This window comes from Aotus nancymaae, unplaced genomic scaffold, assembly GCF_030222135.1.
Source record: "Aotus nancymaae isolate 86718 unplaced genomic scaffold, 86718_ANA_hifiasm-v0.15.2.pri h1tg000033l, whole genome shotgun sequence".
In the NCBI taxonomy this organism is placed as follows: domain Eukaryota; kingdom Metazoa; phylum Chordata; class Mammalia; order Primates; family Aotidae; genus Aotus; species Aotus nancymaae.
The window spans coordinates 23,722,275-23,794,363 of NW_026988447.1; the positions used below are offsets into that span (position 1 = coordinate 23,722,275).

General features: G+C 37.3%; 1 protein-coding gene and 1 pseudogene across 2 annotated transcripts; one reads left to right on the forward strand and one right to left on the reverse strand.

Annotated features, from left to right (window-relative positions):
• Positions 1 to 2,865: 2,865 nt before the first annotated feature.
• USP38 (ubiquitin specific peptidase 38) lies at positions 2,866 to 40,981 on the reverse strand. Of its 2 annotated transcripts, XM_012453973.3 has the most exons (10): positions 39,681 to 40,981; positions 37,921 to 38,056; positions 30,413 to 30,542; positions 28,325 to 28,426; positions 22,598 to 22,756; positions 17,778 to 17,971; positions 14,285 to 14,378; positions 12,335 to 12,441; positions 9,795 to 11,154; positions 2,866 to 4,060 (listed from the first exon to the last, which is right to left on the reverse strand). In XM_012453973.3, exons 1-10 carry the CDS (start codon positions 40,360 to 40,362, stop codon positions 3,899 to 3,901), a joined length of 3,126 nt encoding a protein of 1,041 aa, XP_012309396.2. In that variant the 5' UTR covers positions 40,363 to 40,981; the 3' UTR covers positions 2,866 to 3,898. The 2 variants fall into 2 exon arrangements, with proteins under 2 accessions (XP_012309396.2, XP_012309398.2); XM_012453975.3 differs by lacking the exon at positions 28,325 to 28,426.
• LOC105718329 (integrin beta-1-binding protein 1-like) lies at positions 21,397 to 22,160 on the forward strand (annotated as a pseudogene).
• Positions 40,982 to 72,089: the final 31,108 nt, after the last annotated feature.

The window sequence follows — 72,089 nt, forward strand, 5'->3', positions numbered from 1 at the left end:
AACCTAGATTGCTGATTTTATAAAAATCTTGATTCTCATTTCTTTAAAAATTATTTCTATAATTATTATTTCAAACTTCTTCATATGAGAAAGCTTTTTTTCTTAAACAAGCTAGTTTTTTTAAAGCAGTGTTTTTTTTTTTAATCCCCCATTCATTTTGAGGTTTGTTCACTTCTAAAAAAGGACTCTGTTAAAAAATTAACATAGGTTAACACTGAAGACATGGAACAGTTTGATAAAGCTTAAGAATATACATAGGAAACAGCTTATATTTTAGAATTATTTGTTTCTTTGGGATAACAACTTTTAATTCACATTTCCTTACTGTTGTACTTTAACTTCCTAGTTACAGGTTTGCATTATCCAAGATTTAACCTTACTCTTCTGGATGATGTCACTGAGTTGCTAATGACAACCAGTTAGCATTTCCTAATAAGTTTTCTGTAAAATGTGAATAACTTACTCTTTTCTACCTCAGGACTATCTAGTTTTAGAAATCTAAACTCAGTAGAAAAAATGAATGATGAAAGGATATATAAACTATAGCATTTTTATGAGAAAAAATATATATAAATGTACAGTATTTTTGAAATATTCATTTTAAAAGCGCTCTTTATATGGAATATATTTTATGAAGTACACAATCATAGGAAAAGATAGACTGAGAATTAAAACCTGGAACAAAGTACACAGCAGCAAAATGAAGATTTCCAGTAACTGGACAAATTATGCCAATTATATTTTTCCTAAACTGTGCTGGGCACACAATAAACATCCAACCCCACTTATTATAAGAGAATAGCTTTAAAGAGGTAGTATGTTAAAAGAAAACAACTACCTTTGTAAATAATAACATTATACAAAGAACAGAACTAAAGAGAAAAAAACATGATTTAAACTTGACTTAGATTGAAATATTTTTATTCTTTCCAGATGTGCTGTTTGAACCTTTCACATGGACCCCCCCAATACCTCTAGACATCATAATGGATTTTTATCTCTATATCCAAAGGATCTACCAATAATTTAAGATATGGAGACAAAAGTCAGGGATCTCCAGGCATATGTTGCCCTGCTTCTCTGATTATTTAGCTAGAAGAGAGGCAGTCGGAAGATGCTTGGAGAATGAGCTAGAATCCTTCCTCCAATTTGAGATATGTTAATGCTGTATGTCAGAGTTGCATAGGCAACTGTTTAGTGGATAGGTTACCGGGGCTTGTTTGACATCATATATATTTCCTTCTTTGCATATCTCTAAACAATTTTTTAGTTTTTTAAATGTGTCAATAAACATCTTTAAAAGAAACAAACTCAGATTTATAGTTTTTCATTTTTGCTAGCAGTGAAGTCTAATGCTTCTTAGCAGCAATGAGCAACTTCATTTAAACTGATTACTTTGGACTAAAGGAAAGACAAACAGCAATTGTACTCTACTGAGTCTTCTGAGTCAAACCTCACAACAGTATTTCCTAGAATTGGAGCTAAGTACAAGGGTTAGAAATACAGGAGAAAGAAAAAACCTAATATGACAAATAAGTCTGTAATTAAGTAACAGGGATCTGTTAGAATCACAGCAGTCCCGAGTATTACCTTACTAAAAAAGTTCAGCTGCAGAGGTTTTGAATGAAGCTTCTGATTATTCTGGTTCCACATATGTTGAATTCAACAAATAATTTAAAAGGTTACTATATTTTTAATGTTAAAAGGAAGTCTTCAAATTTTTGGTATTTGTATAAAGTTATCATTTGAATACTCTCAGTGTTACTATATTCAGTCAGCTTTCCAAATCCTCAGGCTCTGTATCTGTGGATTCAGACAACTTGGGACAGAAAGTTTAAAAAAGCAATAAATATTATAAAGGATAATACAAATGAAAAAACAATACAGTATAACAACTACATAGCACAATATAAGTGCTATGCAATCATATCTAATCATCTAGAGATTATTTAAAGAATATGGGAGGATGTGCATAGGTTATATACAAATACTGTGCTACTTTATATAAGGAACTTGAGCATCTGTGGATTTCAATATCAGGGGATGGCATTCTGGAACCAGTCCACTGCGGATACTAACTAGAATTCATTTTAAAAAGTCAATATATATTATCTTGATACATAAAATCCTTGAGCGACCTGATATTCACAGATAAAGCTGTGTAAGTCTAATTGCTTTTATGAAAGTTCCTAGAACCATCTTAGCCCAACATCAATCTACCAAGTATTAAATGACTTTACCAATTTCAATAAATGCCAACATTGATATAATCTGATCATAAGTTACTATCAAGTAAGTGGATAACTGAATACACAGGGTAGTTCAGAAATTCACTATTGGGAAAGGAAGATCACAGAAAAGCAGGATAACTGGTTCATTCATTTATAAGGAGAACCTTGATTAAATCTGCAAATAATTTTCAGTTTTTAATCTAATCTGCTTTCCTAATCTTCCTGGTGACTAGAAACAGGTTAGGAATGGGAGGTAGTGGAATAACATGAGGATTTCTGTTTTTTAACCACTGCCATAAAAGCTTGGGAAAAAGATAAACTCCAAATCACCCAAGAACATTCTTTCCTTAAAATGTTTTCAAAATAAATGAGACCAATCTTCAGAACAATGCACAACTGCGGATAAGTTAAAACCTTTAGAGGAAGGGGGATAACTGGGATAACTCTTGAGTACTGTATAATCCAGATGCAGGAGAAATGACATGTTTCCAGTTTCCTGGCAAAAGAAAATATAGGAAGGTAGTGTTTGGCATTTTAACATTTTATCTAAAACTGTGAAAACAGAAACAAATGTGCAAAACATATGACTGAAACAAACAAACAAACAAAAAACCCAAATGTACAACTCTAAAAATATGTGATCAATGTTTAATATTCTGAGGAATAAGTAACATAATCAAGAAAGATTTTTTAGCTGGATTCATTTACTCTGAATTCTTGGGAGAGTTAAAAATGAACTATCACACTCATTGATTTAGAACCATCAGATTTTACTTCTGGAAAATCTAATTCCTTTCAAAAGTTATAATTTTAATGTTAGCACAAAAATTACTTCCTAAAATTTCATTTTTAAAAAACATTTTGCAGCCAAAGATTCCTATTTTTGAATTACAGTACTGCAAGGCACATACAGAACTCACCTCCTTCAAAACACACAGAAGATATACTCCCTGAAATAGAATTTTAAAATCCTTGAACAATTAGAAATACTACAAAGTTAGCATTTTTTAGGTAAAAATGTTTCTCCTACAGGATCATGCAACTTTCTTAAAATCAATTCAGCACATACGTCTAAAGAATCCTTTTTAAAAACATTTGCACTTAAAATGCAGATACAGTGATGCTGAAGACACTAAACAAAAACTGAAAAGTACTGTATCTTGATAAATTTTGTTATTGCCTTCTTTAGAGATTTTATCATCTCTAGTTGATTTTCAAAGACTTGAATTTAATAATGGGGTAATTATACAAGACATAAAGGATTTTAAAAAACAATTATTTTCTTACCTCTAGCATCAATTCTTTTATAAAGAATGCTAAATAAATTACATTTTTTGTTCAGTAAAACTGAAGATAGACCATTTAAATGCTTCTACCAAATTTAATGCAGCTTAATTAGGGACCGGGTACATATTTTCTTCTGAACATTTTTGGTCAAGCATGTCTAACCATAAAAGCAAATGGAATTTTAAGAGGTAGATTTTTTTTTTTCCATGATGCATTTTGTTAATAAATGTGTCAAGAAAATAAAAACAAGCACTGAGTGTGTTCTCTTGAAGTATAAGGGTCTAATGAAAAATAAAAGATAGATATTTGTTATAGTCTGACATTTTAACAGTCATAGTATTAGACGTTTCGTGATCAGTGCATTTTGGACTCTCTAAGGATCAAAATACAAGTCTGCCAACTGTATTAAATCCTCCTCCACCCCCTCCACCAGTTGGTCCGCAGCTTCCTGGTGGGTCATTGTCATCAAATCCATTGGGCCGAAATGAACAAGAAGCAGATGCAGCTTGTAGGGCCCGGGCTCGAGCATTCAACTCTTGTTCCTAAAATTAAAAATAATTTTTATAAAATTAAAATGCTAAATACAATGGATGGTTATATCACCTATAGAAATATTTTAAACTACCTTAATCCTTATAAGCATTCTTCAAATCTTAGTAACTTTGAAATAAAAGCACCTAAGAAAAAAAATTTCTCTAAGTAAATATTACAGTTCCTGCAACACTCTCTAAAACATATTGGAATAGATTGTTTTCTAATATATTTAACGTAGAATTCAAAGATTATCACAATAGATTATTCTCCAGCAATTGGGGCTATTTTGGAAGTGGGTGATAACAGTTAAAGGTATGGATAAAGGAAGAAGACTGAATTTTTTTCTACCCTTTCCATAGGCTATTTCTCAATAAACAATAAGACTAGTTTCAAAAAACACTGACAAGTAAAATGAAGCCTACCTCCTTACAGTAATATCTAAAACTTTTCCTTATCAGGAAAACTGTTATCAGAAATCAGTGATATTCATCTAGATGCCAGGCATGTATTAGGTACTCAATAAATATTAATGATTTCAGATTAGAATAGTATTAGGTGCTTAGCTTCAAAGGGGGCAAATGTGAATAAATAATGGCAGACTCATTTGGCAAGGTGTACAACTGTATTCTAAAACTGGGGACCCACAAACTCTTTGGAAAAATATGCAAAATATTCTGGCATGTGCCTATTTTTCTGGGAGAGGATCTACAGATTTCAAATGGAGTTGGTGAAAATAAGGTCTAAAAGTTACTGGTCACAGGATAACCCTGAACTTGTTAGCATAAGCATCCTGAAGGGCTTTTAAAATACAGTTAACATTAATAATAAAAATTTTATTATTTCAGTTTTTCAACTTAACGCCTAGTGACTTTGTTCCACCTGGCAAGGTAATATTATTTTATAATTTCTATCTAAAATGATTTAGTTAACTATTCTTCCCCTTTCACAAAATGCTCAAGTTTTCATTGTGAAGAAAAGACCCAGGCATACCCTAACACTTATCCCTCACATGAATACCTTATTTTTTCAGTAGAAGACAGCACCTTTTGTTCAAGTCTCAGTACACAAAATCATCAAGAATCACCTATTTTTATGGCTGAAAGGGACCTTTGCTAAATTCTTGTAACAAAATGGCTTAACTAACCAGTCTCTGATAGAGCTTTTAAAACTTAATTTGCAAAATATTTCTGAAAAACATTTTTGTAATCTACTGCGTCATTTACATTTGCAATTGCTGGCTCTTTGGTATAATGTCTACCTACACAGTATTTTTAAGGTGATATATATATTAATTTATCCTTTCATCTATAAAATTAAAGAATTACAAATGTTTTACAGATTTAAAATAAGTGCCATAAGTAACATCAGAAACAGACACACAACCCCCGCCAATCCTCATTGTTCTAGCTCTCTAATGTATTAAATTATCCAAACAAGCAATGAAACTATGACTCTGTATCTGAGAAGCAATACACGGTTTCAGATATATAGATGATGTTCCCTAATAAATTAAAACTTAACAAACATGTAAGGTAGAGCTCAAGAAGTTCTGCCTGAACTTCTGCACTAAAAGATATGGCAAATTTTGCATAGACATTTTTATACAGTGATTTCCTTTCAGAAACTATGTTGAATGACATAAAATACAAAATTAGTAACTCCATTGCATCTGTACCCATGAAACCTATATTGTATTTCAAGATATACAGCATCCCAAAAAAGGAATATTCCTTTTCTGCTTTATTATTTATAGAAGTATACGGCTGACAGAAAAAATGTGTGGTATTCTGTTTTCTGACAATAAACTTAGACAGTGGATAAAAATAGGAAAAACTGTCTTTCATTTTACTTAATATAGGTAACAACATTGTATACAGTGCCAAAATTATGATTATCATAGAATGTGTAATTTATATCAAGTACTAAAGTTAATTCTAATTTCAGTAGACTACAGGTCTAGTCACAGAAAAGTTACTGCTCCTTAAGACAAATAATTTTCAGTATATATTTCTCATTCAAGTACAAGTGTTGGCATTAATCCTTTTATTTTTCTTTAAACTGTACATATATATATAGAATATACTCTTCTGAATGTATGAAAAAGAAAAAGAAGAAGTTAAACTACCACTTCCTCCAAAGAAACAAAGGAAAGAAATCAAGTAAGAAAAGATGGGAAGCGGTCTGTGGCTGATGCAGGATAGATGGGTGAGGATCTGGACAATGCAATGATGATGCATTACACAATCTCTCACTGGATCCTAACCAAAGGCTTAGTTTTTGTAATCCAGACACTAAAACAATAGTGATACTCCTAATGGAAGTTGGACTGAAGGGAAAGAAATATATGAAGAAAAAATGTTTCAAAAATTTACTTCCGAGATTCACAATTTGTATTGTTTTCTCAAATGTCAGGCAATGATACACAGAGTAGAAAATGGTTTATCATAAAAGATTTTTTGCCTGGGTTTTTAAAAACCATGGATCTTGCCAATATTCAAAAGAGCAACATATTCTAACACTTGTAAATCTGGTTGTGGCTAGATTTAAAATTGAAAAATAAAATCCTAAAATTAAAAAATGAAATTCTAAAAAAAACTCCTTAAAATTGTCACAAGGTGAGTTTCTCTTGTGATTATGAAACACTAAAATGAAAGCAGCTACCCTGATATGAACAAAAATAGTAAATAGATTAGCAATATTGTTTAAGAGCAGAGGAAATAAAAATGTTCACTTCACATCCTTACTTTTACTATTTAAGTTTTTATAACTGTTTTATAAATAGGTATACTGCTATTTCTTAAAGCTATAGTACAGACATAATAATCTATTATGAAGCATGACATATTTTTATAATTATATCTCAAAAATGATATAAAAATGAAGATGGTAGTAAGAATGAAAACACACATGTACATGATCCATGTGTTTAAAACTAAAAAGTGATAGCTGAAAACTGCTGTATACACAACCTCAACACTATAGTTTCCTATTGCCTGGCAATTATGAGCACGTGTGCATTCACATAACAGAATAAACAACATAGTCTCTTAACATGCACTTAAAATACCAGAATGATCTGATTAAATGGTATGAAAAACTTCACAATTTAAGCCTTTATCAATCACTGTATTTAAAAGTAAATAGGCTGGGCACAGTGGCTCATGCCTACAATCTTAGCACTTCGGGAGGCCAAGGTGGGCAGATCACTTGAGGCCAGAAGTTTGAAACCAGCCTGGCCAACATGGCAAAACCCTATCTCTACTAAAAATACAAAAAAATTTACTGGAAATGGTGGGGTATGCCTGTCATCCCAGCTACTTGGGTGGCTGAGACCTCAGAATCGCTTGCAGTGAGCTGAGATCGCACCACTGCACTCCAGCTTGGGTGACAGCGTGAGACTGTCGAAAATTAAATAAATGTAAATAATCACACTCTAACTACAAATTTCTAATTAAGAGTTGATTATTGGGCCACATGCAGTGGCCCAGCACTTTGGGAGGCTGAGGAAGAAAGATTGGTTGAGACCAGGAGTTCCAGACTAGCCTGGGTAAAATAGCAAGATAGTCTTTAAATTTTTTTTTTTTTTTTTTTTTTTTGAGACAAGAGTTTTGCTCTTGTTACCAAGGCTGGAGTGCAATGGCACGATCTCGGCTCACTGCAACCTCCGTCTCCTGGGTTCAAGCAATTCTCCTGCCTCAGCCTCCTGAGTAGCTGGGACTACAGGCGTGCGCCACCATGCCCAGCTAATTTTTTGTATTTTTAGTAGAGACGGGGTTTCACCATGTTGACCAGGATGGTCTCGATCTCTTGACCTTGTGATCCACCCGTCTCGGCCTCCCAAAGTGCTGGGATTATAGGCGTGAGCCACCGCGCCCGGCCAATTTTTTTTTTTTTTAATTAGCCAGGCATGGTGACATATGCCTGTACTCCTTAGCTACTCAGGAGGCTGAAGCAGGAGGATTACTTGAGCCCAGGAGTTCAATGCTACAGTAAGCCACGATCATGCCACTGCACCTCAGCCTGGGTGACAGAATGAGACAGTCTCAAAAAAAAAAAAAAAAGAAAATTGCATATTTATTATTATATTTTGCTTTCAAAGGGTACTCTGATAATGAAACTTTGATTTACTACCTAGTCTTAATACAGGTAGATACCTTAATGGAAAATTTGGCAGTATCTTTTTTTTGCATTAAACAACCTGTCAATATGAAACTTAAGATCGAATTTAGAACTGCACAACACTGGAAAACTGAATTAACACAATACATAATGCTTTTTCTTTATAATAAAGTAACATAAGGGCCTTAAAATAATAATGACAAGATGGCTCCTCATGCTCAAATATTGCATAATCAAAAAGTAATGGGGTAAACTGCAAGATAAACTGGAAAATCTCTGACTATACAAGCATTTGGGATTCTAATCACAGAAATGAGGGTAGTTTTTTGTCTTTCAAAACCTGTATTTCTCCTTTGACAAATATGTTTCACTCAATCACTGATACATAAATAATCATCCAAAAGTCAAAACTGTAATAGGCCTTGTATCTCTATCTTTTATATTACAGAAATTTTCTATTTCAAACTAACCCTTTCCTCCTCATTCCACCTTTTCAAACTTCAAGAGTCGTGAAGATCTAACTAGGACTTACATAATATCTAGGAAGGACACGGTTGAATATATTTTATTTCTAGTATGTTGATCATAAGCCATCTGACTGGATGTCAGAGTCTTCAGTAGTTAATCAGTTCAAATATTCTGATTTTCTTTTTTATTTTCCGTAAAGTTAATTTTTTTGTGTGTCACGTAAGAACATTGCTATACTTCTTTAAAAATGCGTCAGATGAGTATTTTATAATGCAGTATATTTGAAAGCTTTTAAGAAAATTTCCCTCTAAAAATCAGTATTATATTGGCTCACTTCTTATTCTATCTGTAGTTTTTAGGAGTGACATTCAAACACAAAATTTTTAAAACGCACTCATTAAGACTCGAAATCACTTGGACTACCCAATAAATGTATCTAGAATTTCACCTGTAATTTACTGCTAGCCCTGTATGTTGAGAAATTGGTAAGCTTCAAACAAAAAAAATTCTTTCAGCAAGACAACTTTTTATTAGCCTTTACTTAAGTAATAAAATCACTAACTTCTTGAAAGAAGTATATTTATGAATAAATTTATCTCATATAAAAACATTCCATGGCTTTTATTTACAACTGTATTATCTCCTTGGTTTTACTGCCCACATCCTCAAAGAATATGAATATCTTTTCTTTACATAATCTATCTTTTAGTGTTTTTTTTATCTTATCCACCTACATATCAATAAATGGCTCTTAAAATATTTACACAAAGGTCTTGCAGGTATAAACACCACATTTAGCAGTTGTTTCCCCTGGTGGGTGAGACTGAGGGGAAAAGGGAGGATATGTCCACTTTATTAAACTTTCTGTATTTCTGTATGGCATGATTTCATAATGAGCCATCATTTGTAATTAACACATAAAATGTTACATTCTGCATTACCATCTAATTGCCACTTTTCATTTAAATTAAGTCACAATATTAGAAAGTAAGGCAATTTAATTTTACAGGTTGAGAATGTCATATAAATCCAGAATCAAATTTCAGAATTTCATAAAAACTTATCAGTTAGATTTTAAAATTAGGGCACTCATTTAACTATCTGTCAATTATTTAATATTTTCCATGAATAATAAAGCTTATAATTCCAACTTACCTGTAAATATAGTTTATTGTCTTTTGTTATAGCATCCATAAGTTCTTTCTGTAGAGGTGGGTCTCCATTTATCCAGAGTCCACTGGTTGGGTTATTACCACTTAAACCATTAGTACTATTCTGTTTTTTATACAAAAGCACATAAGCTGTGTCCTTTGGAAACCTACTTGTAATTTTCTGGACTGACTGAAATGAAGTAAATGTCACTCTACTGTCATTAAATAAAAACCATTCTTTTGACATTTCTTTATTTTCCAAATCTTGTTCGATAATTGCACTGGGATTCTCTCTCCCTAGTAAATGACTCTGGGAGGATGCTAATGCCAGAGCTTCAGATTGGTGGCACATCTGATATGAAGACTCTGTACTTGTGACATTTCTGGCATAAGAATAGTAATGGCCACTTTCAGAGGATACACCAGAGTGAACCACAACAGAACTTAATAGATAGGGCACCAATTTTGTGCAGGAAGCTTCATCAGTCCCTGAAGGCTTTAATTTTTTAGCAAGGTTCTCACTAATATCAGTGAAGTCAACATCTACAGACCAACTTTCTGACAATGAAGAGAAAGAAGTAGTTCTTTTAACTGGCAACTCCAAAACCAGTGGCAGTGATACATTGTCTAAAATTTTTCTTCTCACATGATACTTCTGATCATATGAAAATCTCAGTAGAGTAAGAATAAGGTATTCCGGTTCCTCCGTGATTTGCATAGTTTTCTCAGCATTCTGCAGAGAGGCACAGTTTCCACAATAATATTGGTTATCACCAGTAAGAATCTCTGGAGCCAAAAAATAATTTAGTAAGTCAGTTACTGAAGGTGTGGTTTCACCTCCTGGTTTCTGAGGTACATCTTTATTAACAAGAATCTTGTTAGATTCATTAGGGACAGAAGTGTTTTCAGAAGAGTAAAACTCATCGGGAGGACTGCCTATGGTTCTTTCATTCACAACTGAGTCACAGATAAAGGCAGCTGTCGTTGGATTATAAACTACTGGTTCTTCTGAAGGACTGGGTACAGTGGCTTGCATTAGACCACCATCTTGTGCATTGGATGATGACGTTGTATGTTGGAAAGACATGTTTTCCAAAGAGGAAGGACAAAAGGCAAGAGAAAGATCTGTAAAGGCTTCCACTTTTTGTGAGGTACTCCTGCAGTTCAAACAACATATGTGAGTTCGTAGTTTTCCTCCAAACATTTTTTCTATTAAAGTCTTCTCACCATCACTTGTACGAGGGGTCTCTGTTAGTACAGCTGCTTTACTAGTTACTTCCTGTAAAGAAGTTTCACTGCATTCCAGAATTTCAGAAGTCTTGTATGAGGACTGAACTCTCAAGATCTTTTCTTCTTCATGGAGCCTGCAGGAGAGTATATCATTATATAGTTACTTAAATTAACTTCAAATGTCATTTCTATTTAAAAATATTAGTGGCTTCTATAAACTGTTTTAATCAAATTTAATGCTTAATATAAAGAAATCAGGTTTTATTCCTGTTTTAATTAAAAACAAATTGAACAGTTTGAGAATGCAGAAAAAATAGCTAAGTGGCTTTTACTACTCTATATTCTCATTACACCTTCTTCATACTGCTACTTAATAGAACTTATTACATTACAGTTAATTATAAATGTTCCTTAACTGTCTTATATACCTCCGTCTTCCTGACATCTCATAGAAAGTCAGGCACAAAGAAACCACTGAATAGATTCTTAGCTGAATGGAAGGAAAGCTACACATACCGAGCCCAAATAACTTTATTAGTCATTCCACACAGTAGAAAAAAGACAGGAAGATAACAGATGATAACAGGTTTTATTAATTAAGTGGTCAGGTGACAATAAAATATATCAAACCCATACAATTATGAACTAGTCTAAAAGAGTGGCTCTTAAATTTTTTGGTCCCAGGACCCCTTTATACTCTTACAAATAATTAAAAAATAAAGAGCTTTCCTTTATATGGGTTATATCTATTGACATTTACTGTCAGAACTGAGAAAAGTAATAAAATATTAACATTTAACAACAATAAACCCATTATTTAATATTAACATTTTAAAAATGAAAAAGTTATATTTTTTAAAACAAAAAAAAGCAAGAATGGCAGTGTTTTACATTTTGTAGATATTTTAAGTATCTGGCTTAATAGAAAACAGCTGGAGCCTCATATCTCTGCATTCTATTGTTATATGTTTTTTTGGATGAAGGATATAAAGAAAATCTGGCCTCACACAATTATGTTGTTGGAAAAAAGAAGACCTCACAGACTCCTGAAAGTGTTTTGGGAACCCGCAGGGGTCCTTGTATCACACTTTGAGAACAGCTGGTCTCACGGAAGAAAATTCAAAAAAGAAAACAAATTAAAAACAAAAGAAAACATAAAAATATGTTTTTAAAAAACAAAAAAAAACAAGAAATGCAATGGTATTTTAAAATGTAACATTTGAAATATGTTTTTAAAGGTAAAAACAATATTAAGTAGAATTAAACTGTTATGAAAGACAACATTCAAATCATGATTTTAAGAATACTTTTTACCTGTCAAGGAGAAATCTGAGGTATTCAGAACAGTCTTGCTGTGATCTGGGAGTAAACCATGGAGGTCTGGAAGCCTCAAAGAATATCCGAGGTGCGTATGCTTCCCTCTTTTGATGGCAGTTGAGAAAATATAAGGAAGTGATTCTTATAGCATGAACCAAGTAACTGAAATCTTAATATACAGTGTTTAATAAAGATTATTTAAAGTTACATTGCATCAGCCTTTACTAAAAAGTGCCAGATATGGCAACTTAGGGACAGGTAAAATTATTTAGAAATAAAATTAGGTAATTTTTAGCCATAACTTGAGGAGAATTAAGAGCTAGAGAAACTTATGTGACTTGCCCAGGGTCATACAGCTAAATGAGTGGCACAGGGCATTAAAGTAGAACCTATGTCTACTTTACTAAACCCAATACAGTATATATATGCCTATGTATACATATATACATATGTATTTTATATATAATAAATACAGACTAGTGATAAAGTCACTCTAAGTCTCGATATAATGCTCCTGGTATCATCCCTCTGTGATAGTCACATGTTTGAGTCCACAATTTTTTGAAATATCAAATTTAAAAAAGATTAATGTATATTTTGAACAAGGTAATAAGGGAAAAACTCTACAGAGTTATGCATACCTACTAATTTTCCTTGACTAGGTACATGTCATAAATGTGCAGATTGTGAGTACACTGGTTAGGGACCCTTGCTAATTTTTTTTTTTTAAAGTATAGAGGCAGTGTAAACCTCCCCTAAGATTTTTTTAGTTAATACAGTAAGTTAATACATATCTGTATTTAGTAAGTTAATACAGTATATATCTGCCTACATATACATATATATTTTATGAATAATAAATACAGACTAGTGATAAAGAAAGCACAACAATCAATTTGCAAGGAAGCAACAGAGGAGTGAAGAAGGAGATAGTTTTCATTTCATGTCCCTTGGTCTTGATATGGTAAATTTAATTTGTGAACATACTTCCCCCAGATAAAGAATAATAAAATCATCTGAGTATAACTCATAGGCCATTACTATCATCTCATATCAATCCTGTCTAGATTCTTTCCATTTAAGAAGTTATACCTGAGATATTTCTCAGCTTGTAGAAAGAAAATAAAAGCATTCCCATCAATTGAATCCCATCAATTCTCAAGCTATTTTTTCTTCTGGCTCTAACTACAACTCCTTCAGACCACTGTGAGATAAAGGCAATGAAAGTAAAACCAGAAAAGTAATCATATATATTATAAATAAATGATATCTATATTATTCATGCATATAGGCTCAAAATCTAATCTAAAAGTTCTTTGAACATAAAGACTCAATGCTTATCATTGACTACATATAGTGTCTCTTAATAAATGTCTGTTGAGTGAATATTTACTATATATGACCACCTTGGTGCCATTAACATAAATTAATTACCATGGATTAACGTGTGGACATGAAAGATCACCACGAAAGTTTAAGCTCTGGAACTTATCAGATAAACAGAACCGCAGAGATCTTTATTTATAATGAATGGGTACATATAAGAAAAGAAAAAAAAGCCCAGGCACCACAATATTATTTTAGTTGCTCATTATTGTACAAATCTGTTAATTTAGTATCAGAAAACAAAGATGCATTTAAAAATAATTCTTCATGAAGGAGCTTATTTATTGGATAGAAAATCATATTTTCTTTGTAAAAATTTCTAGATCAATGGGTCAGCATAATATTCAGCTACAAAAATGGGAAGCAAGAGAAAAATATAGAAACTTAGGGCATATCCTGATATGTAGATATTTCAGGCAGTACCTCTTTAGCATTTCTAAGGATTTGTTGTACTGGGTGAGATATCTAATATATTATTTCATCAGTTAAGGTATAATGTAAAGTTTAATGAATATTATCATGCAGTTAACCTAAACATACTTTATGCAGATACACACTCACCTGCGTATGAGCCAGAAAGGCAAAAAGATGCTGTAATTTTTTCATTAATGAATTGCACCCATTTAGATTTAAAGATAATACTTGTCTCCTGAAACTGAAAGAGAATATAATGATTTATGTATATGTGTGTACACACACTTGCATTTTTAAAAAGCTTTTTTTTTTCTTTGAGACAGAGTCTCCTTTTGTTGCCCAGGCTGGAGGGCAGTGGCACAATCTCAGCTCACTGCAACCTCCGCCTCCCAGGTTCAAGTGATTCTCGTGCCTCAGCTTCCCAAGTAGCTGGGACCACAGGTGTATGCTACCGTGCCCAGCTAATTTTTGTGACTTTTGTAGAGACAGGGTTTCACCACGTTGGCCAGGCTGGTCTTGAACTCCTGGCCTCAAATGATCCAGCTACCTCGGCCTCCCAAAGTGCTGGAATTACAGCCATGAGCCACTGTGCCTAGCCATTTAAAAGCATTTCTTAAAAGCTAAAAGCAAGTTAGTTCAAGAATTTATTATCCTTAAAGTAAAACTTCATTTACCTACGGAAGTTATCTACCTGTACTACAGTAAAGGAGGAGGGGAGAATGACAATGAACTAACACTTACTATATAGTCTGTTAATGGCCTATGTGCTATAACATATTTCTATTTTCTAGATTAGCAAATAGAAGTAGGTTAAACCATTAATTTATAACATAAGTAAACAACTTAAATCCTTTCAAATCTTCATAAAATAAAAAATATGCTGTCATTAAAATACACTATAAAGTTAAAGTGATTTCAAGAGTATAGCATGGGAAAAGAATAAACTACTCAAAAAAAAAAAAGCAAAGGGACAATTGGGTGTCCATCTGGTAAAAAATGTAGTTAGATAAGATTATACACCATCACAGATATCACAGGACTAATGAGCTAGATATAAAATATAAAACTACTGAAGTCCGTAAAATAAAGAAAGAACAAATTTAGAGTAAAGGTTTTCTAAAGTCCAGATACTATAAATGAAAAGTGGAAGACTGGAATACATAAACTAATTATAAATAAAACACCCCATAAACTTGAATTGTGACTCAAAAAAAGCATGTAGCAAAGGATGATCATCCAGAGTATATATGAATCAACAGGAAAACAAAAAAGACCCAACAAAAAGATGTACAAAAAGAGCAGATTATTTGGAAGAAAAACACAAATGAATAAACAAAAATAACAGAGAGAAAAACTCTACAATTAGCAGCCATATGCAAATTAAAAGAGACTTTTTCTTCATATTGGCAAAAAATTAAAAAGATTGTTTTGCTGCTAAAGGTACAGGGTCTATGTAGAATTTTATATTAGCATCAGAGTTCAAAATGCTATAGTTTTTTTGGAAAGCAAGTTGAAAGATATTCAAAGGATATTCAAGATATGGAAGATACTCAAAGAAAATCTCCTATATCTGTATAAGGGCAGAGATACGTTAATTATAAGCAGAACAATCTAATATTCATCAATAGGAGTATTACTAAATAAATGATGGCATACACATTTACTGGGAATGACACAGATCTGTATTGCCTTAACATGGGAAGATTTCCAATACAAATTATTAAATGATAAAAGCAAGTGGCTGGAAAAGGTTATAAAATTAGGATTCTCTGCAAATTTTCTTAAAAAAACAATGCATTTGTTTTCACATTAGACACAAACATGTAACTGTACCAAAAAAGGTCTGAAACAATGTAAACTGTTAACAAATTACCTTTGGAAATGGGAGTGTCTGATTTTTATTCTACATACTTTAAAATTTAATTATTTTTAAACTATGAAGAAGAATTCATATAATACTTAAGAAATAAAATATGCTGTCTTCCTATTCAGAGATAATATTATTGGCCACTGTTCAGTAAGATATAACTTTTATTTGCTCTTGCCAGTTACAGTTGCTTTGGGTGTCTGTTTTCTCTGTCATCTGAAAAAGGAAATGTCTGGACTAGATGACCTCTGGTGGTAAGACAGGGATTCTTTCAGTCTCATGCCTAGTATCACTTGTGTCTAAAGGTACACCTTTTCTTAAAAAAACCAAAAATAAAACCTTCCCAAATTCCAAATATAAACAAATCAAAAAACTAAACGCTAAGCTAAACCAAAAACACCTGAGTGCTGATACTATAATCTGTGGCCCAAAAATAAAGCGAGTTCTACATTTCATAGTTTATGATTCCTCTGGGCAGGCATAACAACTTGGAAAAGTTTACAACTCAATTTGTAAACCTCTTTGGGCAAGTTCCGTGAATACTTTATTGGTATTCAAGAGAAAAATTCAACCATGTTTTTGTCTTCAGGAAAAGTTTATCATTATTTTGTACCTTTGCAGACAGCATTCACATAACTGGAATAGCATTCTGATTTCTTTCTTTCTTTTTTTTTTTTTTTGAGATGGAATCTCAATCTGTTGCCCAGGCTGGACTGCAGTGGCACAATCTCGGCTCACCATGCCCGGCACGTGTATACCACCACACTCGGCTAATTTTTTGTATTTTTAGTAGGGACAGGGCTTCACCATATTGGCCAGGCTGGTCTTGATCTCCTGATCTCATAATCCGCCCGCCTCAGCCTCCCAAAGTGCTGGGATTACAGGTGTGAGCAACCGCACCTGGCCCTGATTTCCTATTTGCTTAGTTGCAAAAGAAAATGGATTTGAAAGGAAATTCTTAAGAGGGGAAAAGAACATGTCTGTTTATATACATGTGTTCAGTAATTATTGACCTGGATTAGAAGCAGAACTTAAACTTCATAAACGGCAACAAAGTTGTTGATCTGATAAACATGAAAGTACCAACAGGCAGATAAAATTATATATGACTTCCCTCAAAACACATTTAGGTTAAAAAAATGACAGTCTCACGGGATAACAATGAAGTACTCTAGTATACTTAAACTGGAATAGGTGCAATCAATCCTTCTGTTACACTATTAAAAAATTAGAATTTTTAAAGTGCCATTTAAATTCAATGAATAATAAGCAGAATTAATGTTAACATTTTCTTTCTTTTTTTTTTTTTTGAGACTTAATCTTGCTCTGTCACCCAGGCTGGAATGTGATGGCACGATCACAGCTCACTGCAACCTTTGCCTCCCGGGTTCAAGTGATCCTCTTGCCTCAGCCTCCCAAGTAGCTACGATTATAAGTACTCACCACCATGCCCAGCTAATTTTTGTATTTTTAGTAGAGATGGGGTTTCGCCATGTTGGCCAGGCTGCTCTTGAATTCCTGACCTCAAGTGATCCACCTACCTCAGCCTCCCAAAGTGTTGGGAATACAGGCGTGAGCCACCACACCCAGCCTAATGTTAATATTCTCATAGTTTCTGAGCACTAACAGCAGTTTCATTTCTGAATAAGGCAATATAAGAAATGTTAACATTTATGCCATTTATAAGGAATAATGTGGAAACAATTCTATCATCTTATATTTCATCAGCATGCATCAACTTTTACAGTTAAAAAGATTCAGATTTAAACTTACTCTGTGGCCATAAACAAGGCTTGTATAACACTGTTCATATAACATGTATTGCCTAGGTTAATAAGACCAGTTTTCCCAGTTTCAGATTTTCCAGAAAGTCTAGACAAGCAAGATGCCAAAGAATTGGATTGAGAAGTCCAGGCACTTTGATTGAGAATTAACTTAATCTTCTCTTCACTGGGTTTAGGAAAATCCTATAGATAATAAAGAAGAAAAACAGTTTAAAAGTAAAGTAAAAACTATTTTCGCTGTTAAATTAATTAACAACATTAAGAAGATTCTTACACTGACATTTGAACTTTCTTTCCCCCAACTTAGTTTTGTAGTAACTGATAGTACTTGGCTAGTCATCAAAATATCAAATTTCACTGCAAGGCAAACATAAATATCTTCTAATAACAGAGTTTATCAATAATACTCAACTTTTGAGTTGAAGAATACTAAAAAGCCAGAAATTCAGGTTACATTTGAACTATTTACATTCTCTATATGCCAGCAAAATGTCTATAAAATGAAAGTCTGAGGTCAGAGAATATAGTACAGTGCTATTCAAAGGCAGTAGAATGAAGACTGAAATTTTAGCTCTCAGTTAAACAAGATAAGCAAACAATTAGTTTTCAAATTTTGTAATAAAATGTCTCCTTTTCATTAAATACTAATATTTACTCAGTATCAACTCTTAGAAATAAAATCCCAAATTAAGAAATGAGAAATGAAAGCATCAATGCACAATAACCTATAACTTTAAGAAAATAAAACTTAATCTCATGTTACCCATATAGAAAATTATTACAACATATGGATTTTTCTTATTACCTTTGTGAAATATGAAATAACATTTTAAGTGTAAATTATTTTGAGCATGAATAGAGTACTGGAGAATAAGGAAAGTTGGTAAAATCATTGGGACTTATCTGGACTGCTATTAGCATTTAGCACTTAGATCTTAGTAAACAAACATTTTCTGAAGGAATTTGAATCTTCTGATTTTTTTTTTTTTGACAACTAAGAAAAAGTGTTTTCTTTGGGCTTAGAGTGAGCCCCTTGTTTCTTCTGAGCCTATATGAGTTAGAATTTTCAACATAAAAACTCTCATGAACAAAGAATGGCAATCAATTAACAAGTGCAGCAACTATCACCTATGGATCCAGTGACAATGTTGAAAGAGATGAATATTACCATCAAATCCACTCCACGATGCTCCTGTACATAATTTACTTTTAAAGTGTCAGTGTCACACCAGCGATATACATTAATCGCTTAACAGTCTTTGTGTTCTGAGCTCAAAATTAGTTTGATTTAGTTAATGATATAGTAAAAAGAACTGTTTTAAATCCATCTCAGATACAGAAGATAATAAGACCTTTATATTGAAATTCATATCTCAAATAAAAATACAATAGAGTTGATTTCTAATAATTTCTGATTAAGTTTGACTGAGTTCAGTTCTCCAATTCTTTTGCTATATACACTGATTGTGCAGTAAGTTTACTAAGAGAAAAGTATGCTTATTGTGATCCATTCTTCAACACAGAAATGCTTTTTAGGCTAAGCACAGTGGCTGATGCCTGTAATCCCAGTACTTTGGGAGGCTGAGGATCACTTGAGCTTAGGAATTCAAGACCAGCCTAAGCAACATAGTGAGGCCCAGTCTTTACAAAAAAATAAGAAATTAGCCTGGTGTGGTGATGTGCACCTGTAGTTCCAAAGAGTTGGGAAGCTGAGGTGGGAGGATCACTTGAGATCAAGATGTAGAGGCTGCAATGAGCCATGATCATGCCACTGCACTTCAGCCTGGGCAACAGAGCAAGACTGTTCCCCACCAAAGAAAGTGCTTTTTAGATCCATTTCCATATAAAGTTGAAAAACAGTGTAACTCCACAAATAATTCAAACAAATATCTAAACATTCATGAACAATCCACAGCAAAAATAGAACTAACTAAAAAGGGAGCCAGGCGCAGTGGCTCACACCTGTAATCCCAACACCTTGGAAGGCCAAGGCAGGTGGATCACTTGATGTCAGGAGTTTGAGACCAGCCTAGCCAATGCGGTGAAACCCTGCCTCTATTGAAAATACAAATATTAGTCAGGTGTAGTGGTGGGCCCCTGTAGTCCTAGCACTCAGGAGGCTCAGGCAGGAGAATCGCTTGAATCCGGGAGGCAGAGGTTGCAGTAAGCGAAGATCGCACCACTGCAGCCTGGGCGACAGAGTGAGATTCAGTCTCAAAAACTAAAAAAAAGAAGAATTAAAAAGGGGAAGAAATCAAAGTCAAATATTTTATTGAACTCCATTTCCTGTATTCCAAGATGTACTCTACACATACTTTAACACTTCTAATATTGGGGTGCAAATCTGATGTATGCATTAACTTAATGTAGCATTTCTTTTTAAACAAATTGCCCTAAAAGATATTATAAATTTAAAGCTATGCCTTACAATTGATGACACTGCAGAAATGAGAAAATATGGTTATTAATTTAGAATGGTGATAGCAGCAAGAAAGCAGTCACTCCCTAAACGTAAACGAAACCTGATTCTAACTGCATTTTTCAAACAAAAAGCATTACCATAAAATAGTAAATTTAAAAAAAAAATTTATTTACCAATTTATTTTTCAGAAATGAACTGAAAATTTCACTTTTATAGCAGAAAGGCAAAACAAAAAAAGCTCCTCAAAACCAAAAAAACCTCTGTACCATTCCAGCGGCTTGACAAGTGACCTATGTCACGAGAGGTGGCGTGTAAGGAAGGCAGCCCCCGAGTCTGGGGGAGCCCGTTTTTAAACATCAGCACACAGCTGCTGCTGGTGGCCATGCAGTGCACGTTCTCACCTCTTATGCTCTTAGTTGGAACTAAGCAGTTTGTAAACTTTGGTCCTTTTTTTGTAAATTTACAAAGCTTTGGAAGGAGAAGCAATAAATTTTTGTTTTCAAATGGCTTGATGTACCTTTTTTCCTGTTGCCCTTGAAATATGTTTAACCCATTGTGAGAGAACCCTGGATTCCCTATCCCCCGGTCCATAAAACAAACGAGGCAGTGTTCAGCAGCTACATTTATTTGGATCAGACATGTGAGTCAAGACAATACCACTCATTAGACCAATATGGCTTGTGAGCAAAGTGGGTGAAAATTGAGGGAACTGACTGGGACCTGCTGTCTAACATCATTTTAAGGTTGGACTTGAGCACAGACTTAGAGAAAGCTGATGGAATGCCAAGCACCAACGTGAAGAGACCCTATATGCACACAGTGGCTATGTTATGCCTGGCTGCGGCCACCTTCCCTTCTGAGAACAAGATGGGAATGACTGAACTATATTAGGATGAAGTTATCCACTAGGGAGCACACTTCCAGATCAGGCTTGAGATGCTAGACTTCAGATAAAGGGACTTGTGTCAGGTGGCCTCTAGAAACGTGGAAGACTAAGATTTAGAAATAAAGTAACTTAAAGACGTCTGGGTGCAGTGGCTCACGCCTGTAATCTCAACACTTTGGGAGGCCAAGGTGGGTGGATCATGAGGTCAAGAGATCGAGACCATCCTGGCCAACATGGTAAAACCCAGGTCAGAATGACAGGAATCTCTCTGTACAGACCGCTGTATGTGGGACCTTTGAAGACAGTCAATAGTGTTTAATTCTATAGGGATGTTCTCTGGATCGAGCAATGGTGGTGAAAAATGTTTCGCAAAGGCAAAAAACGACACAGTAGTAGCAGTTCCCAAAGAGTGAAATCAGTACTAAGAGCAAGTCTGTAGATTCTAGCCTTGTAGGTCTTTCACGACCCAGCACTGTGGCCAGCCTCGACACAGATTCCACCAAAAGCTCAGGACAAAGCAACAGTAATTCAGATACCTGTGCAGAATTTCGAATAAAATATGTTGGTGCCATTGAGAAACTGAAACTCTCTGAGGGAAAAGGTCTTGAAGGACCTTTGGACCTGAAATTATATAGATGTTGCTCAGCAAGATGGAAAGTTGCCTTTTGTTCCTCCGGAGGAAGAATTTATTATGGGAATTTCCAAGTATGGCATAAAAGTATCAATATCAAATCAATATGATGTTTTGCACAGGCATGCTCTCTACTTAATAATCTGGATGGTGTGTTATGATGATGGTCTGGGGGCAGGAAAAAGTTTACTGGCTCTGAAGACCACAGATGCAAGCAATGAAGAATACAGCCTGTGGGTTTATCAGTGCAACAGCCTGGAACAAGCACAAGTCATTTGCAAGGTTTTATCCACCGCTTTTGACTCTGTATTAACATCTGAGAAACCTTGAATCCTGCCATCAAGTAGAAGTCAACTTCATCTGAAAGTTCAGTTGTTTTCAATCTGCAATACTGAACTGTTACGGAAATAATGAAGTCATCCCTTGCTCTGGATTTCCTTCCTTCCTTCCTTCCTTCCTTCCTTCCTTCCTTCCTTCCTTCCTTCCTTCCCTCCCTCCCTCCCTCCCTCCCTCCTTTCTTTCTCTCTCTCTCTCTCTCTCTTTCTTTCTTTCTTTCTTTCTTTCCTTTTTTTTTAAGACGGGGTTTAACCATGTTGGTCAGGCTGGTCTTGAACTCCTGACCTCAGGTGATCCGCCCGCCTTGGCCTCCAAAGTGCTTGGATTACAGGCGTGAGCCACCATGCCCGGCCCCTTGCTCTGGATTTTCTGAAGAAAATGCATTGTGTAAAATGCTGATCATTTGTTTATTAAAATGTGTCATATTACACAGTGAGTTAACTCTCAAAAAAAAAAAAAAAAAGCTGGTTATAACAATGTTCACCATATTAACATAACACAACTCTACAGATACTGTTACAACTATCATCATACCTTTATTGCCTCCAGAATAGGTTCATAGAGATCTGGAAATCCAGAATAATGATACATCATACAGTGTATCAATTCTGTTAATTGCACTAAGAAGGCTGTACTGGAAGGCAGACCATCACTTTTGAAAGAATGAACCAAATTAACCACATGAGGAACAATCTGAAAAGAAAAAAGGACAAACAGTGCTGAATTTATACAAATTGGTAACACATTCTCTACCGTACCAACAGAATACAAATGTTATGATCAGCAAATATTTTTCTGTATGTTCAGTTACAGAGTTTTTTTGTTATTGAGTTAAATGTTTCTAAAATACCAAGGTAAATCTAGTTTTCAGTCACATATGACTGCAATCCCATATATGAGCCCCTCCTCATCCTTACATACCATCTAAAACATAAACTAAGGTACAAAACAGAAATCTTAGTAATTGCTGCCATTTTGGAAAATGCTGTAGGTTGAAATTGTTAGGGCTATTGTATTTACCAGTTCATTCAATGGGAATAAACTTTTGAAAAATAATCCTGGAATTAGCTAAAGAGCTCCATCTAGTGTGAATTAAACATTTTCACTTGAAAGAATCAAAAGTACATTGCATGTTAAAGTCTACTTCAAGAAAACCTTTACACGTGTAACTAAAATTACAGCTTAGGTAATAGGATTATTTTTAGATAAGCACACAGAATACGGCAAGGTCTCTGTGCTTATCTAACAGTAATCCTATTACCTGACATATGCTTATGCTTATGTTATTACCTGACATAAGACATATGCTCATGTTAGAGTGGCTATTCTTACTAACAAATCCCATTTCCCACCCTCCAAAAAATGAGATGGTTCTAAAAATAAAGGACATCAGAAACTTCTGTTAGTTTTAAAGAACTAGGGCTAAAAATAAAAGTGAAATAAAAAATGATCATTGCTCATAAACATATAGAACATTGTTAAAATTGATCACTAGCATAATCTTCTTTAATTATAAAATTAAACTAAAAAGTCAACCAATCCAGGGCCAATCATATCTTTAAGAGGTTATTAGAATGAAACAACTTCTATTTTATAGACATGGCTCATTCCATTAGCATGATGATACTACATTTTTTTCTATTAATTTTTAATTATAACCTGATACTACATATTAACACTTCTTATGGTAAAAGGCATCTTCTGTTTTATTTGTAGAACATTTTGGGGTTGCTAACTCATGGTAAAAAACAAAGTTATAACTCTACCAGGGCCACATCATCAAATAGCAATAACTACAATGATAGTAATAACTCATCAATTCCCTTTCCTTCTCACAAAAAGAACAATCATAGTCTTACATTAATAGTGCTATTTCCATTCTGCTCTGTCTAGCTTTACTTTTATGCTTAAATCACACTGTAACTTTTGCACTACCTTCTTTTATCTTACTGCCATCAAAGGTATTGATGTGACCATAAAACTACCAGTTCCTAGTGAGTTCATTCTATTGCTATCATCTCTACATTTCTAAGCAAATGTGAATCATACTTACATCTCATAAAGCCACATCTATCAGATATTCTCTTGCTAAAATAGAAATCCAAAATTATTTGGTTTTCTCAAAGGTGAAGAGAGACAGAAGAGGCAAAAATTTTAGAAGTGTTTATTAAATTTATAATTCCAAATCTGTCAGATACAGATTTGGTCTTTGTAATCAGGTTATATGGTTTGTCTATTACTATATCCTAAATGGTCAACATTATCATGACATGGAAGTAAGACTCAGTCTTTCACAGTTATACAGATACACTTCCAAGCAGGCTATTACTATCTAAATATATGAAAGTTGATTTTTTTGAATAAGTGAACCTAAATGTTTCTTGACATTATAATACTAAACTTTTTAAGGGAATGTATAAAACTTATTTAATTAGATGCTTTGATTTTTTTTCTTTCTCCATTATTACTATCTGCCATAGTGTCTGTTTAAAATAAATTTTTTTCACTGGGTAAAATGCATAAGAAAAGCAACCTGACCCATAACACCACATATTCTAACATAAATCTTGGTTTGCCCTAAGATTTTCTTAACATATAAGAAATTATGATGATGCTGATTCAGATTATTGCTCATACTTAGCAATTCCTAAGCCTAAGTCATTTACTGAGTTATTTGGAGTTATAGGTGATTTAACTACCACACTTCCCACTACTAGAAAAAGGAATATACTCAATGTGGACAATAAACATTAGAATGAATGATAAAGTTAAGTCAGAGAATCTCCTCCCTAGAAATTCAAAAAACATCTTGAGTTGATTTTTGTACACGGTGTAAGGAAGGGGTCCAGCTTTAATCTTCTTCATATGGCTACCCAGTTTTCCCAGCACCATTTATTGAAGACGGAGCCTTTTGCCCATTACTTGTTTTTGTCAGCTTTGTCAAGATCAGATGGTCATAGGTGTACAGCCTTGTTTGTGGGCTCTCTATTCCGTTACATTGGTCTATGTATCTGTTTTTGTACCAGTACCACACTATTTTAATTACTGCAGCCCTGTAGGATAATTTGAAGTGGGTAATGTGATGGCTCCAGCTTTGTTCGTTTTGTTTAGGATTGCTTTGGCCATTCAGGTTCTTTTTTGGTTCCATACAAATTTTCAAATAGTTTTTTTTAGTTCTGTGAAGAATCTTATTGGTAGTTTGATAGAAATAGCACTGCAACTGTAAATTGCTTTGGGCAGTATGGCCATTTTAATGATATTGATTCTTCCTATCCATAAGCATGGGATATTTTTCCCTTTGTTTGTGTCTTCTTGATTTCTTTGAGCATTGTTTTGTCTTTCTCATTGTAGAAATCTTTCACTTCCCTGGTTAGCTGTATTCCTAAATATTTTATTATTTCTGTGGGAATTGTTAATGAGATTGCCTTCCTGATTTGGCTCTCTGCTTGGCTGCTGTTGGTGTGTAGGAATGTTAAGTGATTTTTGTACATTAACTTTGTATCCTGAGACTTTGCTGAAGTTGTTTATCAGCTGAAGGGGCTTTTGGGCTATTTGTAGAACATTTTAGGGTTTTCTAGATATAGAAACATGTCATCTACAAATAGTCTCACTTCTTGTCTTCCTATCTGGATGCTCTGTATTGCTTTCTCTTGCCTTACTGCTCTGGCTAGAACTTCCAATACCATATTGAATAGGAGTGGTGAGAGAGTGCAGCCTTGTCGTGTGCTGGTTTTCAAGGGGAATGCTTCCAGCTTTTGTCCACTGAGTACAATGTTGGTTGTGGGTTTGTCATAGATGGCTCTTATGATTTTAAGATATGTTCCTCTAATACCTAGTTTATTGAGAGTATTTAACATGAAGATTCTGAAAGCCTTTTCTGCATCCATTGATATAATCATGTGGTTTTTGTCTTTAGTTCTGTTTATGTGATTGATTTGTGTATGTTAAACCAATCTTGCATCCCAGGGATGAAGCCTACTGGATCATGGTGGATTAGCTTTTTGATGTGCTGCTGGATTTGGTTTGCAAGTTGAGGATTTTTATATTGATGTTCATTACATCAAGGATAAGACTTAAATGTAAAACCCAAAACTATAAAAATCCTGGAAGACAACCTAGGCAATACCATCCTGGACATAGAAACGGGCAAAGATTTCATGACAAAGACAACAAAAGCAAAAATTGACAAATGGGATATAATTAAACTTAAGAGCTTCCATACAGCAAAATAAACTATTAACAGAGTGAACAGACAACCTATGGAATGGGAGAAAATACTTGTAAACTATGCATCTGACAAAGGTCTAATATCCAGCATCTATGAGGAACTTAAACAAATTTACAAGAGGAAAAACAACCCCATTAAAAAGTGGGAAAAGGACATGAACAGACACTTTTCAAAGGACATACATGCAGCCAACAAGCTTATGAAAAAAAGCTCAATATCACTGATCAGCAGAGAAATGCAACTCAAAACCACAATAAGCTACCATCTCATACTAGAATGGCTATCATTAAAAAGTCAAAAAAGAAGACATGCTGGTGAGGTTCAGAAAAAAGGGAACACTTATACATTTGGTGGGAGTATAAATTCATTAAACCATTATAGAAAGCAGTGTGGTGATTCTTCAAAGAGCTAAAAGCAGAATTATCATTCGACCCAGCAATCCTATTACTGGGTATACACCGAGAGGAATATAAATCATTCTACCATAAAGATACATACATGCAAATGTTCACTGTAGCATTATACATGATAGCAAAGACATGGAATCAATCCAAATGCCCATCAATGACAGACTGGATAAAGAAAATGAGGTACATATATACTATGGAATACTATGCGGTCATAATAATGATATCATGTCTTCTGCAGACAAGGATGGAGGTGGAGGCTATTATCCTTAGCAAACTAACGCAGGAACAGAAAACCAAATACCCCATGTTCTCACTTGTAAGTGGGAGCTAAATGGTGAGAACTCATGAACACAAAAGAGGAGACAATAGACATTAAGGTCTACTTGAGGGTGGAGAGTGGGAGGAGGAAGAGGAGCAGAAAAGATAACAACTGGGTACTAATAACTGGTTGATGCAATAATCTGTACACCAAACCCATGTGACATGAGTTTACCTATGTTTACCTATGTAACAAACCTTCACATGTATCCCTGAATCTAAAATAAAAGTTAAAAAAAAAAAAAGAAATGTGGAAAACAAAGCCTTTTCTCAAATGTCTTACACATGATTGTGCCTGAAGACAAGGACAAATAATTGATGTTTTTTTTCTTGGAAGACTTTGCTAGTACACCTGCTATCTTAGTTCAAGTTTGAGTTTTGTTTATATTATACACATATATAAGGTTATTGCTTGATGATTTAAACTCACCAAAATTAGGGCAATTAACTGCAGAAATCACTCACCCTAAGTGGTAATGTATAATGTAATTACTTGCTAGTAAGGTTTACTTACTACAAAGCCTGTGGATTTTCCTTCAGTAGAAATGAGGCACTGAGCAACCTATGTGAATATATTCTAGCTAAAAATAAACAACTGGAATTCTGAACTTCATCAGTTTTCTCTGAAGTTTATGGTGAGTCAGTATTCCTAAGATTTTTCCACTGTGGGTTTATTGACAATGAGTTTCTAGTCCTATAAAACAGGATTAGACTTTGGAAAAAGTAAGTAACCACACAAAGGCATTACTTTCCTATGATGCCCTAGAGTGGTAAATGGACAGTTGACCAAAATAACAATTTGTCATTTCCCAACTGCAGTAACTGATAATCAAATAATTGAAATCAAATCAAAGCCAATGATTCAGATGGCTTAAAATGGTAGGATTCTAGATACATTTTAAAGATAGTGTCAACAGGATTTGTAGGATGCAGGCTGAGAGTAAATGAAAAGCCTGAATACTGAGGCTGTAAAACCAAAGACTAGTGTGTTTTCATGCTTTTGAAATTCTAAAGCAGTGCTTGTCAATCATTTGAATCCTTCTATACTGCTCATATGTGCAACAGACATCCATCAGTGACATCTCCCATGTGAACAGTAACTCTCAACTGCTGGTAGTTGTTGCAAGTGGAGTAGTTTGAAGGAGACACAAAAATATATTCCTTGGAGGGAAATCTCACAATTTCAATTTTCTAGGAAATAATAAAGCAGTATGAAAACAGATTTAGGACTAACCTGCAATATTTTCGGTATGTAAAAATGCGACTCAGTATTAAACTAAATAGAAAGCATATGTCATAACTTACCAAGTGGAACGCCTCTGGAGAATGCTGAAAGCTAAGCAGCATATGAGAAAGAACTGCAAGAGCACCAGGTCTCACAAGAGGAAACCAAAGTCGATTAAAAACCTTCAAAATAAGACAAGACACCATCTTAAGAGTTTGTAGAAAAATCATTAATCTAACAGCGGTTATTTTTCTAGGGCTAAAAATTATTTATATGAATGTCCCCTTTCTGGAAAGTTCTATCATAACTTATGGTATTAAACTTTGAGAGAAGGATGAAGTTAGGAAATATTAATGCAACAGAGATCAAGGGGAATGTAACTGACCTAACCAATTGTTAAAACTCTCCAATTAAATAAAAATTTGTCAAACTATGTTTACAAGACGATAGCTCCCTAGTCCACCATTCATTCAATTCAATTGACAAATATTTGTTAAGCACATACTATTACTCGTCCTACTTCTAGGAACTAGTGCTACAACAGTGGATCAAAAAAAAAAATATCTCTATCTTACAGAGTTTATCATCTAGAGGGTAGGTAGAAACAATAAAAAGTAACACATGGTGGTAAGTGCTATCAACAAATTTAAAGCAGGGTATGATAAACAGAATGCTACGTAGCAAAAAGATCTGCTGTTTTATATAACATTCAATAAATGGCTGATGAAAAAAGTGGTATCTAACTATAAAACTGAAGGGAGTGAATAGGCCTGGCAAATATCTGGGATAAGAGCATTAGAGACAGGATAAACAGGATTGCAAAGGCCCTGAGGCCTTCAGGCTGATGTGCTACAAATGAAGCAAAAGGGCAGTCTAAGTGAAGCAAGAGACCGAGGTAAGAACAGTAGGAGATGGGATTAGCAAAGAAGTGGGCCAGAACACATAGGACCTGTGTGACAAGTATAGGGGACCAAGAACAGGAGCAGGAAGGCTGCTGCAACCTTGCAGCAAGAGATGATGATGTAGGATCAGGGTGGTAGGATTCTAGATATATTATAAAGGTGGTGTCAGTAGAATTTGTAGGATATACGCTGAGAGAAAATTAAGAAAAGGTAAGAATAGTTTCAGGGTTTTTGGCCTGAGCAAGTGAAAGGATAGAGTAGCCATTATTAAGATGGGGAAGACAAGTCTGGGAGAGAAAAATCATGACTAAGACTGTGGATAAAGTGAATCTGAGATCCATGTAAAGACAGATGGACACATGAATATGGAGTTCAAGGGTGACTAAAAATATAAATCTGGCAGTCATCAAATTAGGGATGTTATTTAAAGCCATGGAACACTTATGCTGTGATTATTCACTGATAAGAAAATGGACAAAAGACTGAATTGTAAGGTATTCTAAAGGTTAGAAAGAGTAAGTACAAGAGACTGATATGCCTGTGAAGGACGACAAAAATCAAGAGAGTATAATGTCCTGGAAACAAGAGGGAGTGACTGACTATGTCAAATATTGCTGACAGGTCAAATGAGAAGAGGCCTGAGAAATGACTCTTGAGTTTAGCAACACTAGAAAGCATTGGTAGAGTAATAGTGGTAAAAGCTTGATTAGTTGGATTCAAGAGATGATGGAAAAAATGTTTTTGTATTGGATATTTGAAAATAAAAATATTGTTTTAACTACTTTTTTTTTTTTTTTTTTTTTTGACACAGAGTCTTGCTCTGTCATCCAGGCTGGAGTGCAGTGGTGCTATCTTGGCTCTCTGCAACCTCTGCCTCCCAGGTTCAAGTGATTCTTGTGTCTCAGCCTCCCAAGTAGTTGGGTCTGTTGACATGCAGCATCATGCCCAGCTGATTTTTGTATTTTTAGTAGCGATGGGGTTTTGCCATGTTGGCCAGGGTGGTCTTGAACTCGTGGCCTCAAGTGATCTGCCTGCCTTGGCCTTCCAAAGTGCTAGGATTACAGGCAAGAGCCACAATGCCCAGCCTAATTACTTATACTTAAATGACATTTTAAAAAATTTCTAAAGCCTATTCAAAACTGTTAGACAAAACAAAATAACAATAACATATTCAGAATTAGATGCTTTCAAGGATATCACCCAAAGATAAAAATACTGATTTTCATGAGTCCATATATTCTAACAGATTTCCATACTCCCACTTACCAGTTCTATTTTCAGCAAAGTAACATCTATCAAAATAGTAAACTTCTGGACAGCTGCCAGTCCTTTCAAAAGTGCAATTACCCATGTATCCACATGCTGAGCCAATGGCCAGGACAGCCAGTCAATCATTCTGAAATTGCAGGAAAGCAAAACAATCAGTATTGAAAATATTTTCATTTAGTTAGAGATAACAAAAGTTACAGTAGACAACCCTTCACTTTGTGAATAAATATTTACTGAATTTGCTGGTGAAAAGCACTGACCAAGATGTAGAAATGAGTGTAACAGGTGCTTGTCCTAATAGAGTTTCCAATCTTGTAAACTGATAGTTTCTCATATTCAACATATTTCCATAAAAAGAATTTCTGATAAATTATTTTGCATAAATACAAAACTTAAAATTTATGCTATATAGTGGCACAAAACGAATATTCCTTAACTGAAATGTTTGAAACCAGAAGTGGTTTGGATTTTCAGTTATTTGCATTATATACTTAACTGGTTGGGCATTTCAAAACCAGATATTTGAAATCTGAAATGTTCCAATGAGCATTTCCTCTGAGCATCATGTCAGCACTCAAAAAGTACTGGATTTTTGAACATTTCAAATTTGGGATGCTCAACTTATATCAATAACTTATTAGGCAAATTTACTCTAAAAAGAGCAGCTGAAATGTAATCTGAACTAAGACATATGAATATGAACCAAGATTCCTCTTTCCTGGTGAGTATAGTCTAATATAAATGTACTGTTAAAAAAGACTTTATTTTGAATTGTGAAAGAGGTATCTTCAGCATTTTCAAAATACTACTATCCAAAGACAACAAAAAGAAACTTCAAATATATAAAAGAGCACTGTCTATAAATACTGTATTGGCCTTATTTTGCACTAATGAGTGCTTTTCTTGAATATCAAACCAAATTAATGAAAAAAAAAAAAAGTAATACGGGATCCAACAGAGACACTCGCCAAAGTTAGATCTCTACCACAATGAAGATTGGTACAACTCTTTCAGAAAGCAACTGAAGGCCAGGCGTAGTGGCTCATGCCTGCAATCCCAGCACTTTGGGAGGCCAAGGGGGCTAGATCACCTGAGGTCAGAAGTTTGAGACCAGCCTGGCCAACATGGTGAAACCCCATCTCTATTAAAAATACAAAAATTAGCCAGGCATGGTGGCATGTGCCTATAATTTCAGCTACCCAGGAGGCTGAGGCGGAAGAATGGCTTGAATCGGGGAGGTGGAGGTTGCAGTGAGCCGAGATCCTGCCATTGCACTCCAGCCTGGGCAACAGAGTGAGACTCTGTCTCTGAAAAAAAAAAAAAGAAAAAAGAAAGCAACTGAGGCAAATGTTCATATATTTTGACCTAGTAATCCTATTTTTAGGATTATACACTAAGAAAAAAGAAGAGGGAAAAACGAGTTTTTGAAGCCAGAGTGACTGGTTTAAAAATCTCAATTCACCATTTATTAGATAGGGGACCTTAAATACCTAAACAGGTTTTTTAACCTCTCTATGTCTGTTTCTTCACCTGTAAATTATAGATAAACATGCTTATTTTATAGGACTGTTGTGAAGATTAAATGAATTAATCTATAACACTGGAAATACTCACTGTGAATGCCTCTTTCCCATCAAATGTTAATACATGTGTCAATAAATAAATACCTTGATTGTACAAAATGCAAATATAAATACTAAGGACATAAATACATTACTAAAATAAAAACTACTATGTTAAAATGACTGACATCTTTTTTTTTTTTTTTTTGAGACATGGTGTTGCTCTATTACTGATTGGAGTGTACAGGCATTACTTCAGCTCAGTGCAATGTCCGCCTCCTAGGCTCAAGCGACCCTCTCAACTCAGCCACCTGAGTAGCTAGGACTATACAGATGTGCATCACCACATCTGGTTAATTTTTGTATTTTCTGAGATGGGGTTTCACCAAGGGGGTTGCCTGAGCTGGTCTCGAAATCCAGGCCTCAAGTGATTTGCCCACCTTGGCTGCCTAAAGTGCTGGGATTACAGGTGTGAGCCACTGTGCCTGGTCAAAGGACTGACATCTTCATTGATATGGTTATTTTCACAACAGTTGTGTTATATATTAAAATATATTATATATATTAAAAAAATATATATTAACACTAGAATGTTATTTTTATTAAGGTTTTTGCTTTTAAGATTAAAAGGTCCATTCAAATATTAAGAGTAGTCCCAAAGTCCAAATGCATGTTAACTATAAGTTATGTGTATATTCTCTCCATTCTCTACAGAAATTTTATTTCCTTTCTTGTTTTTCTGGCCTTTTCCAACGATGATGGTTACAAGTCATTAACGTAGTCCTTGACAGCTGTTTCACATCTTCTAACTATTGTGGGGCTGATTCTCATAAAATCTTGTGGTCATTCTACTTATACAGAGTAGCAAAGCAGAGACACACTGGCATTTGTGTACCAAGGGTATTCACTGTTGCATTGTTTATAATATAGAAAAAACTGCAAACATCTTAAATGATTGTCAATAAGGAAATGGCTGAAGATACTATGGTATTGATACTATGGAAACTATATAAAGTTTTAAATAATAAGATAGATGTACACGATCTACCCATGAGGAGTCTAAAATAGAACGAGCTGAGAAATTGTTGAATTAAGACAGAAAAAAAATACCAGTGGTTTTTATAAAAAACAATTTTAGTTTAAAAGAAAATTGTGTGAACATATATATGTAAATATGGACATAGAAAAAAGATGTAATCTAGAGGCAGGGCATGGATGACCACATCTTGGCTCTGTGGATTCTTTGACTCATGGGAAGTCACTGTCAGAGTAGAGGCAACATGGCTTGCCAGAATACAGGTCTCAAGGCCAGAATCCCCTTTAGCTCAGTCTAAGGAGAGTACTGAGAAAGGGTTAGAGCACAGAAAGTACAAAAATTCCACTTGGCCATGGCCTTTCATTATCCTTCATTACTCGGTCAGCCTTTTTCTCATCCTCTCCATTTCTGCCTTTCTATCTCATAAGCTTTTATTCTTTACCTTATTTTATGTACGCCAATCTCCTGACCACCTATAAATAAACTTCATATCAGATGGTACACAAATCAAAAGCTGCTATGGTCTGAATGTCTGTGTCCCTCCAAAATTCATATGTTAAAATCTAATCCCCAATGTGTTGGTATTAAGAGGTGGGGCCTTTGTCAGGTGACTAGTGAGTGGGATTAGAAGCTGAAGGGGGCACCCCTGCTCTTTCTGCCATTTGAAGACACATAGAAAGCTCCATCTAAAGGAACAGGCCCTCACCAGATACCAAATCTGCTGGCAACTTGACCTTGGATTTCCCAGCCTCTAGAACTGTGGGAAATACATTTCTATTGTTCATAAATAACCCAATCTAAGGTATTTTGTTATAGTAGCCTAAACAGACTAAGTCAGAAAGCATTCATGAAAAAAATATTTGTGTATTATATAGCAGGTACTGTGTTTGGTGCTGAGAATATAACCGTAAGATATGGTTTCTGTCCTTAAAATGGAAAGAAAAGTTAGGAAATTTGTCAACAATTACACAATTATCAAATAATAGTATGGGCATTTAAACTAAACTCTGCCAGCATAGAATGCATTTTTTTTTTTGCTACATTTTAATTATATTCCAGTTCTGTTTCAATTTGACTGGACTTGCCCATGTCTGTTTCTTCTCCAGTACAGGCAGGCACTGTAGGATGAGCTATTTTTATGGCTAACTATAGGAATCTTATCTACCATGTATCAGTGATTATTAATTTGAATTCTCAGGACACTTTCTTTTAACCCTGGTATACTGATTTAATATCTTACTACTTAAATAATATTTAACTATATACTTGCCATTCATATACTCCAAGACCTGTCTCTTCCATTAGACTGCGAGCTTGAGAGCAGTAATCTTACATATCTTTGGATTCCCAGCACTTAGCACAGTGCCTGGCACTGAGTAAGAACTTAAATTTATTAAATAAATGAAACCATTTCTTTATATAGCTAAAGGAAAATACTTGCAACTTTAAAACCATAATAGTAAAACTGGCAAAATTATGAAAGATACCAAGATTGGTTTAATCATAATTTATGGAGAATAAAACCAATTTCCACTTTTACATGGCAGCTTGTGGGCTATAGGCAGCCTTCCCTTATATTTGTCTCAATGTTTTAAATATTGGGAAATTTCACATAGAAAACTGGATTTCAGGCTTCTTTTGAAAAATGACATCAAACAAGACTGGATTCCAATTTCTTCACATCAATGGACAACTGGAGTTGATGATCAGTTTTCTCTTTTAGAAGGTACTTATATATCCCATTCCCTATCATTTCACTTATGCCTGGCCTATTTCATATTTTAATATTATCTGTTTGGTCCTGGTATGGTATTTGTATTTGCATTTCTATGGATTATGGAAAATGACTGCGAAACATGATCACTGCTATGTTTGGGAAAGTATGGTGCACGGGGAGGTATAAAGTGGGAGGAATATGGTAAAAACAATTATCACTATCCCTTTCAGTTACATTTTCTATATAAGAGTAATCACTTCATGTAGATTATGGGTAAATAGGTTCACACAGGAAACACTGGAAATGTAATACAAAAACTGTGTCACAACTCCCCATAGAAACAAATGGGTACAAATTAATTTCCAAATACATCTTGGAAAAAAAAATCCTAAATTGGGTATTATGACTATTTTTGAAGAGACTGGAAAATTAAGATGACTAAATGCCAAGAAGTGGACTTTGCATTCAACTTGGCAGTGGAAGTTACTACAATGTCTTGATTAGAAGACAAAAATCTAATCATCTGGATTAGAGTCCAGATGATTGAGAGAAGAAAAGTCAGCCACAGCTAGCAAAAAGACCAACTAAAAAACTATGCATAGAGGAAACCCTGATTTCTTCAAGGTAGTGGGGATAGAATAAGCATCATTTTAATAAATGTCCTAAAGAACCAATCCAAAGGACTTATTAATTATGTTAATCAAAGGGAATAAAAGAAAGGATGGAGTTGAAAATTGCTTATAGGTTTGTGACCAGATATCTAGAATTAGTGTCAACTTAAGTAAAAAAAAAAAAAGGGAAAAAAATAAAAACCAATATCAGTCCATGAAGATAAGTTCTGCCTTTAAGCGAGTGGCCCTAAGTGACAAACTTGACTACTCTGGTTTGTTTCTTCATTGGTGACTATATCATAACTCTAAGTTCAAATACAGAATTCACTGTTTATTACCTGAATGAGATTGGGCACATTATTTAACCTCTCAGTTTCCTCAACTATGAGATGGGACCAATAACAGTACCGATTTCAAAAGACTGTGGTGAGTATTAAATAATTTATGTCATGTAAAGAAAATCTGCTACTATGACCCTATGCAATGAAAGTGATGGACTAACTAATCTCCAATTTCACTTCCAGCTATAAAATCTATAATTTTCTGAATCTGCTTTACCAGGAGGAAATATAAGTTATAAAACATTCATTCCAAAGAGAAAGTGACTTTATTGCTGTTACAGTCACACTGACAAAAGCATGTTGCTGCTAAAGAGGGCACTGAAGGAGTTTCATTATGACGAGATGAACAAGATAAGAGTTTCTTAAAAGAACAATGAGAACTTTACATAAAGACTTGGAAGTCAACCACATACAGATCAGAACTGATAAAGTGATGATAATAATGGGAAGGAAGAAAATAAAAAGGATACAGAAAGAAATTCCTAACAGTATGGTGTCAGAGACAAGAATTTCAAGAACAATGAATATGAAGATATCAAGGAGATGAGAATAAAAATATAGATTGCCAAATACAGCAAGGGGATCATCATACAATGGGGGTAGAGGTCACATAACGGGAAAAACATTTACACAACGTTTTCTCAAACATACAAAGTACAAATGGAGCTGAGAACTCAATATGAATACCTCAGTTTATATGTCACCTTATGATTATAATTTTATAACAGGGGCACAGAAACCATTTTGTCCAAATCCTTATATTGTATTTAAATTTGCTTAATATACATACACACAGGAAAAGAATTAAAATACAGAAACTGGCAGGTATTAACAGGTAGACACAAAAACCTCAATTAGAAAAAAATAGTAATTGAAATAAAGAAACTCAGTAACTAAGCTCCACAGATGAGCACCTTTGAAGAGAAAATTAGTGAACTATAAAATAGTATTGATATTCTTCCCCTCAGATATCCACAGGTTTGCTTCTTCACATCCTTCATGTCTTCACTTCATGGTCACCTCAGTGAAGCCTTCTTCACCCATCTTATTTAAAATTGCAAACTACTTCCCCACAATCTATCCCCCTTCCTGACTACTCCTATCCCTCTTTTTGTCTACTTTTTTTCCAAGCATGTATCACTATCTAACATACTAAATTATTTTACTTGTCATATTTAATCAAATCTAAAACAAAATCAATTTTAAGATGCATAATTAGCTTATGTACCACTAAGGCAAGAAGAGTCATGCCAATTTAACTAGGACACGAATGACTGGGCATTTCTACATTTAAATATCTTTGAAATTAGAAGGCATGTTGGAATCAAAGAAGTGTGTTATTAAATTACTGTCTGCCTCCCCAACTAGAATGTAAGCCCATAAAGGCAGATATTTTTATCAGTTTGTTTGAGGACGTTTTGAACACTGCCTTGCACTCATGGTAAGTACTCAATAGGTGTGGTTTGAATAAATGAATGAATGACTAAATAAAAGTGACAAAGTGCTGAGAAGGGCAAATAAGATTATACCTAGAACAGTAAGAATAAAACTATAGAACATTAAAGATAAAGAGAACATAAAAGTTTCCAGAAAAGCTGACTACTCACAAAGGAATAACAATCAGATTGACAGTTGACTTCCCACCAGCAACAAAAGATGCCCAAAGGTAACACAGTATTATTTTTAAAATGCAAAGAAAAAATAGCTATCAAGTTAGAATTCTGTATCTTGCAAAATCATCTATTTAAAACTGAGAAAGAAAAAAAATTCAAATAGGCAAAGGCAAAGAGTGTATTACCCATTGAGCCTGGCTGAAAGAGAAAGTAAAGTATATACTTACAAAAGAAAGACAAGAAAGAAAGAAAGAAAGAAAAGAAAGAAAGAAAGAAAGGGGAAAAAAACGCAGAAGAAAGAAATAGGTTGCAGGAAACAATAATGAGCAAAGAAATTAGTTATACTATATAATGATAACCCAACCAACTTCTGAGTGTATAATATGTGTATATGCCTGTATATTTTGGGAATTAAAAAAGTTGAATTGAAAATAGATTTGTGAATTATTGGAATGCCTGTAAACACTATTAAGGTAAACAAGTCCAATTTATTTGGAGAATCTTTATACATGTGATTCCATGATTTTAGTTTTAAATATTCATAAGTTTTTCATTACTCACAAAATACAAAATATTTCCTCTTCCCAAATCTACAATTACCATTAATAGTGGCATGAAGAAGTACCTGCAAAGGGCTTGGGTCATACTTGCATCTTTTACATTTGGATCTGTAGTAAGGCTCCTGATGAGAACTGTAATCATCTGAAGAGGAATATGCTGCACAAGGCTTGCCAATGCTACAGAAGGTTCAAATGATGCATCTGTTTTTTCAAAAAAGAAAAGGGAACATGGCAAGAAGGTTCAAGTATTTAAAAAGAACAACACTTTCCAAAAAAAAAAAAAAAAAAAAGAAATTGCAGCAAAGGCGTTAATTGGGAAGGAGTTATTATGCTACACCCTCATGGGTAGACTCTAATTTACAAGCAATGTTAAATTACAGGAATTAAAGATTAAGAGTGAACAGAAATGATCACTCATACTATGGACAGAATACTGAAATATTTTGCCATGGTTAGTCAATAAGTTACTTTAATTTTTCACAATTTATTGAGTTATTGTTGCAATAAAATATTCACTTGTAAACCAATTATCAGAAAGGAAATATAAAGAAATATAAAGTATCATTTCAATTCCCACTTCAGACCCTCCAAAATAACTTGAAACTATTATTCATTTCATTGATCTAAGGAAGATATTAAAAAATCTCTTAAAGTAGAAATTAAGGTGACCTTTGAGGGGACTTTGCTTGAACTATATATAAATTAAGCAAATAGGCACCTTTCCTGCTACAGTTGAAAAAATTTTGGGGGAACCTAACTGTCATGACAACATAGGCAATAGATGTAAAATTACAATAAGAAAAAAAAAAGCAACTCAGATATTGCAAATACATCGTTTGTAATTCTTTCATAAATATATTAGATTCATCAGAACATAAGACGTGTTAAAACTCTACCTTTACTTCTGGTTCTTAAGATAAAAAGAGGACACGTCCCTCACAAGTTCAATTTTGAACAGCCAGACAGTTCCCACTGGTGATATAAATGAGGTAGAATGCTTGTACCAAGTAGAGCGGAAATGAACATGGTTTTGAATCTATTATCTCACAACCTACAGACTTGAAAGGTCCACGACAGAACAAGGAATGTAGAGGTACTGGTAAAATTTCTCGGCGAGAAAGCATTTTCTAGGCAAGTATCATGTGACCCTTCTCTGCTTTCTGAGGATGCAGTTCATGGGCACAAAAACAAATATTTAAATCCTCGTACTATTCCTTCCCTCCTTCTACCTGTATCCCTCCTTTGTCTACTAGATACTGGATTATCCCAGTTAACTTTGAAGTTTTTAAATACTCAGTATTTAAAAAAGAAAAGTATAAAAATACTCAGTATTTAAATACTTCATAGTTAACTGGGATAATCCAGTAATAAAACAAACTGCATAATCCATTAATTCGAAAATAAGGGAATAAAAAAATAGGGGAAAAACTCATTACAAAATATGAGAGACACGTACAAGTACTATGGTAAACATCATGCTACCATTAGTCACTAATGAATGGAAGCTTTCTGCAGTAGCTGTCATCCTCAAAGCATTCCAAATAACTTGAGCAGAGGCTGGGTAATTAAGCAACTTGTTTACTGCCAAAGGTCTTGGACCTAGACGTTCTCAAACTTTAAAATGGGAACATTGCCTGTTTTTAAAGTACGAAGTGACATCCTGAATAAGGCAGTGAATGTTAATAAATTTGGGATAAGGGTATTAGGATTTGCTCACCCTTAAGAATGTTTTCAGGGCAGAAGGCAAACATCGTGTGAATATATGTGTGCAAGAGTGACATATACTGAATTTTTATGAGATATTCTGAAAGACAATGACCCTTACCTGTGGAAGAGATGCTTGCAAAAACTTCTTGCAGGGAAGGTAGCAGGGTGGCAGGCTCGGCCTTCCAGATGTTCTGCAGCAAGTTACTCACTTTGGTCACCTGGGAGACATATTCCCGCAGCTCTCTCTCCTGCGTGGACACGCACTGGAAGTGGCTTATCGTTCGAACCAGCTGCTGACAGAAGGTGATGGACAATTTCCCCTTGGGGATGCATTGCACGAAGTCAGTCAGAAGGTCGCTTAGTCGGGCACAGAGCTGCGGCTCCGGCCTCTCACATACCATCCGTAACACCTCTACCTGCAGGAGGCTGAAGAGATCCAGCACCGACGGACAGCTCATAATCAGCTTCAGGCCGTTGTGAATGTAGTCCAGGATGGCTACGTCCTTCCTGTCCAGGGAGTGGTAGCCCTGCTGAAGGAGGCTCAACACGAAGGTCTTGTTGAAGAAGGACTCGAACTCTGGCCGGTGGTATCGTGCGTAGGCCTCCAGCACCTGGTGTCCCACCTGCCGCTGGAAAGGGTCCTGGCCCTCCAGGATGAGCCGGGTGGTCAGGTCAAACATGGCCTCGCACTGCGCCTTGTCTAGCCAGTGCTCCGCCGATTCCATCACCTTCCGCACAATCACCCGCTTGAGGGGCAGCGGATGCGAAGAACTCACCAGGCCCTCCAGGATCTTGTCCATTGTCGCCACGCTGCAAGGCCAGGGCCAGGGGATAAGGAGCCGGTGGCGGCAGCCCCGAGGTGGGGCAGGAGAGCCCCGGGGCGGAGGTGAACTTGGAGCGCCGCAGCAGCAGCGTGACGGGCCACCGCCACCGCCGCCTCAGCAGCCACATTTATGGGGCAGGGAGACCCATCCAAGCCGGGGTGGGAGCTGGCGAGCCTGGAGAGCCTAAGAACCGACACCTGCGGCTGGCCTAAGACGCCAGAGGCCCGTACTCCGCCGCCGCCCCGGGCCCTCGATCCCTCTTAGCATCAGCGCGGAGGAGCCAACCCAGGCCCCCTCGGCGGCGTCGGCGGGCGCTCAGGGACCGGGGCTACGAGCCGGTGGGTGGAGGACGCGTGCCTCCGGGTTCCGAGTCAGGTGTGGGCGTCCAGGCTCCGGCAGGTCGTGAGAAGAAGCCGGCCCTAGGCTGAGTCAGGAGGCGCTGTCACGAAGGGTGCCGGGATCAGCCAGGGAGAAGAAAACGAAGCGACACCCTCTGACCCGGATTTTGAAGTGCCGGCAAACAGGAAGTGAAGGACCTAGGGACCTCCGGAAAGGACCGCCCTTCTTTCCTCCCTCTCTTCCTGCTCCTTCACCTCCGTCCCGACTCATAGATTCCCTTTCCCCGGCGCTCGGACCCTCCTTCCCGCCCCGCCGCGCACGTGCGGCACTTCCGCGTCACTGGAGAATGTGTTGAGTCACAGGCGGTCTTCCGCGCGGAGCGTCCTTGGGTGGACGCTACTCAGATGGCTGCGACTGTAGGATTCTCGCCGGCTAGTTTCCGTCGGTTCCGCCTGGGTCAGGTTACTCGTGAAAACTCGAGAAAGTGCTATTGATGTGAAATCCGAGGAAAAGAGCATTTGAGGGAAAAGTAAGGAAAACTCAAAATTCGGATTGAGAAATCTTTGCCCTGGCTCAATTCATCTAGAGTTGCGCTTGCGCACCTAAATGCGACGTTATTAAAGTAAGAGTAATACCGATGGCATACCTACCATTTAGCCACCATCAGTATCAGTAGCAGGCCTGTAGCAAAGACCCAGTTCGTGAGCTTTTGTACCGTATCGAAATTATAAGCTGTCCAAAAAAATGTGAGGAGAGTAAGGAAAATGGCGTATTAGAATCAAAGTATTTTTATGCCTGTGTCATACAAAAGCGTACTTTGAAAACAGAAAACAAGGTGGAAATAAATACCATAAAACTTAATGTATATGTTGACACTGAAGATGGTTTACAATAGGAAAGAACAGATGCAGTCATCATGCTTGTTCTCTTTCATGCCAAATTCCAAAGATTCACAATAAGAATTTAAACTTTAAACAGAAGTCTTTATATTGGAAAATATTGCCTAACTATACCCCACTTCAGGCTTGGTTAATATAGTTGTGAAATTAGACATTAAGGCCCTGTAATACACAATTTAAAGAAATAGGTCATTTAAAATGTCCAGTAGAAAATTGAACAAAATTCTGTTATTTCAATTTGCTAAGTAGTGTTTTTTTTTTTTTTTTTTTAAACCAAGTTACAAACATGATTACAGTAATATATTTAACACGTTGATTATGGTAGCCTTAAGAAGAGTAGTTTAGAGGAGTCAGGAGCTGGGTAAAAGGGAACTTAAGACCAAGTTGTTTTATAGGAAGATACTGAAGATAAAAGAGAATTGAGGTAATTGATCTATCAGTCATGCTAGAGACAGGAATGATTTTGGAACTTTCCTTTATCCAATAGGCAGGAGGTGAAGGTACAGAGATTGTCTTTACGGGGAATGGTGCCACAGTGGAAGACAAAAATAATATAGAAAATAAAATATTAAGGAATTAAGCATTAAGAAGGATGGTGGATTTGAGATGGAGTGGAGGAGATTTGGAATTAGTTTTTATGCTAAGAAACTAACAGGATGAATGAAGATTGCTGAATAGTAGCAATGAAGTGATTATTCCAAGCAGACAAGAAAAAAATTGGTTAATTTAAAAGTTGACAGATTACTTTGATTTGTCTATAACATTTTCTTCTTTCTGTTGATAAGGTCTTGAAAAATTGAATGTTAACAAAATAATTTGTCTGAGAACATAATACTATTAGTTTTCAGTCCATATAATATAAATTGCATAATGTCATAATAGACCTGGTTTGCCACTGGTTAAAAAAATTTATGTATATAATACGCTCTTTTATGTTTATAAGATTTCAATTCCAAGTGGCCAACTTTATTTTATAGCATAGCTAAAAATTCTATAATAATACCATGTTCCTTTTTAATATTTTAAAATATTTTTAGAAGTCTGTGGAAGGTTTTGTTGCAGTGAGTCATGCCACTAATCATTGGATTAGTGGGTGCTATTGTAATGGGCTTTAAAATTTTGTATAAAGATTTAGTCAAAGGCCTCAGTTGCTAATTACATGGTTTTACAAATATCTTAAATCTGAGAATGGGAGCTGAGTGGTGGAGATGAAAGAGAACAAGCACAGGATAGGGAATGATCATTTACTGAGCAACCTCTGTGTACCTGGAATTCAATATATTGTACTTTATCCTTAGTTCTCAAAGCAGGGTTTGAAAGTAGATATTAATAGCTGCATTTTATAGATAAGGTACTGAAGCCACGAGAGGTTAAAAAAATGCTAAAGTCTGACTCTAGAGTCTTTTTTATTTCCATCATACTATTAGATGAAAAGTGTGTGTGTGTGTCTGTGTGTTTATGTTTGTGATACGCAAAGAGAAAAGGCAGTTCCAAAAGCAGTGGTTAGAGTTGGCCAACTGCAATAACATTATTATGAGGTTAGTTTTCTCCTAGGAAGTTTATATCGCCTTATAGAATCAAAAGAAAACCGATTGTATAGGTTAGAGAGGACTGTGATTGATAAATCATCATATGAAGTAATTACAAATAATACCTGACTTTATGAAATTTATGTTCATATACTTTTTTTAAGCTGTAAAGAAAAACAGACTCTAACCACTTTGATATATATATTTTTTAATGACTTAAAGTGGACACCAAGCTAATCTCATGACCCTATTTCATTTAATGTTTTTCACAGTGTAGAGTTAAAGCAAGTTTATTAAGAAAGTAAGGGAATAACAGAATGGCTACTTCATAGGCAGAGCAGCCTTACTACCCTATTTTAAATCTTCCAGTGCTTCTCATCTTAAAATTTAAATGGCTACTATTGACTTTAAGGCCCTACATAAAGTTGCTCTTGTGTCTTTTCCTCCCATTCTCTTCATTTACTGTATGTGTACAGCCTTTTTCTGTCCTCTAGAATCTAAGCTTCATGAGGTCAAAAAATCCTTAATTTTCTTAGTTATATCTAGCAGTTAAAACACTAGAGTAAACAATCTAACCGTTTTTTTCCTCTTTTTTTTTTTTTGCGAGATGGAGTCTTGCTCTGTTGCCCAGGCTAGAGTGCAGTGGGGTGATCTCAGCTCTCTGCAACCTCCGTCTCCCAGGTTCAAGCAATTCTCCTGCCTGTCTCCTGAGTAGCTGGGATTACAGGCACCTACCACCATGCCTGGCTAATTTTTGTATTTTTAGTAGAGATGGAGTTTCACCATGTTGGCCAGGCTGGTCTCGAACTCCTGACCTCAAATAATCCTGCCACCTCGGCCTCCCAAAGTGCTGGGATTACAGCCATGAGCCACTGTACCCAGCCCAATCTAACAATTTTTTGAATGAATGAACTTTTAAAAAATGAAATGAAAAACATGGTTAAAAAGTCTTAAGGAATCTGCAGAATTTCTAGAACTAAAAAATGAATGCAGCAGGGTCTCAGAATATGAGAATAGACAAAAGTTGATTGTACTTTTATGTACTAGCAATGAACACATGGAAACCAAAATTAAAAATATGCCATTGGGCCAGGTGTGGTGGCTCATGTCTGTAATCCCAGCACTTTGGGAGGCCTAGATGGGTGGATTACTTGGGGTCAGGAGCTTGAGACCAGCCTGATCTATATGGTGAAACCGCATCTTTACTAAAATTACAAAAATTAGCCAGGTGTGGTGGCACACGCCTGTAGTCCCAGCTACTTAGGAGGCTGAGGCAGGAGAACCCAGGAGGTAGAGATTGCATTGAGCTGAGATCACACCACTGCACTCCAGTCTGGGCGACAGAGCAAGACTCTGTCTCAAAACAAGACCAAAAACCAAAAACCATTGATAATTGCTTAAAATAAAAACTACGTAGGTGTAAATCTGACAGTGCACGTACAGGACTCATGCTGAAAACAACAAAACACTGATGAAAGAAATCAAAGATCTAAATAAATGACCAGGTACATGGACCGGAAGACTTAATGATCCCTAAATTGATATACAGGTTTAACACAATTCCTGTTAAAATCCCAACAAGGTTTTTTGTTTCTTGATATACAGGCAAGATTATTCTAAAATTAATTTGGAAAAACAAATCAGAATAGCTACAATATTTCTGAAAAGGAGGAATTAAGTGGGAGGGATCATTTTACTTGTATTAGTTTGTTTTTATGCTGCTAATAAAGACGTACCTGAGGCTGGGTAATTTATAAAGGAAAGAAGTTTAATTTACTCACAGTTCAGCATGGCTGGTGGAGGGGACCTCAAGAAACTTACAGTCATGGTGGAATGGGAATCAAATATGTCCTTCTTCACATGGCAGCAGGAAGGAGAAGAATGAAAGCTGAGTGAAGGGGAAAGCCTGTTGTAAAGAGCTTATCAAGAACAGGATGGGGGAACCTGCCCCCATGATTCAAGTATCTCCACCTATTTCTTCTCAACATGTGGAGATTATGGGAACTACACTTCAGGATGAGATGTGGGTGGGACACAGCCAAACCATATTACTAGCCAAATATAATACTCATTATATGCCAGGGTAATTAGGACAGTATGGTAATGGCAGAGAGATAGACAGATAGATCAGTGAAATAGACAACAATAACCTAGACCCACACAAATATCCCCAACTAATTTTTGGCAAAGATTCAAAAGCCATTAAGTGGAGGAAGGATAGTGTTTTCCACAAATGGTTCTGGAATAATTGGATGTTTATAGGCAAAAAAAGAAATAAGAAAATCCTATAACTGGGAGAAAACAACAGTACCACTGGACTATGCTGCCACAGGGTTTCACGGAAGCCCCAAACTTATTTGGTCAAATCTTAGAAAAAATCCTGGAGGAATTCCAACCTTCCAGGGGAACCCAGTTGTTACAATATGTAGATGAACTTTTAATTTCTTGGGAAAGGAAGGCCAAAGTATCAGAAACCAGCATAAGCTTGCTTAATTTCCTATGAGAAAGGGAATTGCGAGTCTCCAAGAACAAATTGCAGTTTGTAGAAAAAGAAGTTAAATATTTAAGACACCTGATTAGTGAAGAGAAGTGGATAATAAGCCAAGAGAGAATATTGGGAATAATGGGTTTGCCTTTGCCTAAGACAAAGAGAAAACTCCAAAAATTTTTAGGTTTAACTGGCTACTGTAGATTATGGATTGACTCATATGCTTAAAAGACAACAATTCTGTACCTTAAGTTACTAGAAGAGGAACCTGATCCCTTGCAATGGTTCCCAGAGGAAATTCAGGCAGTAAAAAAGCTAAAGCAGGCCCTCTTATTAAATAAATAGGGAGTCCTTTCCACATTGCTTGTTTTTGTCAGGTTTGTCAAAGATGAGATGGTTGTAGATGCGTGGTGTTATTTCTGAGGCCTCTGTTTTGGTACCAGTACCGTGCTGTTTTGATTACTGTAGCCTTGTAGTATAGTTTGACGTCTGGTAGCGTGATTCCTTCAGCTTTTTTTTTTTTCTTTTTTTTTTGCTTAGAATTGTCTTGGCTATGTGGGCTCTTTTTTGGTTCCATATGAAGTTTAAGGTGGTTTTTTTCCCCCCAATTCTGTGAAGAAAGTCAATGGTAGCTTGGTGTGGATAGCATTGAATCTATAAATTACTTTGGGCAGTATGGACATTTTCACGATATTGAGTCTTCCTAACCATGAGCATGAAATTTTTTTCATATGTTTGTGTCCTCTCTTATTTCCTTGAGAGGTGGTTTGTAGTTCTCCTTGAAGAGGTTCTTCATATCCCTTGTTAGTTGTATTACTAGGTATTTTATTCTCTTTGTAGCAATTGTGAATGGATTTCACTCATGATTTGGCTGTTTGTCTGTTATTGGTGTATAGGAATGATCGTGATTTCTGCACATTGATATTGTATCCTGAGACTTTGCTGAAGTTGCTTATCAGCTTGAGGAGATTTTGGGCTGAGATGATGGGGTCTTCTAAATATACAGTCACATCGTCTGCAAATAGAGACAATTTGACTTCCTCTTTTCCTAATTGAATATCCTTTATTTCTTTTTCTTGCCTGATTGCCCTGGCCAGAACTTCCAATACTATGTTGAATAGGATTGGTGAGAGAGGGCATACTTGTCTTGTGCTGGTTTTCAAAGGTAATGCTTCCCATTTTTGCCCATTCAGTATGATATTGGCTGTGGGTTTGTCATAAATAGCTTTTATTATTTTAAGATACATTCCATCGATAACTAGTTTATTGAGAGTTTTAGCATAAATGGCTGTTGAATTTTGTTGAAGGTCTTCTCTGCATCTATTGAGATAAACATGTGGTTTTTGTTTTTAAATGGTGTGGGGAAAACTGGCTAGCCATATGCAGAAAGCTGAAACTGGATCCTTTCCTTACACTTTATACAAAAATTAACTCCAGATGGATTAAAGATTTAAACATAAGACCTAATACCATAAAAACCCTAGAAGAAAACCTAGACAGTATCATTCAGGACATAGGCATGGGCAAGGACTTCATGACTAAAACACCAAAAACAATGGCAACAAAAGCCAAAATAGACAAATGGGATCTAATTCAACTTAAGAGCTTCTGCACAGCATAAGAAACTATCATTAGAGTGAATTGGCAACCAACAGAATGGGAAATTTTTTTTTTTTTTGCAATCTACCCATCTGACAAAGGGCTAATATCCAGAATCTGCAAAGAACTTAAACAAATTTACAAGGAAAAAACAACCCCATCAAAAAGTGGGCAAAGGATATGAACAGACACTTTTCAAAAGAAGACATTTATACAGCCAACAAACATGAAAAAAAGCTCATGATCACTGGTCATTAGAGAAATGCAAATCAAAACCACATTGAGATACCATCTCATGCCAGTTAGGATGGTGATCATTAAAAAATCAGGAGATAACCAATGCTGGAGAGGATGTGGAGAAATAGGAACACTTTTACACTCTTGGTTGGAGTGTAAATTATTAGTTCAACCATAGTGGAAGACAGTGTGGTGATTCCTCAAGGATCTAGAAATAGAAATACCATTTGACCCAGTAATCCCACTACTGGGTATATACCCAAAGAAGTATAAATCATTCTATTATAAAGACACATGCACATGTATGTTTATTGCAGCACTGTTCACAATAGCAAAGGCTTGAAACCAACCCAAATGCCCATCAGTGATAGACTCGATAAAGAAAATGTGGCACATATACACCATGGAATACTATGCAGCTATAAAAAGGATGAGTTCATGTCCTTTGCAGGGAAATGGATGAAGCTGGAAACCATCATTCGCAGCAAACTGGCACAAGAACAGAAAACCAAACACTGCATGTTCTCCCTCATAAGTGGGTGTTAAACAATGAAAACACATGGACACAGGGAGGGGAACATCACACTCGGGGCCTGTTGGGTGGTGAGGGGCTAGTGGAGGGACAGCAGAGGGTAAAGGGATTGGGGAAGGATAGCATTGTGAGAAATACCTAATATAGATGACGGGGTGATGGATGCAGCAAACCACCCTGGCACATTTATATCTATGTAACAAACCTGCATGTTCTGCACATGTATCCCAAAACTTAAAGTATAATAAGTGAATTTACAAAAAAAAGCAGACCCTCACTACAGTCCTGACCTTCCCATCTTTAGAGAAACCATTCCATCTGTTTGTAACAGTAGGCCAGGGCATGGCCCTTGGGGTGCTTACTCAAATCTGTGGAGGGAAGAGGCAACCTGTTGCTTTTGTCTCCAGGCTTCTCAGTCCTGTCTTTCAGGGGTGACCTGAATGTGTGCAAGCAGTGGCTGCCACAGCCATGCTGGTAGAGAATTGAAAGCTAACCTTTGGTGGGGCTCTAATAGTAAACACTCCATACCAGGTCAGGAATATATTAAATCGAAAAGCCAAGAGATGGTTAGTGAATTCTCAGATTCTAAAATATGAAGCCATATTACTAGAAAAATATGATTTGGTTGTAACAACAGATACTTGCCTGAATCCAGCCAGTTTCCCAGGGAAAGGATAGGAAAACAAAGAGACATCAGACCATCACTGCTTAGGTATCATAGAATACCAATCCAAAGTTAGACCAGACCTTAGGGAAGCTCCACTACATGATAAGGCTGTTTGTGGATGGGTCATCCTGAGTGATAGATGGCAAGGGACACAATGGTTATGCTGTCTTTTATGGAAATAAACACTTATGTGAGAAAGGTAGGTTGCCTAATGCTGGTCAGCCCAAACCTGAGAATTATATGCTCTTAACTAGGCCCTAAAGCTCCTTGAAGGCCAAAAAGGCACTATATATACTGATTCTAAATTTGCCTATGGGGTAGTACACACTCTTGGAAAAATCTGGACAGATCAGGGCCTGGTAAATAGCAGAGGAAAAGAATTGGTACATGGGGAACTGGTCAAACAGGTTTTAGAAAGCCTCTGCTTCCAGCAGAGGTAGCCATAGTTCATGTAAATGATCATCAGAAAGGGAACACTATAGAAGCTGTAGGAAACAGGCTTGCAGATGAAGCTGCTAGGCAAGCCTCCCTGGAGGAAGAAATTAGACTAGCTTGATACCAGACGTCCCTAAGGTAGTATTAAGGCCCCAGTTTACCAGAGTGGAGAAGAAAGAATTAGGATACGGGTGCCTCAGACTGAAGATGGGAAATGGGTACTTTCTGATGGGAGAGAAATATAAGTAAACCCTTGATGAGAGAACTGATGTCTGTATTACACAAAGGGAGTTATTGAGGACCCTAGAGTCTGCGTGGTGCAACACTTAAGAATTATGGGTGTATAGGGATTTATATCCTCACTAAACAAGTATGTGGAAGTTGTGTAACTTGTCAAAGTATAAACAGAGGTAATTAGAAAACAGGTCACAGGAGGAAAACCTCCTGGACTAAAACCATTTCAGAGCATTCAAGTAGATTTCACATAAATGCCCAAAGTAGGAAGACTAAAGTATTTACTAGTGATTATAGATTACCTTTCTAGCTGGGTGGAAGCCTTTCCCCTTCCAACAGCCACTGCCAAGAACATGGTCAAAATAATATAACATTGTACCTAGCTTTGGCCTGGTGAAAAATACTGATTCAGACAATGGGATTCACTTTACTTCCAGGGTGTTAAGGGGAATTATGGGAGGTTTACAAATTAGATGGAATTATTACATCCCTTGGCATCCCCCTTCCTCTAGAAAGGTAGAAAAAAATGAATCAAACTCTCAAAAAGCATATCACCAAACTAATCTTAGAAACTAAAATACCTTGGACCAAATATTTCCCAGTAGTACTCCTTAGGATTAAGACAGTCCCCAAAAAAGACTTGGGATTGTCCCCTTATGAGCTATTATATGGGCTCCTGTATTTGGGCAGAGCTACAGATCTCCCTGCTATGGAAACCAAGGATCAATTTTTTTTTTTTTTTATTGCATTTTAGGTTTTGGGCTACATGTGAAGAACATGCAAGATTGTTGCATAGGTACACACATGGCAGTGTGATTTGCTGCCTTCCTCCCCATCACTTATATCTGGCATTTCTCCCCATGCTATCTCTCCCCAACTCCCCACTCCCTGCTGTCCCTCCCCTATTTCCCCCCGAGAGACCCCAGTGTGTGATGCTCCCCTCCCTGTGTCCATGTGTTCTCATTGTTCAACACCCACCTATGAGTGAGAACATGCGGTGTTTGATTTTCTGCTGAGAATGATGGTTTCCAGATTCATCCATGTACCTACAAAGGACACAAACTCATCATTCATTTTTGATGGCTGTATAGTATTCCATGGTGTATATGTGCCACATTTTCCTTGTCCAGTCTATCATTGATGGGCATCTGGGTTCGTTCCAGGTCTTTGCTATTGTAAACAGTGCTGCAATGAACATTCGTGTGCATGTGTTCTTATAGTAGAATGATTTATAATCCTTTGGATATATACCTAGTAATGGGATTGCTGGGTCAAATAGAATTTGTATTTCTAGGTTCTTGAGGAATTGCCACACTGTCTTCCACAATGGTTGAACTAATTTACACTCCCACCAACAGTGTAAAAGTGTTCCTATTTCTCCATATCCTCTCCAGCATCTGTTGTCTCCAGATTTTTTAAAGATTGCCATTCTAATTGGTGTGAGATGGTATCTCAATGTAGTTTTGATTTGCGTTTCTCTAATGACCAGTGATGATGAGCATTTTTTCATATATTTGTTGGCCTCATATATGTCTTCTTTTGTAAAGTGTCTGCTCATATCCTTCACCCACTTTTGAATGGGCTTATTTGTTTTTTTCTTGTAAATCTGTTTTAGTTCTTTGTAGATTCTGGATATTAGCCCTTTGTCAGATGGGTAGATTGCAAAAATTTTTTCCCATTCTGTTGGTCGCCGATTCACTTTAATAACTATTTCTTTTGCTGTGCAGAAGCTGTGGAGTTTGATTAGGTCCCATTTGTCTATTTTGGCTTTTGTTGCCAATGCTTTTGGTGTTTTGGTTATGAAGTCTTTGCCTATGCCTATGTCCTGAATGGTTTTGCCTAGATTTTCTTCTATGGTTTTTATGGTGTTAGGTCTTATGTTTAAGTCTTTAATCCATCTGGAGTTAGTTTTAGTGTAAGGTGTGAGGAAGGGGTCCAGTTTCTGCTTTCTGCACATGGCTAACCAGTTTTCCCAGCATCAAATTATATACAGGTCATATCCTCCACCCTGTCATCCCTTAGGTTAAAAGGATTTCTGGCTCAAACTCTGCCTCTTGAATTTGCAGTTTACCACTGCCAGCCTGGCTACTAGGTGCTGATTAAGACTTGGAAAGAAGACAAGCACCACTAAAGCTGGAAGGTTCCTGTCAAGTGCTACTGACCCTGAGATGGCCATGCAAACAACTGAACAGGGGTGGACTCACTATACTTGTCAAGGGACTGGTAAAAGAGACCCTGGAAGGGCAGGAAAAAGACCAATGGAAGGTACAAGGGTCACCTGAGGAACCCTTAAAATTAACTCTGAGAAAAATCTAAAAAGAAAACAGACTGGTCCCATTTTTGGAAGTTGATATGATGGGGATGAACTACTATACAAAGAGAAGAAGGTCAAAGTAGAAACTTGCGGGGGACTCCTCTCTACCCAATCAGGTTGGTAATTAATGTAACGAAGACAGTAGCAGCCAAGACTTTTACCTTGTGAGAATTTGGAAAATCAGAGACAGCTCTTGCATGTGGATAAATGTCCACTTCATATGAGGTACCTAGGATAGTCAAATTAGAGGTTGCTAGGGGCTAGGGAGAAGATAAATGGGGAGTTATTGTTTAATAGGTACAGAATTTCTGTTTGGAAGGATGAAAAGTTCTGTAAATGGACAGTGGTGATGATTGCACACCAATGTGAATGTACTTAATGCCACTGAACTGTACACTTAAAAACGGTAAATTTTAGATTATATATATTTTACCACAATAAAAAAATTAAACAGTAAAAAGTTAAGCAATCCAATTAAAAATAAGCAGAAGACTTCAAGACATATTTCAATGAAGAGGATATACAGATGGCAAACAAATGAAAAGATGTTCAACATTATTAGCCAATATAGAAATGCAAATTAAGACCATGAGAACTGCTAAAATAAAAAAATCGTGACAACATTAATGCTGGCAAAGATGCAGACAAACGGATTTCTCATATGTTGCAAGTGGAAATGCAAAATGGTTTAGCTACTCTGGATAATTGATTGGCAGTTTCTTAAAAATTAAACATGCAGCTATTATATGATCAGGCAGTTGAACTACTTGGTATTCCAGAGAAATGAAAACTCATGTTCACACAAGTACATATACATAAATGTCTAAAGCAGCTTTATTTGTAGTAGCCAACAACCGGAAACAATCAAAATGGTCATTGGTAGGTGAATGGCTAAACAAACTGTGGTACATCCTTACTGTGGAGTATTACTTAGCAATGAAAAGAAACTACTGATAGACACAACTTGGATGGATTTCAAAGGCATTATTATTATTATTATTATTATTATTGTTATTTTGAAATGGGGTCTCGCTGTCGCCCAGGCTGGAGTGTAGTGGCGCAATCTCGGCTCACTGCAACCTCCGCCTACCAGGTTCAAGTGATTCTCCTGCTTCAGCCTCCCGAGTAGCTGGGATTACAGGCACATGCCACCATGCCTGGCTAATTTTTTGTATTTTTAGTAGAGATAGGGTTTCACCGTGTTAGCCAGGATGGTCTCCATCTCCTGATCTCATGATCTGCCCGCCTCAGCCTCCCAAAGTGCTTCAGACAATGGGATTCACTTTACTTCCAGAGTGTTAAGGGGAATTATGGGAGGTTTACAAATTAGATGGGATTATTACATCCATGATGTAATAATTAGATGGGATTATTACACACATTACAGGTGTGAGCCACGAGCCTGGCCTCAAGGGCATTCTGTTAAGTGAAAAAGGCTAGTCTCAAAAGTAACATACTATATGACTCCATTTATGTAACATTCTCAACATGAGGAAATTTTAGACTTGAAGAACAGATTAGTGGTTGCCAAGGGCTAGGTATAGTTGGGAGAGGCAGAGGGATGAGTAGAAATTTTAATAAAAGGGTAGCATGAGGGTAATCCTTGTGGTGATAAATAGTTCTGTACCTTGATTGTGACTGTTACATAACTCTACACATGTGGTAAAATGGCATGGAACTATACATACATTGTATCAATATCAATTTCCTGATTTTTGATATTATGCTATAGTTATGTAAGAGGTAACACTGGGGTGTAACTGAGTGAAGAGTACAGAGGATTTCTCTGTATTTTATTTGCAACTTCCTGTGAATCTATAATGATTTCAAAATTTAAAAGTTCACCTCTTAAAAAACCAACCCTGGACATAAGTGACCTGTACTTATAATTAGGTGACTTTAGTGTGCCCTGCTTGATCTTCCCCACCAAAACAAACCCCCAACTCCATAATATTTAGGAACTATGAGATTGGAACTTCCAGGATCATGTTTTTTATTTATTAATTTTTTTTGAGACACAGTCTTGCTCTGTTGCCCAGGCTGCAGTGCAGTGACATGATCTCAGTTCACTGTAGCCTCCACCTCCTGGGTTCAAGAAATTCTCCTGCCTCAGTCTCCCAAGTTGCTGGGATCACAGGGGTGTGCCACCATACCTGGCTAATTTTTGTATTTTTAGTGGAGACAGAGTTTCAACAGGTTGGTCTTGAACTTGGCCAAGCTGGTATGAACTCCTGGCCTCAGGTGGTCCACCTGCCTCAGCTTCCCAAAGTTCTGAGATTACAGGTATGAGTCACCGTGCCCTGCCAGGATCATGTTTTAAGAGGCAAATGGATTCATGACTATGCATAGACAGTGGACTATGCAGCCTACTAGGCCTACTACACATTAAATCTTGCTCTTATCTAATTAGATGCAAATGGGAAACAAGTTATTAATAAATCGTGGTGGCTGGAAATAAGAGTTTTAGTTTAGTAATTATTAAGATTAAAAAGTAGGGATTATTTATATGTCTATTTGAGTTCTATATAATAAAGATTCCAACATGGGTCCTCTATAAATTGTAATTGCGATGATAGATTCTTTATGGGAAATAATCTAGATAGTAATTGTCTTAGTCTGCTTGGGCTGCCATAAGAAAATACCACAGACTGGGTGGCTTAAATAGCAGAAGTTTATCTTTTCACAGTTCTGGAGGCTGGAAGTCCAGGATTGAGATGTCAGTAGGGTTGGTTTCTGGTGAGTGCTCTCTTCCTAAAATGCAGATGGCTGTCTTCTTGCTGTGTCTTCACATGGCCTTTCCTCTGTGCACGAGAGGAGAGAGAAGGATCTCTGATCTCTGGTTTCTTTTTCTTTTTTTTTTTCTAAGAACATTGGTTCTATTGGATAAGGCCCCACCTTTATGACATCATTTAACCTTAATTACCTCCTCAAATGTTCTGTCTTCAAATGTGCATTGAGGCTTAGGGCTTCAACATACACATTTTTGGGGGGAGAGGAGGCCAAAATTTAGTCCATGAGAGAAACAATTTTTTTCCCTGTGGATTGCATTCTTGCTCTTATTTAATAGACTTTAAGCCAGTGTATTTTCAGTGAAACACCTAAAATTGAGATGATTTTTTTGACTTGTTGCCAGATCTATTAAAATTGGAGTAGGGTGCAGAAATCTGTGTTATTAGTAGACCCCACCTGACCTTTCTATATTACCAGGTGTGAGTACATTAATCTAAGCAAACCCTTTCCCCACATTAAATTATGGGTGAGAAACTAGGTGGAGAAAAGTTAAGCCTCTTATTGACACAGCTGTAACACTACTAGGTTATGAGTTTCTTAGTGTATAGTGGATTGGACTAAAGACTTTGGAGGGTTGGTATAAAAAGAAACTCACTTTGAGAGACTTAAATATTGAAGCCATCTTAGACTGCTGGCAAAAGCCAGGACTGAAGAAGCAAGGAGACTAGGGTCTAAATTTAAGCATTGTGAACATCTGCAAGCCTCCATTTCTCTGAGGCTAAATCTTAATTAGATTAGTAACCTAAGACTTGATGTTATAAGCAAAGGCAATTTAGATAGTGATAATACTTAGAAGATCTGCTCCAGATAGAGTTGATCTAAACAAAGTTTGTTAGAATACTAAATAGCTTTTTAAATTAAAAAAATTTATTTTTGGTTGGCAATTTAATTCTCTGTGGGGTACATGGAATTTACGTTCAATAAGATGCAAAGATGCATGATAACTAAGTAAAACATATACTGTGTTGGTATAAAGTGCTATGAGGAAAAATAATTCAGGGGAGGGGGTGATAGTAATTAGAATTTTAAATAGTATGGTTAAGAAATGCTTGCTAAGATGGTGACATCTGAGCAAAAGACCCTGCAAACATCTGGGGAAAGAGTAGCCTTACAGAAGAACCAGTAACTGCTAAGTCTGCTGTGGCTGGAGTGATTTCAGGGGAAGGGTATTAGGAACAGAAGTCAAATAGCATGGACTATTGCAAACCCTTTGGCTTGTGCTTCAAGTGAGGTAGAAAGACATTGGAAGATTTTAAGCAGAGAGATGGCATGATTTGGCTTGAAGTTTTAAAAGTATCAGTCTGCAATATTATAAAAGTCAATTCTTTCCCAAGGTATTTTTTTTTTTAATTTAATACAATTGCAGCAGCAGTGCCACTAGGTAATTTTTTATTAAATGTACTTAAGTTAATTTAAATTTGAATCAAAGAAAACCATACAGGTACTAGAAAACATGGGTGAGTTAATTTTAATCTAGAAGTGAGGAAACCTTACTATGACTCAAAATCCAGATAAAATAAGGAAAAAAATGGAAAAGTTTTATTACATAAAAGTCAATAATTTATATGGGAGGAAATAAGAAAAATAGAAGATAAATTACAAGTTGGGAAAAAAAGAATTTGCAGGTTAGTCATAGGAAAAAAAGGAGTTTGATATACTTATGGTATAAAGAGCTCCTGAGAGTAGATTGGAAAAAGGCCAACAACTCCATAGAAAAATGAGCTAGAACAGTTTACAAAGAGATGACCTTTAGCCATATGAAGAGATACCCAACATTGCTATTAATAAAATAAATGTAAAGTAAAATTATGGTTGAATGTATTTCCATTGTATCAGACAAAAATTCCAAAATTTGACCACATGCTTTGTTGTTGAGGCTGTGGAGAAACAGGCATTCTCATACATTGCTTATGGGAATGTAAGATGACATAACCCATATAGAGAAGAATCTGGCAATAATAAAATTACATGCATTTACCATGTGATCCAGCAATCTTACCTGCAGGAATCTATCCTCAAAATATACTGGTAAAAAGTATAAAAACACTTATACTATATGTGTATGTCTTCTTATTGTAGCAGTCTTTGTAGTAACCAAAGATGACTGTAAGTAAACTTAAATTTTTATGAGTAGGGGAATGGGGGATAAAGTAAATCTACAAAACTGTGTTTCTTAAAATAAAAAGTGATCTTCAGAATATACTATTAATTTTAAAAAATGTGGCAGGAAAAAGCTCTATTGGTATTTATAAGAAGCTATCTTTGATCTCCAAAGGCTTGGGGTGGAAATACACACACACACACACACACACACACACACACACACACACACACAGAATTTGCTTATTTTTTTTTTAAATGAAAGAGTAAGCCATATAAAAGAATACACAAAAAGGAAGAAGAACATATAGAAGCTTGATTTCTTTGAAAATTTCTTGTTTTGTGCATTTGATTTTAGGAACATGTAAATATTTTATGTAATTATAGAACAAAATAAAAGAAAAAAGAAATCTCTATGAAATAAAATGAACAAACTTACTTGTGTAATATAATACTTTGGTTCATACCACACAAAAAAGAAATATTTCTAGTTTTTTTTTTTTTAATTGCATTTTAGGTTTTGGGGTATATGTGAAGAACATGCAAGATTGTTGTATAGGTGCATACATGGCAGTGTGATTTGCTGCCTTCCTCCCCTTCACCTATATGTGGCATTTCTCCCCATGCTATCTCTCCCCAACTCCCCACCCCCTGCTGTCCCTCTCCTATTTCCCCCCAACAGACCCCAGTGTGTAGTGCTCCCCTCCCTGTGTCCATGTGTTCTCATTGTTCAACACCCGTCTATGAGTGAGAACATGCGGTATTTGATTTTGTGTTCTTGCGTCAGTTTGCTGAGAATGATGGTTTCCAGGTTCATCCATGTCCCTACAAAGGACACGAACTCATCGTTTCTGATGGCTGCATAATATTCCATGGTGTATATGTGCCACATTTTCCCTGTCCAGTCTATCTTCGATGGGCATTTGGGTTGGTTCCAGGTCTTTGCTATTGTAAACTGTGCTGCAATGAACATTCATGTGCATGTGTCCTTATAGTAGAATGATTTATAATCCTTTGGATAGATACCCAGTAATGGGATTGCTGGGTCAAATGGAATTTCTATTTCTAGGTCCTTGAGGAATCGCCACACTGTCTTCCACAATGGTTGAACTAATTTACACTCCCACCAACAGTGTAAAAGTGTTCCTGTTTCTCCACATCCTCTCCAGCATCTGTTGTCTCCAGATTTTTTAATGATCGCCGTTCTAACTGGCGTGAGATGGTATCTCAATGTAGTTTTGATTTGCATTTCTCTCATGACCAGTGATGATGAGCATTTTTTCAGGTGTTTGTTGGCCTCATGTATGTCTTCTTTTGTAAAGTATCTGTTCATATCCTTCGCCCACTTTTGAATGGGCTTGTTTGTTTTTTTCTTGTAAATCTGTTTTATTTCATTGTAAATTCTGGATATCAGCCCTTTGTCAGATGGGTAAGTTGCAAAAATTTTTTCCCATTCTGTTGGTTGCTGATTCACTTTAATGACTGTTTCTTTTGCCAAGTAGAAGCTGTGGAGTTTGATTAGGTCCCATTTGTCTATTTTGGCTTTTGTTGCCAATGCTTTTGGTGTTTTGGTCATGAAGTCCTTGCCTGTGCCTATGTCCTGAATGGTTTTGCCTAGATTTTCTTCTATGGTTTTTATGATGTTAGGTCTTATGTTTAAGTCTTTAATCCATCTAGAGTTAATTTTAGTGTAAGATGTCAGGAAGGGGTTTTTGTTTTTTTGAGACATATTTTTACTCTGTCGCCCAGGCTGGAGTGCAGTGGCATGATCTTGGCTTACTGCAACCTCCACTTTCCAGGTCAAAGCCATTCTCCTGCCACAGCCTCCCAAGTAGCTGGGATTACAGGTGCATGTCACCATGCCTGTCTAATTTTTGTATGTTTAGTAGAGACGGGGTTTCACCATGTTGACCAGGCTGGTATTGAATTCTGGCCTCAAGTGAGGAGAGAATATTGCTTGAGCCCAGCAGTTTGAAACCAGCCAGGGCAATAGTGACCCTCCATCTCCATTTAAAAAAAAAAAAGCATTATCCAAGTGTGGTGGTGCACACCTGTTATTTCAGCTACAAGGGAGGCTGACACAGGAGGATCCCTTAAGCCCAGGAGATTGAGACTGCAGTAAGCCGTGTTCACACCACTACACTGTAGCCTGGGTGATAGAGTGAGACTGAGACCAGGTTCCATGATGTGGGGGAAGCTCAGCTCCTACTAGGATGTGTTTTTCCAGGCCCTTGGTCCCTCACTCACCCAGGAATTGGGGAGAGGACCCCACCAGGCATGGTGAGCTCGTTTTAAGTAAATATCAGACCCCAAACAGTTTTAGAGAAAGTGAGTTATTTAGGCAGAGAGAAAGAGAAAAGGGAGAAAGAAAAGCAGCTCCCACGATGTCATGGGAGGGGATCCAGAGATGGAGTCTGCACTGATGTGGGGGAAGGGGACTTTTAACCTGGGAGATATTCCTGCCCCATTCAAGTTTTCTGTCCTATGAAAGGAGTTCCTTTAAACTTCTGCTGGAATGATTGACCTTTGATTTCTGGGCAGTCCATCTTCCCGCACGCACCAAAGTTAAACAAAGACCTCCAAGCTCCCAGATGGAGACTTGGGTGAAGGTATGGTGCTGGGAAGTCTTGCCTCTGAAACTGTGCCCCATTGTGGCCCTGAGGAGAGAACACATTCCCTCAGTCCCCTCTCTGAACAGGAAGGTCCAACTGCTGTTGGGACATGGGCATCAATCGTCCTTTAGCTACTTCTTGCTGAAATGGGGCACAGAAGGCGCCCTGCAGTTGAGGTTTCCTCCAGAGGGGAGCCTTTCAGGGTTGCAGGTTGATCCTGAGGTCCATGATAGAGCTCATGAGCCAAGGACATCCGGGGTTCCAGTTGCAGGATTTTTTGTGACCTTATGGTTCTAGAAGTAATGAATGTGACCAGAAGGTTAAAGATGAAAAGCCCAGAGGTCAACAAATATAGAATGGATATAAACAGGCCTAGGAGAGGATAGTGCCAGTACAGCCAGTTGTTAAACAACGTCCACGATACCATTTCTTGAAAGTTTTTAGCCCTGTGTTAGGTTGATTCCTGAGTTCTTTAACTTTGTTTAAGACAACACTTTATTGGTTTACAAAGTAGCAGCATTTTTTCATAGAAAGGGACATGTTCCCTCTCTGTTGTAATGCTGGGATGTAAGTTACACTCGTGACTAGTTACTTTCCTGTGGATCTTGTCGGAAGAGCAGATGTATATATCCTCTAATGGTTCATAGGCATATGAAAGGTCATCTCTTGGAACCTCAGGCTGTGGAGTGGAGGGTTTATCATCTTCTTCAAGAGGTGTCCAAGGCTTCAGCCAAGTGGGATGAATCCATGAGTCCATTCCTACCACCTTAACTGCCATTGGGGTAGACAGAATAATCAAAAATGGTCCTTCCCAAGATGGGCCTAGAGATGGAGAGTCTGAGGGGAGAGACTTAAGAAGCACCAAGTCTCCAGGGCAGAACAACTCTCCCTTTTTCCCTAGGGTGTCCTTCAGGTAAAGTTTTAAGAACCTGTTGGTACTTAGCCAAAGAGGTTATATCTTTTATTAGATCTGCTGTTTCCTTACCTAATACAAGATCATTAGTAAGAAAGGGCCATCCATAAAGCATCTCATAGGGACTGAGTCCTATTTTCTGAGGAGAGTTTTGAGCTCTTAAGAGTGCTATGGGTAATAAAGAAGGCCATGAGAGGTGGGGTTCCTGTGCCAATTTCTTAAGGTGTCTGTTAAGAATTTCATTCATCTTTTCTACTTTCCCTGAGGACTGAGTCTTCCAAGAATAGTGGAGATGATACTGCATTCCTAATGCCCTGGAAATTCCTTGGGTCACTGCAGCTTTGAAGGCAGGATTGTTATTGCCTTGAAGACAGTTAGGGAGTCCAAATATAGGGATTATATCATTAATCAGGACTTTTATTACCTCGGGCTTTCTCTGTTCTACAGGGGAAAGCCTCAACCCAGTTTGTGTAAGTATCTAAACATAGTAACAGATATTGGGTATGAAACTTATGCATATAGGTAAAGTCCACTTGCCAATCCTCACCTGAGTGATGACCAGTTCACTGTTCCCCAGGAGGAGCTTTGTGATGTGCCAAGGGATTACTTTCCTTGCATACTTCACATCCTTTGACTTTTGTTGGACAGCCTTGAAGAGACCATTGTCTGTAAATATAGATTTGGTCATCTGATGTGTATTCTCTATACCCATATGTAAGATTTGATGCAGAGTTTTAAGTACTTTTCACTGGCCAGCAGCAGGTAGGAGCACTTTTTCTTCCTCCGTAGCTAGCCATCCTGAAGGGAGAAGATTATTTCCCTGGGAGATTGCCCACTCTACCTCTTCTGATGAGTATTGAGGTCTTGTTCCCTAGAGTGGGTTTTCCCAAATTAAAGGTCCTTCTATAAATTCTTGTCTAGCTACCCTTTTTGCCTCTAGGTCAGCTTGGCAATTGCCCTCTGCTACCTTATCATCTCCTTTCTGGTGACCCCAACAGTGTAAGACTGCTACATCTTTTGGTTCTTGGACAGCTTGTAATAAGTCTAAAACTTCCTTATGATATGTAATGGGAGTTCCTGCTGAGGTTAGGAACTCTCTTTCCTCCCATATGGCAGCATGAGCATGAAGAACCAGGTAAACATATTTGGAATCTGTGTATATGTTTACTCTCTTTCCTTTTCCTAATTTGAGAGCTTGAGTGAGGGCTATCAGTTCTGCCAGCTGGGCACCAGTTCCAGGAGGAAGGGAATTGCTTTCAAGCACTGTTTGATCACTGACTACTGCATATCCTGCTTTTCAAACTCAATTTTCCATAAAGGAACTTCTGTCAGTGTATAGGTTAAGGTCAGGATTGGCTAGAGGAGTATCAAAGAGATCTCAAGCCACATAGTTCTGAGCTAGAATCTGCTGACAGTCATGTTCTGTGTCTGCTCCTTCCTTGGGAAGAAAAGTAGCTGGGTTGAGGGCTGCACATGTGTGCAGCTGAAGTATAGGCCCTTCAAGCACTAAGGTCTGATATTTGAGTAGGTAATTGTCAGCCATAAGCCTCTTTTAGAGGCCAGAATTCCAGCTACATCATGTGAAGTCCATACAGTTAGACCTTTCCCTTGCACTATTTTAACAGCTTCTGAGACTAGTGTAGCAACCACGGCTATGACTCGCAAGCAGTGTGGCCAGCCTTTTGCTATGACATCAATTTCCTTACTTAGTATGTCACCGGTTGTGGCGTGGTCTCCCGAGTCTGGGTGAGAACCCTCAGTGTCACTCCTGACTTCTCTGTAGCATATAGGGAGAAGTTGTTCCCTGTAGGAAGGCTTAGATCTGGAGCCTGCAGTAGTGCCTGCTTCAGGGTCTGAAAGGCTGCCTCAGCTATAGGGTCCCATAGTACTAGATGGGTGTTAGCTTTTTGGGTTTCCTTAATCAGAGTGTACTGAGGTTTTGCTATTTCACCATATCTGGGAATCCACAATTGGCAAAAACAAGTTATTCCCAAGAATCCTTGTAACTGTTTTAATGTCTTTGGGTGGGGGAAGGCCAGTATGGGTTGGAGATGTCCCTTATCTCAGGTCTGAGTGCCCTTAGATAAGACCAGTCCTAGGTATTTTACCTCCTGCCTATAAAGTTGGGCCTTTGGTTTGGAAACTTTATATCCATAGGTGGCAAGAACATTTAGGAGGTCCTGATTGGTCTGCTGACACTGGGTTTCTGAGTTCACAGTTAAAAGTAAGTCATCCAGATATTAAAGAAACAGAGTACCTGGATGTGAAAAATTACTAAGGTCCTGAGCTAGAGCCTTGCTAAACAGGTGGAGGCTATCTTGAAAGCGCTGAGGTAATATTGTCCAAATGTGCTGAGAACTCTGGTCGAAAGGGACTTCAAAGGCAAACAGAAACTGAAAGTCAGGATGTAATGGTACACAGAAAAAGTCATCCTTAAAGTCCATGACTGTAAACCATTGTGCCTTTCCTGGTATTTGAGAGAGCAAGGTGTATGATTAGGTACAGCTGAGTATAAAGGAATCCCAGCTTTATTAGTAAGCCTGAGATTCTGCACCAGCCTCCATTGTCCATTAGGTTTTTGTACTCCTAAAATTGGAGTATTACAAAAGCTGTTATTGGACTTCACTAGACCCTGAGCTTTTAAGTCCTTTATATCCTGTAGCCCTTTTTTGACTTCCGGTCTTATGGGGTACTGTCTTTGGTAAGGAAAAGAGGTGGGATTCTTTAGCCTTATTTGAATTAGGCATGCATTCTTTGCCCATCCAAATTGTCCACCCATTGCCAGAACCTCAGGATTAATCCCTTCCTAAAATGATGGGCAGAATAGAGGGATTTCCTCTGATGAAGTTCATGTAGCTCCTGCTCTGGTTAACAGATCCCACCCTAGTAAGGGAGTGGGACTTTCTGGCATGTTGAGGAAGGCATGGGAGAAGAGTATATCTCCCCAGTTACAGCTTAGGGGCTGGGAGAAATATCTGGAGACTGCTCATCCTAGGACTCCTCAGTTAGTTACAGACTTAGAGGACAACTGTCCAGGGTAGGAGAGTAAAACGGAGAAGGCTACACCAGTGTCCAGGAGGAGATCAACCTCCTGGCCATCTATGGCTGGCTTTACCTGGGGCTCTGTGAGGGTGATGATGTGTGCTGGTGCTTGCCCTAGGTACCCTCAGTCCTGCAGTTGGGTTATCTGGTTAGACACCTCAGGCCCTGGGAACCTTTGTTCCTTAGGACATTGTGCTTTCCAGTGATCCTTTTGGCACAGTGGACAAGGACAAGGTGGTGGTCCCTTCCTCTAGGGATGATTTCTTATAAAATGTCCCCTCAACCCACACTGGTAGCTGCCAGACTGGTGGCTAACCTGACCAAGCCTTTCCGTCATTTGAGCCCCTAGGATCTGCTTGCCTGAAGGCCATGACTAGGGTTTCCCTGGCCTCTCCTGTTCCTTTCAGCCTGTTTCTCCTGGTCTCTACTATAAAACATGGAGGTTGCCAGGTTCAGTAATGATTCTAGACTCTGTTCTGGCCCCCAAGGCCAGCTTCTGGAGCTTTCTCCTAATATCTGCTGCTGAGTGCATAATAAACTTGTCCTTTAGTATTAACTGACCCTTGATGGAGTCTGGTGACAGGGGATCATACTTTCTTAAGGCCTCCCACAATCGCTCAAGGAAAGCTGTTGGGTTTTCTTCCCTTCTCTGAGTTATGGTGGATAATATTGCATAGTTCATGGGCTTCTTCCTAGTTCACCTTAATCCCTCAAGTATGCAGGTCAGGAAATGCCTATGGCTCCAGTCCCCCTGTTCTAAGTCAGGATCCCAATGAGGGTCCATGCTAGGGACTGCTTGTCTACCTGTGTCTATCATTTTTTTCTGGGGTCATTAGGTTATGTACTTGACTAAGGTACCAGGTGTCTACAAACTCTTGAGCCGCTGCTAGAGTAGCCTCTTTCTCATTGCTGGTTAGGATTTGATTAAGCAATAGCATGATAGCATGATATTTTTCCAGTCTAATTTGAAGGAGTGACCCAGGCCCTGCAGAACATCTGTGTACTTGTCTGGGTCATCTGAAAACTTTCTTAAGTCTACTTTAATTTGCTTTAAGTCAGAAAGTGAAAAGGGAGTGTGCACCTTGGTTTGGCCAAATTCTCCTCCTACTGCCTGTAGGAGGCAGAGTCTGGGCATCCTAGTAGCCTGAGATGCCTTGGCTTTCTTGGCTCTTTCCAGCTCCTGTTGGGGTATAGGGACTAAGGAGCCCTGATTGGCATTGGTAGAGGTAGAAGCTACAGGGAGTCTCAAATGTGGAGGTAGTCCTGAGGAGAACTGAGTAGGGTATGGGAAACAGGCCTGACAGAGCTGAGGCTTATTCCTTAGAGAAAGAAAAGTTGCACATAGTGGACCTCAAACCATTTACCCTCACTTTTACAAAACAGGCCTAATTGTAGAGTAGTGTCATAATCTACACTTCCCTTAGGAGGCCAGGTTTTTCCACTTGGCAGGGGGTATTTTGGCCATGCTGTTCAGCAGAGAAAAATGAGCCACTTCTTCAAAGATCATGTGTCAAATTGGTCCCAATTCTCCAGGATACATTTTAATGGTGACTTTATTTTGGGAAGAGTAGCACCCATCTGAAATCAAACACAAGGGATGCCCACATCCCTGATTATTGATTGTAACCACTCAATCTGAGGCATCCCTAAGATTGGGCACTGGATCTGGGGAATCCCCCAGTCAGTATCTTGTAATTTTCTTATGCCCAAGATGTGTGATCATCGTTGGGGCCTCCCATGTGCTGGGCTTATTCATGCTACCAGCACCATGGGTACTCACACTCACTGTCTGCATACCTTTAGTGACCACCATAAAGACATGAGGACTGCTGGGATGGGTGATTCGTACCAGTGTGTCTCTGAACCAGGCCATTGAGGCTTGGAAGATGGGTACTAATATTCCCTGGCAAAAGTCCAATTGACACAGTCTGATTATAAAACTGCCCTAGGAGGGTAAACTTCTAGGGAGGGACCTCTATGCACATTATTCTGAAGAAGGTGGGGCCAAGTGGCCAAGGCTGGAACAATGCCCTCAGGACCTGGGCCTCCTCCCCAACCCCATATTCCATTATAGGAAAATGCTAGGACCCAGTTTGACTATGATCTTCTAGATGGAGAATTTTTGCCATAGAGAGAGTCAATCCTAAGCAAGACAAACTGTACATTATTAGATTCTGGCACTATTCAGTTGCATTGGGAAATGTGTAGGTGACACAAAACACAATGTCCCATAGCCTTCAGCTTCTGGATTCCCTAAAAGTTTCTCCAAATTCAGGCCTGACCCCACTGGGTATTTGAACTGGCAACCTTGTGGCTGAGGCCCTACACCTTAACCTGTATGCTAACAGGTAGCCTCTGTTAGAGGGATGCCAGGTGTGTCCCACATAGCCAGTGCCTGCAGCTTCTGCTATGCACCATAGGGGAAACCTCGCCCTGCCCTTGTGGTGTTCCATTTGGCCATGGCAATGGGACCACGTGTGCATCTTAGGTGCCTCTTTGCACTGCTGCCTCCCTCCAAAAATGGGCTTTGGGCCAGTCCCTTAATCCTCCCCTTCATGGAAATGCTATGCCCTGAGGCACTGTGGGGAGAGGGAAGCCCAACCATGGTGGCATGTGTTGGGCCCCTCCCTGCACATAGCCTTCTACCCTGGGATGCTGGAGAGGCTTGCCTGGCTGTGCACTAGGTTGCTGCACTCCCCAATGGGCTTGGGTAGGGGTGGTGGTGCGTGCACTTTAAATATTTGGCCTCCAAGGCTGTGCTCCTATGGTCCCATGCAGTTCCTGGCTCTGAGACTGAGTGGTTGTCCTGCAGTTTCAGTTCCTGGCCAGAACACACAGCCCTGTGAGTGAATAGGCCAGGCACTCAGGGCCATGAGCAGTGGTAGGAGCCTGGTTTTCACACCCATGGAGCCAGTACTGCAAGCTTCAGAGTCTGCTTGCAGCTGCAGCTGTGGTGTACATCCGGTAACTTGGCCAGAGATACAGCAGAGGGATAGAGAGGGAGCAGAGAGCAGGCAGAGAGAGTTTGGAGGAAGCTGGGTGCAGCGCACTTTTTAATTTGGCCGGGATTCCTGGAGACATCTCCCAAACCCCCACAGTCCCACACAGGCCCAGCTGGCTCTGCACCCTGTGCTTTCTCCTTAAAGCAATAGGATAGATGTTAGCAGTGAGAGGTGTCCGATTTATTCACCACTCCAACGTTTTCAGCTCCTGGCTGGCTCACCAAAGATGAGACCAAGTTCTGGGAAGTCAGGGAGGCTCAGCTACCCGGTAGAATGTGTTCTTCCAGGCCCTTGGCCCCTCACTCACCTAAGAGTGGGGGAGAGGACCCTGCTGGGTGCGATGAGCTCATTTTAAGTAAATATAGAACCCCAAAGAGTTTTGCAGAAAGTGATTTCTTTAGGCAGAGAGAGAGAGAAAGGAGAAAGAAAAGCAGCTCCCATGATGTTGTGGGAGGGGATCCAGAGATGGAGTCCATTACCTTCTTAGTCTCTAGACCTAATAGTAGTAGAGTTTGAGGGAAAGAGCATCTACCTTTTGAGTAAGCTGCAGAAAAGAGGGCTACAGGGTGATCAAGTAAAAATTAAGTGGATGTTGAGGTGATTTTGCTGATGACTAGAGTCTCAGAGAGCATAGTGGAAAGATTTCAGGAGTTGGGGAGAGATAAGAAATGGGGTAAATAAGAGGATGTTCAGAGCCTTTTGGGAATTAGAGTCATGAGGATGAGTTGATTTTGACGTTTTGTTGCAACTAAAATCAACAGGCATAAAGGGTATAATAAGGTTAATTTTCATAAAAGTCTTTGGTAAGATTTAAGTTCACGATTGAAGCTATAATGAAACAAATGTGCAGCCTCAATGCATATTCAAGGACAAGCTTGGGCTTAGATTAGTCATGAGTGAAATGCCTCTTGGCAAAATGTCTGCCCTGTGAAGGCCACAAAGTAATATGTGAGGTTATGAAGACCTTGAAAATAATCAAGACTTATTATTCATTGTCTTCAATTGACATCATGCAGCAATTATTGTTGCTATTTCAAAGATTTTCATGGTCCTCTTATGGATCAAAATCTAGGCAAAAAGTTTCTGCTTTCTTGCCTGACAAGAATTTGAATCATCTTTTTGTTTTATACACATTTTTTCTATTTGTTACATTCAAATAAAATTGGAATTTTGCATTTTGATTTTGAAAAATTTCAAAACACCAAAGCAGTCATAATTAGCTGAACATGAATTCAAAATAAGGAAACGATGGTCTGACTGCAAACCTAAAAAAATGATATAAATGTTTATAGGCATATAAAAACCGTAATGGTTTCCCCTATGCTGTCTAAAATCATCAACATGTAATGAAGGAGAAAATGGTGAGAATATTAATTTTTGCTTCATTCTTGTTTTGGTCAACCCACTTATCTTCTACCTGTAAGCCTGGACTTGTGTGTCTCTCCTGTTCACTCATTTATAACAGGAACTCGAAACTATCATGTTTACTGCTGAATGTTGGGAGGCAAACAGTTTTCTGGTTGGAGAAAAATCAATGCATTGACTGGCTGGGAGAGGAGAATGTTACTTCAGGAATGTGGTATAGAGCAAGAAAAGAGGTCACTATGACATGGTTACAGTTTTAATTTTCATGTGATTAAGGTGTTTGCACAGTCTGAAAATTCATATTTGCTAAAACAGGAGGAAAGGGCTGGAATGGACAATAGTATAATGCTTATCTAGTGGTTTTGAAGATTAAAGGGCAGGCAAGATGGAGAGTTTAATTATTTAATGTTTAGATTGTTTTCTTAACTCTACTGTGATAATTGGTGTGCAAGACACTTTTTATCACAGCAGATTTTAGAGAGTATAAAACTAGGGTCTGTAAATAGCCACCTCCTTGATTTGTTGGAGGAATAAAGAAAATACATAAGGTGCATAGCTCAATGCTTGGCTTACATAGCATTTTCCTTCCTCAAAGTTGTTTTTTTATTTTGAAAAATTATCCTATTAGTTTTTGGAATGTCTTATAGAAATAAGGGAATGACTTCTGGCTGCAATGAACCTCTCCAGCTATTTAGATAAGTTCTTTAATGTTGTGCTAGCTATAGCATCTTTTTTTCCCTGCTTTTAAAATCACACTAGATGTTTCCTGTCACAATCTCTTTCCTGTAGCCTCACTAACACATAACTTCACAAAATAGATCTTATTCTGCAAGGTATCCTTAGACCATCCTTAATTTCTCTCTATCACTTATCATAATTGTCTCTGTAATTCTTAAATGTCTTTATTCTGCACTAGGATATGAGTTCTTTGAGGACACGGATAATGTGTATCTTCCCTTCCGCTCCACACCCATCATCCAGCATGCTATCTCATAGTACTTAGAACTCAATAATTATGAAAAGCTTTAGAGATATATGCTCATTTGACATATATCTATATTTTTAAGGAGAGATTTGACAGGCAGTAAGTTTTTTGTGTGTCATAAATCCTTAGGAATTACACATTTTAACTTACTTTATCATAATTGGATACACACACACACATATACATACACACACACATATGTTGAACATTGCCAAACAAATATTTCATATAATATTTTGCTGCCTTGTTTCTGAGGCTTTGTACATACTATTTCTCAAAGATGTATAAACAGGGAGATTTATCTTTTAGATTAAACAGGATGTGATAGTCTAAGTGCCAATATAGAGGAAAATATTAGTATTTTAGAAAAATGATGCTAAGGCCAGGTGTGGTAGCTCATTCTTGTAATCCCAGCACTTTGGGAGGTTGAGGTGGGTGGATCATCTGAGGTCAGGAGTTCAAGATCAGTCTGGCTAACATGGTGAAACCCTGTTTCTACTAAAAATACAAAAAATTAGCTGACTATGTTGGCGTGTGCCTGTAATCCCAGCTACTCTGAAGACTGAGGCAGTACAATCACTTCAACCTGTAAGGTGGAGGTTGCAGTGAATGAGATTGTGCCATCTCAAAAAAAAAAAAAAAAAATGCTCAAGTCAGCTTCAACTATGAAGCACTTTCATGTGAAAAGCAGTTCCGAGCATTCATCTGAAGTATTCCCTTTTTTGTTGTTTCTTCTTCTCTCTCTCTCTCTTTTAAATTATGCTTTAAGTTCTGGGATACATGTGCAGAAGGTACAGGTTTGTTACATAGGTATACACATGCCATGGAGGTTTGCTGCACCCACCAATCTGTCATCCACATTAGGTATTTCTCCTAATGCTATCCCTCCCCTAGACCCACCCCATGAAAGGCCCCAGTGTGTGATGTTCCCATCCCTGTGTCCATGTGTTCTCATTGTTCAAAACCTGCCTATGAATGAGAACATGTGGTGTTTGGTTTTCTGTTCCTGTGTTCGTTTGCTGAGAATGATGGTTTCCAGCTTTAACCATGTCCCTGCGAAGGACAAGAACTCATCTTTTTTATGGCTGCATAATATTCCATGGTGTATATGTGCCACATTTTCTTTATCCAGTCTATCATTGATGGGTATTTGAGTTGCTTCCAAGTGTTTGCTATTGGGAATAGTGCTTCAGTAAACATACGTATGTATGTGTCTTTATAGTAGAATGATTTATATACCCAGTAATGGGATTGCTGGGTCAAATGGCATTTCTGGTTCAAAATCCTTGAGGAATTGCCACAAGCAATTCCTTGGGTGAAAGCATTCCCTGTTTCTCTATATCCTCTCCAGCATCTGTTGTTTCCTGACACTTTTTAATGATCACCATTCTTACTAGAGTGAGATGGTATCTCATTGGGGTTTTGATTTGCATTTCTCTAATGACCTGTGATGATGAGCTTTTATTTCATATGTTTCTTGGCCACATAAATGTCTTTTTGTGAGAAGTGGTGAGTTTGTTTATATCTGTTGCCTACTTTTCGATGGGGTTGTTTTTTTTTTTTCCTTGTAGATTCTGTTATTAGCCCTTTGTCAGATGGGTAGATTGCAAATTTTTTCTCCCATTCTGTAGGTTTCCTATTCATGCAGATGATAGTTTCTTTTGCTGTGCAGAAGCTCTTCAGTTTAACTAGATCCCATTTGTCAATTTTGGCTTTTGTTGTCATTGCTTTTGGTGTTTTAGTCATGAAGTCTTTGCCTATGCCTATGTCCTGAATGGTATTGCTTAGGTTTTCTTCTAGGGGTCTTAGGGTTTTAGGTCTTACGTTTAGGCCTTTAACCCATCATGAGTTAATTTTTGTATAAGGTGTAAGGAAGGGTGCAGTTTTAGTGTTCTGCATATGGCTAGCTGGTTTTCCCAACACCATTTATTAAATAGAGAATCTTTCCCCATTGATTGTTTTTGTCAGGTTTGTCAAATATCACATAGTTGTAGATGTGTGGCATTATTTCTAAGTCCTCTATTCTGTTCCATTGATCTATATATTTGTTTTGGTACCAGTACCATGATGTTTTGGTTACTGTAGCCATGTAGTGTAGTTTGAAATCAGGTAGCATGATGCCTCCAGCTTTGTTCTTTTGCTTAGGATTGTCATGGCTATAGAGTCTTTTTTGGTTCCATATGAACTTTAAAGTAGTTTTTTCTAATTCTGTGAAGAAAGTCAATGGTAGCTTGATGGGGATAGCATTGATTCTATAAATTGCTTTAGGCAGTATGGCCATTTTCATGATATTGATTCTTCCTATCCATGAGCATGGAATGTTTTTCCATTTGTGTCCTCTCTTATTTCCTTGAGAAGTGGTTTATAGTTTTCCTTGAAGAGGTCCTTCATATCCCTTGTAAGTTGTATTCCTAGGTATTTTATTCTCTTGGTAGCAGTTGTCAATGGGAGTTCACTTATTATTTGGCTCTCTGTTTGTCTATTATTGGTGTATGGGAATGCTTGTGATTTTTGCACACTGATTTTGTATCCTGAGACTTTGCTGAAGTTGTTTATCAGCTTAAGGAGATTTTCAGCTGAGACGATGGGGTTTTCTATATAACCATGTCATCTGCAAACAGAGAGAATTTGTCTTCTTCTCTTCCTATTTGAATACCGATTGTTTCTTTCTCTTGCTTGATTGCCCTGGCCAGAACTTCCAATACTATGTTGAATAGGAGTGGTGAGAGAGGGGACCACTCCCATTCAACAGTGCTGGTTTTCAAAGGGAATGCTTCCAGCTTTTGCCCATTCAGTATTATATTGGCTGTGGGTTTGTCATAAATAGCTTTTATTATTTTGAGACATGTTCCATCAATACCTAGTTTATTGAGAGTTTTTAGCATGAATGGGTGATGAATTTTATTGAAGGCCTTTTCTGCTGCTATTGAGATAATCATGTGGTTTTTGTCATTGGATCTGTTTATGTGGTAGATTACGTTTATTGATTTGCATATGTTGAACCAACCTTGCATTCCAGGGATGAAGCCAAGGTGGTGGATAAGCTGTTGGACATACTGCTGGATTTGGTTTGCCAGTATTTTATTGAGGGTTTTTCATCAATATTCATCAGATATATTGGCCTGAAATATTATTTTTTTGTGTGTGTCTCTGCCACGTTTTGGTATCAGGATGATGCTGGCCTCATAAAATGAGTTAGGGAGGAGTCCCTTTTTTCTATTGTTTAGAATAGTTTTAGAAAGAGTAGTACCAGCTCCTTTTGGTACCTCTGGTAGAATTCAGCTGTGAATCCATCTGGCCCTGGAATTTTTTTTTTTTTTTTTTTTTTTTTTTTTTTTTGGTAGGTAGGCTATCTATTACTGCCTCAATTTTAGTCCTTGTTATTTGTCTATTCAGGGATTCAACTTCTTCCTGGTTAAGTCTTGGGAGGGTGTGTATGTCCAGGAATTCATCCATTTCTTCTAGATTTTCTAGTTTATTTGTGTAGAGGTGTTTGTAGTATTCTCTGATGGTAGTTTGTATTTCTGATGGATCAGTGATGATATCATTTATCATTTTTATCATTTTACCCTTTATCATTTTTTTATTGTGTCTATTTGATTCTTTTCTCTTTTCTTCTTT

Bases quoted from the DNA above. Each gene is read 5' to 3' on its own strand.
- USP38 (XM_012453973.3), bottom strand. From the start codon at position 40,362: ATGGACAAGATCCTGGAGGGCCTGGTGAGTTCTTCGCATCCGCTGCCC. The intron at 28,427-30,412 runs GTAAGTGGGAGT...CTTATTTTGAAG, and splicing joins CTTTGCTGAAAATAGAACTG to GTTTTTAATCGACTTTGGTT. The intron at 17,972-22,597 runs GTATGATGATAG...TATTATCTATAG, and splicing joins CTATTCTGGAGGCAATAAAG to GATTTTCCTAAACCCAGTGA.